Source organism: Erythrolamprus reginae, chromosome 3 (assembly GCF_031021105.1).
Source record: "Erythrolamprus reginae isolate rEryReg1 chromosome 3, rEryReg1.hap1, whole genome shotgun sequence".
NCBI lineage: Eukaryota > Metazoa > Chordata > Lepidosauria > Squamata > Dipsadidae > Erythrolamprus > Erythrolamprus reginae.
The window spans coordinates 107,015,698-107,087,786 of NC_091952.1; the positions used below are offsets into that span (position 1 = coordinate 107,015,698).

Here is a 72,089-nt window from a genome sequence, read left to right on the forward strand (position 1 = left end):
GTGTTTTTTCTTCAATGCATGTGCAAGTTTTAGGTGCCCCAAGCCAGCAGCTGGGTGGAAAAGAAGCCTCTAAGCTTCCAAGTTCAGCAGCAGGCTCAGTCCCTTCACAGGGTCACTTTTCTTCACGCCAGAGAACATGTCTGGTGTGTTGTGTTCCAAATGATCTGTCTGTACTCAAAAGTTCCATAAGATTTTCTGTCAGTGTGCCAAATAACATCCAAGAAATAAATCAGAGTCCAAACCTTGGCCTCCTTCCAAGTTCCAATTAATTGACAGAGCCATGTTGGTTACAAACTGTAGTCATCCCAATTACTAACTTTTCTTACAGTTCTCCACCCAGGTTAAGATTCATCCCTTGTCCTCACATCCACAGGTTCATCACATGGACCACTCAGTTCTCTCAATGTCCACGATCTTCCCCTTTACTTCCGGCTGGTGCTGAACAAAGGATCATCTTGAATCTTCTGGAAAGAATTTGTGGCTAGTATCTTTACCTCTAATGCAATCACCCTTCCCCAATTCCCACAGTACTATTCTACTAGTCGCAGGCCAAAGTCTCTAACTCAAAATGATGGCTTCAGCCTGACATCTTCATTATTTCATTTTCAGTAACTTTTTCCACTTTCTGGTCCCATGGCTTTTTGTATAGAGATATTTATTATTATTATTATTATTATTATTATTATTATTATTATTATTATTATTATTATTATTATTACAACAGAATTGGAAGGGATGTTGGAGGTCTTCTAGTCCAACCCTCTGCTTAGGCAGGAATCCCTACACTACTTCAGACAAATGGTTATCCAACATCTTCTTTAAAAACTTCCAGTGTTGGAGCATTCACAACTTCTGGAGGCAAGCTGTTTCACTGATTAATTGTTCTAACTGTCAGGAAATTTCTCCTTAGTTCTAAGTTACATCTCTCCTTGTTAAGTTTCCACCCATTGCTTCTTGTTCTAGCCTCAGGTGCTTTGGAGAATAGGTTGACTCCTTCTGCAAACCCTGAGATATTGGAACACTGCTATCATGTCACTCCTGATCCTTCTTTTCATTAAACTAGCCATGGCCAGTTCCTGCAACTGTTCTTCATATGTTTAGTCTCCAGTCCCCTAATAATCTTTTTTGCTATTCTGTGTACTCATCAAATTTGCAGATGACATCAAACTGGCGGGAATAAACAACACTCCAGAAGTCTCAACATCCTTTTTGCATCATGGTGACCAAAACTGAATGCAGTATGCCATGTATGACCTTAACAAAGCCTTATAAAGTGGTATTAACACTTCGCGTGATCTTGATTCTATCCCTCTATTAATGCAGACTAGAACTGTGTTGTGTTTTTAAGCAGCTGCTGCACATTGCTGGCTTATATTTAAATGGATGTCCACTAGGGCTCTAAGATCTCTCTCATAGTTACTACTGTTGAGCAATGTAACACATATACTGTACCTGTGCATTTTGTTTTTCTTGCTTAAATGTAGAATCTTATTTTTTTTCATTATTTAATTTCATTTTGTTAGATACCACCCATTGTTCAAGTTTGTCAAGATCCTTCTGTATTTTGTGCCTATCTTCTGGAGTGTTGGTTATTCCTGCCAGTTTGATGTCATCTGCAAATTTGATGAGTTCCCCATCTATCCCCTCGTCCATGTCATTGATGAAGATGTTGAATTATACTGGACCTAAAACAGAACCTAGGGGTACTCCACTGCATACATCCTTCCATGTAGATGTAGTTCCATTGAGCACTACACTATTTTTCCCAAAATAAGATATCCTTTGATAATAAGACCAATTGGGCTTTTGAGTGCATGGCAATAAGACCAAGCATTTATTTCATGGTTCAAAACTTTTTTAATAGACCGGATCTTATTTTCGGGAAAACATGGCTAAAAGTATTATATCAATACACAAGAATAAAAACAGCATAAGTAATGAATGTTTTCATTTAACTCAATTATCTATAATTTATAAATTTCTTAAACTAATATTGTCATTTATTGATGAATCTATCATATTTTAGTTGATTGATGAATTACTGCAACTAATTTATACATGTTGCTCCCAATACAATTCCATTTTCTGGGTCCAAAACAAAGTTGCATCTGTTGGTAAATTAAATCAATAGATCTTATTTTATAACTTCTAAAAACATTTTGTCAAATCTAAATTCACATTTTGCCTTGCTAAGACATTTTGTGTACTTTATAATCCAATTCCCTTATGTACTTGCTGGCAAAATGTCACAGTGCCATCACATGTTTAGGGACCTTGACACTATCAGCCAATTAGAGTTTCTCTGCTGGCAGGTGCAGGTTACTTATTTCATTTAGCTATTTGATCATATTATCTACTTTGCTTGGCTGACAACTGAAACCCAAGAGAATTGTGCTAACATTGCATGCAAAACAAGAAAAAAAAATGTCCAGTCAAAATTAGTATACTAAATCTGTTTGATTAAAGGGATTTTATCTTCACTGAAAATACTTGGACCAGCTGTAGGGAAAATGCCCAATTTTTTGGATTAATATTAATTTAGCTTGCTGCAAAATTTCATATGCATCTGTGAAAAAGTAGAGGAAGTATTGCATATCTTTTTTTTAAAAGACTTGATCTGATTCTCATATTACTACATTACAATACTGCATGTCCTCTGTCAGATCTGAAAAGAGACAGAATTTAAGTTCTTTGTTTGAAGTTTCTTTTTATATAATGTTCTGTCCTTTGTGATATATAATGTGTTGATTAAAGGGCTCTTCTCTATAGCTGAGTTAAAGTGCTAGCGTTAGTCCCCAAAAATTAGCACAGAGGCCAAACATCAGCTCTATCAGCCAACTCTTATCTGCACTCTTAGCTCTTTAACATGTTCAACACAAACCTGATTATTGTGTAGGCCTCAACATAGATATTCAGATTCTAAAAATTAAGATTTGGTGATATCTCAGCCAACTACTGTTATCTGGACTAAAAACTTATGATGAAGGGGTTTTCTCTACCACTACTGTGGCATCATAAGTTTAATAGGAAATACTGAACTTGAAAAACTACTAAACAGGGTCTTTTTTAACAAAACCAAGTGAAGCCACCAGGTATTCAAGGGCAATAGAGCAAGCTAGGGCATTTTTTTAAAATTCTGGAAAAAAGGCAGCGGTGAACACATTATATCACATATATCTACAGCCATAATCCACATGATATCATTGTTATTTCTATCAGACATCTAAGCATGGGTTGCAAATTGTGGCAGTGTGAAAAAATGGAAAAGATTGACAAGATACCTCCCTAGTTTCATCATCTTGTCTCCTCCATATATAATGGGATTACAACTTCCCGAATTCTCCAGAATGACTTGGCCATACAGCCAAAAGATTTGAGGGATCTAATCACTACATATTTGAAAAGAACTAAGTTGGGAAAAATGACCTAAAGTATATAACTTAAACCAAAAACTAGAATTTTTTTAATCCAAACTCTCCAGTTAACAAATTTACATGAAATAAAATTTGTCTCTTTTAGATACACTGTACAAGTATTTATTTTTACACAGATATTTGTTCTGTGAGACTGAAATGGATTTGCTCCAAGGCTAAATAAAGAAGCCATATGTTGGCAGTTCATTGGTTATCATATCAAGGAAAATGATTGGTCCAATTACAATTCCTTCCAAGAGTGAGCAAACTCATCATAAATATTCATCCAATTTTGATAAATGTAGAAATGCTTCCTGTGAGCAACCAAATTTATTCTCACATGCAAATGCATTCAGTTTTAATTTTCAACTCTTCATCTTCCACTGTAATATGAAGGGGGAAATGTCTTGGAAGTTGTCTTTCTAATATCTTTAAACGAATCTGCTTGATGAGTTGATGAAAGATCTTTACACTCACCTAGACAACTTAACATTTAATGAAATGGTTGTGGAATATGATTCATTGTTGGACTCTCCATTGCTGCGTCACATTTGGTTAGCTGTGCATTATAGATATCTTCCAATCTAGCTATGGGGAAAGAGCGACTCTGCCCTACAGATTTTCTAATCTGGATATGATTAGAAAATATAATGCAATGATAAAAAAAGTAACAGAAGGGAAAAGTTCTAGTGTTGTAAGCTTGCAAGCAACTCGATTCCAGTTGTTTTAAAATAGATTTTGGATTATCTAGATTTACTAGATTCTTCTATATGCTCATAGGTTTATTGGTTAACCAATAAAAACTGACCTTGTGGTAAAGAAGGAAATTGTAGTGCAATAAATCAGCTATGTGAGCCACTATATATCAACATAAGCCTGTAAATTACAACAAATTTTTAAACAGTTATTAATAGAGAGGCTTTCTTTCTACCCCTATCTCTGCCCACCCAACCCCATCAATACTAGGAAGAGTAAAGCACATAAAATCTATGGCGATCAATATTTCTAAGCATTTCTGTCTTGGTAGCTGCAATTTTATTTTTTAAAGATCCTTATAGATAAAAAGGAGACAAAATGTTGGGAAAACAGAAGGCTAGAGAGAAGGCCAAATTTGCATTATTTTTTGTCTACTGTGATTCTTCTGAGGTTACATAAAGCTTGCAGTAAATTGGTTGAATGTAGTGCTTTGTTGAGAAGTGCCTGCTGCCCCAATCCATAAGAAAGAGAAAGATAAAATTGGGAAATCAGGATAATCTTGGGAGTCTAGAGTGATTGACTGAACTTTTAAAGTGACAGTATATCCAGCTTTCTCATTTGGTGATATATACAATAAATTGTAAGTAAGTAAGTAAGTAAGTAAGTAAGTAAGTAAGTAAGTAAGTAAGTAAGTAAGTAAGTAAGTAAGTAACAAAGAAAGAAAGAGAGAGAGAGAGAGAAAGGAAGAAAGAAAGAAAGAAAGAAAGAAAGAAAGAAATGATTCACTTTGTAGGAGAAATTCAATCTTTGCACTTGAAGTTATCAGATCCTCTAAACATTAGGGGAGGAAAAAACCAGTTAAAGAGCTGAGATTAGATACAGTGGTACCTCTACTTACGAACTTAATTCATTCCATTACCAGGTTCTTTTTTTTTAAAATAGTTTTTTATTAAATTTAAATTACCAGGTTCTTAAGTAGAAAAGTTTGTAAGAAGAAGCATTTTTTTCTCATAGGAATCAAATAAAAGCAAATGATGTGTGCGATTGGGGAAACCACAGGGAGGGTGGAGACCCTTTTTCCTCCCAGGAGATTACGAGAGAGGCCCCACAGAGGCTTCTCCCCACATTTTCCAGCCCTGTTTCCTCCCAGGAGATTCCTAGAGAGGCCCCACGGAGGCTTCTCCCTGCCTTTTCCGGTTACAGCTTCAGAAGCTCAGATTTGTAAGTGGAAAATGGTTCTTGAGAAGAGGCAAAGAAATCTTGAACACCCAGTTCTTATCTAGAAAAGTTCATAAGTAGAGGCATTCTTAGGTAGAGGTGCCACTGCACAGTTATTTTTAATAGAAATATAAAAAAGAAAATATGGTTTATCAATAATTCAAATATGGAGTTTGCTTGTCATAGGACTTTCATGTATTTTGATTCTGCCTGATGTATATAAAAAAAGATACATTCTCAAAAGTTCCCTACAATAACAAATTGAGGAAATGAAGAATGCATATAAATTATAAATAATCTAGCAAATATGTGTCTGACTTTATTCCTCTTTAAATTAATGTGACTTAAACTATGATTCTTTTGTCCTTGGAATGACAAGCTATATAATAATTGCCTCTACCAAAACAAAGGAAGATATTCACCATGAGACATGGATATTTGACTTCAGAGGCCTCTAAAAAGTAAAATCTTCTGCAGTTTTCCTCTCTATAATATTGAAGTACAGATGTCCCTAATGGCAAAAAAGATATGATCTTTAACACATAATTCCATTCATTAGAAATTAATGAAACAAACCTTTAAACTAAAACTGAGACAATCATTCTGCTGGTCAATAATAATAATAATAATAATAATAATAATAATAATAATAATAATAATTATTATTATTATTATTATTATTATTATTATTATTATTAATTGGATTTTTATGCCGCCCCTCTCCGCAGACTCAGGGCGGCTAACAACAATGATAAAAAACAACATGTAACAATCCAATTTAATAAAACAACTAAACTAAATTCTGATGTGTATATCCCCAATATACTCCATCTTGAAAAGAAGACATGAAATTAAACCAACTTAAAATTAAATTGGGCTTCAGTGGCTCTCTGAAGCTGCATTTACTACAGTTGGTAAAGAAACTTGGATACTTAAAGGAATCCCAACTCTGTAACAGTTCTGTGCAATACTAGGAAATTACCATGTAGTGGGGAGGGATTCTCATTTGCTGTCAGTGGATTGGAGAAAAGTTCATATTCCAGCCTCCCAGAGAATCAGGTTTGAGGGTGAAGCTTCATTATCTAAGCTTGTGTTTTGGTTTCTGAATGTTTCACTACCAGGCTAGGTAACATCTTCAGTAGAGTTTAAGGGATGCCAGTGTTATTCTATTTATAAGGGCTTGGTGTGGTCAGTAGGTCTTATGATGGTGAAGTAATATCAGGTAGGCTTACATCAAATCAGGGTCTTGCGAGGGGCCTCGTGGTGGATCAGCTGTAGGTGTATCAAGTGAGGGCCTTGTGGGTCTTGTGATGGGTCGCATGTGAGTAACCAGTGAGAGTCTTGTGATGGGTGTTGTGATGGGGAGATTACATCAGGTGAAGGTCATTGGGAGGTGAAGTGCTGGTTGGGAGGCTTGTGTGAGTTGGTTGAGTTTCACCACTGTCTCTAATTGGTGTGCAGTTGATTTTATTCTGAGACATTCGTAAGCTGGTTGTAGGTCAATGTATCTGTTGATGGAATTGCTTGTGGGTTGTCAGGTTTTGGGGAACTCACAAGTATGGAATACTTGCTATCTTGGTTGATGATTTTTCTGTTACTCTAATTGAGCTGATGCTGTTTGGTGTTGGTGGATTTCGGATTGTAGCAATTTGTATGGATCCTAGTTTTTAATTGACTGATGTTTGTTCCATGTAGAATTGGTTGCAATCGTTTCAGTTGATTTTGTAAATTACATTGTTTCTTTCATCCTTCTGTATCTTGTCTTTGGTTCTAGATAATTTCTGGTGAAGCATGGCTATGGGTTTGTAGGCTATTGCTATTTTTATGAGTTGAGGAATTCTAGTTGTCATTTATGACATCCCTTTCATGTATGGTTAGTTTTTGCATGGTAGTTTACTGTTGTTGTATTGTAGTTTGGCTGCTGAGTGTCAGAATACAAAGTTTTGGGAATAACTGTTATGGGGAAAAATGTCAAGCAGCCATTTATTTCCTGCTTTTTTAGTGTGTCCTGACTTTTCTGGAGAGGGTTTGGACAAAGGTTCTTTTGTTTGCAGTAGGGTGGTTGTTTGGGAAGCTGAGGATCTGGTCCATGTGGGTAGGTTTGTGATAGATGCAGGTTTCCAGTCCCCCATTGTCTAGTCTCCTTATGTCAATGTCAAGGAATAAGAGTCTATTGTCTGTTTCCTCTTCGTGTGTGAATTTGATCCCAGACAATATGTTATTGACTAGATGGTGTGTTTCTTCAATTTGGTAACATTTGATAATGACAACAGTGTTATCAATGTAGCACGTCCAGAATTTTGGTTGGACGCTGGGTACTGCTATGGATTCAAGTCACTGCGTGACTGCTTCCACTATTATACCTGGGCGATCTCATTGGGTACCTTGTTCTTGCTTATAGATTTTCCAATTGAACTTGAAGTATGCTTTGAGGCAAAGATCCAGAAGTTTTATGAGGGTTTCTGTGGACATGGAGTGTTCTGTAGTGGCATCACATCATTTATTGAGTAGGTTGAGTCATTGACCAGAAATCTGAGTTTCTCCTGCAGAGTTTTTGCTAGTTTGTACATCAATGTGCCTGGTAGAGATACAATTGGGTATAAGAGGAGCCCATCACTGACTATTTTGAGGACTCTATAGAACCTGGGTGTGGAGGAATCTTGTGGTTGCATGTGCTTTATCTGTAGTGCTATTAACTGTTTTTCTTTTTTCTTAAGATGCCTTTTATTTTGTTCTCTAGCTGTTTTGTTGGATCATTGTAGACTATTTGGTAGATGTTTGTATAATTTAGATGGTTTTCAGCTTTGTCCATTACTACTATCAGTCTGCCTTTGTCTGCCAGTAGGATGACGATTCTTTCACTTGTTTCAGTGACTTTAGTGCTCTCTTCTCCTTTTGGCTAAGTGTTTTGTTTTGTCTATTATGTTGCACATTTGGGGATGATTTTTTGTCTAATGTCGTCTTCTGTTTCTTGGTCCAGGTGGTACATTTTTAGAATGGATAGAATCAGGTTTGTTTGTATGTTTGTTTATCTTTATCTCAAACCAGATGCAGCACCTCTGCTATTATATTGTTCCTCATCTCTATTTTCCAGTTGGAGGAATAGATATAGGTAGATGAGAGAATAGAAAGAAGAGGTATGATAAGGTAGATGAGTATACACGTGAAATTTGCAGATGACAGTAAACTGACATGAATAGCCAACATTCCAGAATATGGATTTAAGATACAAAAGGATCTTGAATATTGAGTTCTATCTAACAAAAGAAAATTTAATGATTCTACATTTAGGCAAGAAAAACAAAATGCACAGGTATAGTATATGTGGTATATGGCTCAATAGTAATAATTGTGAGAGGGATCTTGAAGTCCTAGTAGACAATCCTAAGACAACTAAGGGGCGTATATAAGCACACTAGTGTGCCTTCCGTCCCCTGTCCTATAGTCTCTCCTATATCTCATAGTTCTTCTCTACTATATCCTCTATAACCTTCATTGTGTATTATTGTGTATTGGACAAAATAAATAAAAATAAATAAATAAACAAATAAATAAATAAACTAGACACAAGAGCAGTTTTTTCCCCATCACTCTATTAGAATGCCATCACTCTACTAAACAAATAATTCCCTCAACACTGTCAAACGTTTTACTAAGTTTGCACTTCTATTTCTACTAGTTTTTTCTCATCCTTCCTATCGCCCTTTTCCTCTCACTTAGGACTGTATGACTGTAACTTGTTGCTTGTATCCTAAGATTTTTATTAATATTGATTGTTTCTTCATTGCTTATTTGACCCCTATGACAATCATTAAGAGTTGTAATAATAATAATAATAATAATAATAATAATAATAATAATAATAATTATTATTATTATTATTATTATTATTATTATTATTATTATTATTATTATTATTTATTGGATTTGTATGCCACCCCTCTCCGCAGACTCGGGGCGGCTAACAACAATAATAAACACAACATGTACAATCCAATAATACCACATGATTCTTGACAAATCTATATTTTCTTTTATGTACACTGAGAGCATATGCACCAAGACAAATTCCTTGTGTGTCCAATCACACTTGGCCAATAAAAAAATTCTATTCTATTCTATTCTATTCTATTCTATGATTATGTGAATTGTTAATACCAAATTATAATGCATTAAGATCACACCTGGATGATTGCATCCAGTTGTGGTTTCCATGATGTAAAAAAGATGTTGAGACTCTAGAAAAGACTAACAAAGATGATTAGGAGAGTGGAGGCTAAAACATATAAAGAACTGTTGCTAGAATTGAGTATGTCTAGTTTAATGAGAAGGACTAGAGTTGACATGAGAGCAGCATTCCAATATCTATGAGATTGCCACAAAGGAGAAGGAGTCAATCTGTTTTCCAAAGCACCTGAAGGCACGACAAGAAGCAATGCATGGAAACTAATCAAGGGGAGAAGCAAGGTAGAACTAAGGAGACATTTTCTGACAATTAGAACAATTAATTAGTGGGATGTCTTGCCTCCAGAAGTTGTGGATGCTTCAACACTGGAACTTTTTAGGAAGAAGTTGGAAAACCATTGTCTGATGTAGCATAATCCCTACCCACCTACTCATCATGTCAAGAGACAGGGCCATAAGTGAGCGACCCATCACTCAATCCCTAACACTGCCTATTTTTCTAGCCATATTTTGGACTACTTTTCTCTGGTTTGCACAGTAGGCTGCTAGACAAAAGATAGGTTGCTTCTGCCAGAGGCTATAAGGTTAAAAGCATAATAAGAAGGTTTTTAAATTAGGCCTGCTTGTGCACATACTCTGTCAAAAAGCTTTCGCGGAGATTTACATACAATGACACACTGCAAACGTATATACAGTTTAGAATCCACTTGCCAAAGGCAAAGAGGAATTGTTATCAAGAAGCAATTGCTTTCCTAGTTTCTATTGCTTTTCTCTCTCATATACAACAACAACTGGAACCCTGCAAAGAACATATAGTGAGGAAAAACATAAACGACTTTGTTCTATTCAGCATTTCCCCCCAATAACACTCATTGTTGTAAATAGATGTGATGATGTGGCAACTAAACAGAATTTATTCATAGCCTTTAAATCATCTTTATGCAGCAATGGAGAAACTCCTTCAGATAGCGTGGTCTGATCATCTTCACAAAGGAGTGACATTTTTCTAGGCAAATGCTGAGCAAAAAAATATTGCAGGACAGTTTTACTTGTGCCCAACACAAACTACATGGCTACTTGTGTTACGATAGCAAGAATAAAGAAGAAATAGCTGGGAAGGCATTTCTGGTATTTTCTTAAATTAAATAGATCATGAAACTCCTAGGAAAAAATAAAAAAAATATGTTAAGAAGAAAAAAGTTGCTCTGGAGTTAAGCAAGTTGGACATAGAAGCAAATGTTTTCAGGCTTCAGAAGTACTTTAAAAATAATTAGTTCAACAACTTTGTTAGTTGTATTGTTATCAATGAGAGTTCCTTGGTGCTCTCTGAGCTTGCTTGTTTTCTTCACTACCCAAACTAGGTAATATCATCAGTATTGATATGTCAATGTTACATTATATATGACTCTTATTAATGCATATTTGTGGGTGGGTGGGTGTTTTTCCTTTTCTTGCACCTTTGATCTCTTTATAACCTTACTTTCTGTTAACATGTTCAGTTTTATCTTCTGTTTTAAATATTTTAATAAAATTTATACATTAAAAAAGGTACAAACAGACAGAAGCAGGCAATGGCATCAGAAGCAAAGAGATGTGCCTTCTCCATTGTCAATTCCTTGCCTAGGAGCCCACATAACCTGGAACCATCAATTAAAACATAGGAAGTTGGTTTCAACTAAGTCAAATCATACATCCTACTAGGACTGTGATGGCAAACCTATGGCACTTGTGCCAGAGGTGACACACAGCTTGCCGTCGCCCCAGCTCAGCCAACTGGTTGTTAGGTTTTTCAACATGTCCACATGCACTGGTCAGCTGGTTGCTGGGTTTCTAGTGCCCTGGCATGCATGCATATGCACGCCTTCCAGTTTGGATACTCTGTGCCTAAAAGATTTGCCATCACTGTTGTCACATATTGACACTGTGATTCTCTAACTTAATCTTCCTTATCCTAACATTCTCCTGGAATTCAATTCTCTCCATACTTTTCATATTGCCTGGGAATTCTGGGAGCTGAAATAGCTCTATTAGGAAAAGCTCAGGAAAGCTTTTCTGGCTATTTTCAGAAGCTCTAATATAGATTATGTAAATCCAAATCATATGAGCCCCATCACTACACTTAAACTCTTACATGCCAACTCACTGTTTTCAGGAGGACTCTTCCAGGGCTTATATGAGTTCTACCATATCTGATATTTAACAAAAATGACAACAAAGTTGTTGTGATATCTTAGAACATAAAACAGAACAACAGGATTGAAAGAAACCTTGGAGATCTTCTACTGCAAACCCCTGCTTAAGCAGCCCCTACTGTTGGAATACATGTTAGAATGTATTTTGTGTTGCAACAACTACTGAATTATTCGACCAGTACGGTGGCAGTGTGTAGTTTGCATCTATGGTTAAAAACTATGATTTCCTTTGTTCTGAGGAGACTTTTTCCTGTCACTGATGAAACCGTTAAGCAGCAAGGTCCATGGTTCCAGTGCATTCTACATTTATTTGATCTATATGGCTGAGTAACCATCCTCTGCTACTAATCTGTATGGCTATAGAAGAAGAATAGAAGAATAGAATTTTTATTGGCCAAGTGTGATTGGACACACAAGGAATTTGTCTTGATGCATAAGCTCTCAGCGTACATAAAATAAAATATACATTTGTCAAGAATCATGTGGTACAACACTTAATGATTGTCATAGGGGTCAAATAAGCAATGAAGAAGCAATATTAATAAAAATCTTAGGATATAAGCAACAAGTTACAGTCATACAGTCAACATGGGAGGAAATGGGTGAAAGGAATGATGAGAAAAACTAGAAGAATAGAAGTGCAGATTTAGTAGAACGTCTGACAGTGTTGAGGGAATTATTATAGAATAATCCTCTGATACAATTTCTAACAGGATATGGATCCAGCTTCAGCCCAGCTTCAATCCAGTACCCAGTATCAACCCAGAGATTAACCCAGCTTCAATTCAGAGATGAACCCAGTATAAACTCAGATTAGAGGAGAAATATAAAAATCTGAAATATATATAAACAAAATGCTGAAATAAATATAAAGGAAGCAGTATGTTCCCTCCCATATTTGTGACTTGACAGAAAAACATTTAATCTTACCCCTGGCTCAGCTGATAAGGGAGAAGAACTTGTGGTTTAGAGGATAAAGGCACTGTCTAAAAAGGCAAGCAGCCCAAGTCCTAATCCTAGAAGGGTATGGCTAGCTGATGAAAGCTAAATAGCTTGAAATAGATCTACACTAGCTTCCCTTTATTTCTTTATCAGTTCTTTGTAAATTTGAAAGTGTGTGTGTGTGTGTGTGTAACTGCTAAAAGGTTGCAAAAGGTGCATGAAAAAGCTAACCTCAGCAATAAACTGTATTTGATTAGAAAGCTATGCCAAATCGAGCTGATGTAAGATCAGGATATGCAGAATCACATAAGGAACACCTTGGAAATGGTTGAATGCCTGAGAGATATAGGAGAATAAATAAAATATTTTCACATCGCAGCACTGTCATTTAGTGGTTTGCCAGAAGTTATGAAATGCTAGTCACAGTGCCTGATGCCCATCCAGATGATGAGCTAATATTGGAATATGTTAAGGGCAAGTTTATAGAGGAATATAAATATAAAGCAGAAAGCATTAATAGTAACAGTGCTTTTATTTATGCTTCTATCATAGAGTCTGCTTTAAAGATTAAAAATAGGAATAAAAACAGTTACATAAAGCAAGAACCATGAATGCTTTGTGTGCAAGAAAAAGGGTGATTTAAAAGCAGACTGCAGAAGGCAAGCTAGAATGCAAAAATTACAAAAAGCCAAAAGTGTGAAGAAAGAAATTGATTTTTCTTCAGACAATGAACATGTTTTCAATCCAAACGTTGTACCTCATCTTTGAAAGTAAGGTGTGTGGATTCAGGAGCTATGAGTCACATGACAAATGACAGAAATTTCTTTATTCACCTTGACAGAATAAAACATTAAAAAATCACCACAGCTAGTGGGCAAATAATTATAATCAGATGGAATAGGAGATTATTCTATTTACCAGAGTATCACCAGAAAGATTCTTGTAAAAAATGTACTACTACAAAAATTAATCTTTTATCAGTGAAGAAACTTACAAAACAGGGCAATATAGTCACCTCCAAAGGGACAGCTGTTTTATCACAAAACAAAATCTTACTTGCAAAGGCTAAAATTATAGATAAAGTATATCAAATGAACTGCAATCAAGTAGTTAATACTGTAAGGAGGAAACACATTCAGATTGCATCCACACATGGCACAGATGATAAAGGGGACAGATGTCCTGATATAATAAAGGAATTTAATAAGAAAGAGTATCAAAGTGCAATAAAAGAAGAAACTAAGCCATGGGAGATTTCATTCAGGAGATCCACCAGAGGTAATAAAGCTGTCCCAGCGAAACGGCTGCCCTATGTTGCTTGCAAAGCATTAAAACCCAGAGATGGTAAGGAAAATTCAAAAGCGAGTGCAGTCACCACCCTGGCCCACCAGTCCAGCTGAAGCCAAAGCCACAGTCTTAGCAGCTCCAATGCCAGCCATTCAGAAAGCCAAGACTGAAGCTGCAGCAGCAACACCAGCTCTGTGGACAGCCAGGAAAGCAAAAAGAAGAAGGGCAAGAAGAATCATAAGAAACAGGAAACAGAACTGAGAGCAAAAATGGAACTGTTATAAAGAATAGTTATTCAACGGGGTTGTTGGAATATATGTTAGAATGCATTTTGTACTGCAACAACTACAGAATTATTCAGCCAGTAGATGGCAGTGTACAGTTTGCATCTATGGTTATAACCAATGTGGAATAAGTCTTTTTACAAAGCTCAAAGTCTACTGAACAGTAGTGCTAACTACCCTGTTGTATGCCAGTGAGACTTGGACTGTATGCAGGAGACGTGCTAGGCAATTGAACCACTTCCACATGACCTGCTGCCGTAGAATTCTGAGGATCCAGTGGCAGGATAAGTGCCTGACACTGAGATGCTCTCCAGAGCAGGCCTGCCATCAATTCCCACCCTGCTGATGAAAGCCCATATACACTGGGCAGGCCATGTTGCTAGGATGCCACACCATTGCATCCTTAAACAGCTCCTCTATGTGTTAATTAAAAGCGATCACATGGGGGACAAAAGAAGTTTAAGTTTAAGTTTAAGTTTAATCAGATTTGTATGCCGCCCCTCTCCGCAGACTTGGGGCGGCTCACAGCAATAGCAATACAATGTAAGACAAATCCAATATTTAAATTAATTTAAAAAACACCACAAATTAAAACCAATCATACACACTAGCGTACCATGCATAAATTTTATAAGCCTAGGGGGAGGGAACATGTCAATTCCCCCATGCCTGACGACAGAAGCAATACAAAGACACATTGAAAGCCTCTTTCAAGTCCCTCAATATCAACACCACCTCCTGGGAAATCCTAGCACAAGATCGACCAACATGGCACATGCTGATCCACCAAGGCTGCCAGACATTGGAGGCGAGAAGAACATTCATAGCAGAAGAGAAGCAAGCACTCTGCAAAGCCAGAGTTGCAAATGCTGTGACAATGGTGCCCACACATGTATGCCCAACATGTGGCAGAACATTTCATACCTATATAGGCCTTACCAGCCACTTGTGGATACACCGCATACAACTCATTAGACGTCAAGGTCCTCTTCGAACACGATGGAAAAACATCATCATCATCATGGCTCCTTTATGTTCTGAGTAGAGTTTTCCTGTGACAAAGCAGGAAATATAAGCAACAAAGCTGTACATGGCATATCTGATTTGATCTGTATGGCTATGTAATCATTTTCTGCTACCAATCTGTATGGCTGTAGAATAATCCTCTGCTACCATTTTTATAGAATTAAACAGAGTTTCTAACACCTAGATTCTGTGTAAAGACTTTCCTGGATACAGCAAAAATCTTTGCTCTCCGAAGATTCCTTTCTGCCAGGGGAAGGAAACGACAAACCATTTGCACACATATGGGCCAGAGTTTGCACATCTGTGTCTGGATTCATGGAAGCATCAACACAGAGGAACTGTGAGCAGCTGGTCTTCCTGGTGCTGCCCCCTTGGACTGCCTCTGATAGGTACATGACAAACTACATCTAAAAGTAAAACCTTATGGCATTTTGGACACCTGCACAAATGGATAACTGAGTTTCTGTCAAACAGGCCACAAGTGATCAAAATAGGAACCACTTTACTCTGCAGTGTTTCCCAAGGCAGGATTTTAGGCCCAACTCTCTCTTTTTTCTTTACATAAATGATAATATAAAAAGCAACTGTGTCCTCTTTGCAGATGATATAAAACTATTGAACACCACTGTTCAATACTACTACCCTTCAAAAAGAGCTTGTCAAAGTATTAGAATGGCAAAGCAAATGGCAACTTCAAATCTCAATCAACAAATGCTCAGTCTTACATATTAGCAAAAATAATAAGAACAGAAAATGCAAACCAGATGATCACGACCATGTTGATGATTCTCACTCAGTAAAGTACCTTGGAGTACTCATCTCTAATGATCTAAGTGCCAGAGCCCACTGCAACAGCATTAAGAGTGGTTAACCTAATCTTGCTTAGCTTCTTCTCTGGTAATATTGTATTTTTAACCCAAGCATATAAAAATTTCCTAATCACTGGCCATATGAAAATCCTCACTATCGGGAAGAGTACAGTCTGCTACTCACTTTTTTACTTCCCAAAACTGGTGTGGTTGTTGGGGGCTCAGATCTGCCATGTCAAAATGACACGACAAACTGCATTCATGCTGGGTTTAGGAAGGATTTCCTTGTTCCAGCAGGCAGTAATTTTAACAAACTTGGGCAAAAGGAGTGAAGCTCTGGAAAGTAACTTAGCAGCAACTGAAAGAGAAGAGCCACAGTCACTTAAAATAATATTGCCAAAAAGCTAAAGGCTAAAAAACTTAAAAGTGAGAGTGAAAGTGAAAATAAAGAAAAACTACAAAAGAGCTAAGAGAAAAACAAAAACTATTTTGCAGCAAGAGAAAATAGACTGAGAAAGGATAATTTAAATATGAAGAAGGACAGGGGACTGGGAAGAACATGAAAATGAAAGACAAAGTGGAAATATTAGGGGAACGGAAAGTTTATGGAACATGTCACAAAAGGAAGTGTTGGATTAAGGAGATTCATGCTAGAAAAAAGGACAGCATTTGGGCAACTCGGAGACTAAGACTTAATTGAAATTGGAGAGGAGCTAGAAAGCTGAACCTGAATGATTAAGCAGATAAATGGATAGAGGCAGAGGGGACTCTGAAGATGATAGTATAAAGATTATTGGAAGTTTTTGAGAGCAAAAACTCAAACAGCAGAATTGCCAAACTTTCAGTATCAACTTGACTGTCCCATTGTAAATGAAGATTATTGGAACTTTTTTTCTTTGAACTCTGTGGTTTGAGCTTAATAAGAGCTTATTATAAGATAATATCTTAAAATGATTATATGTTTTTTTCTGTCAAATCACCTTGGTATACCCAAATATGGGAGGGAGCATATTGCTTCCTTTTTGCCTGTCTTTTTGCTTTCTTTTTATTATCAGCAAAACTATGTTACACACACACACACACACACACACACATACACGTGTGTTTATGTGTGTGTGTGTTTTCTGTCAAATTACCCTGGTATACCCAAATATGGGAGGGAGTATACTGCTTCCTTTTTGCCTCTCCATCCCTTCAGGGGCCATTCAAGCAGTTAATTTTATAGCCAACAAATTATATTCTATATATGTAACATATTTTTGCTGATAATGAAAATGAAAGGAGACTATTTAGTTGATGAGAACTAAATAGCTTGAAATAGATCTATACCAGTCTCCCTTCATTTTCATTATCAGCAAAAATATGTTATACACAGACACACACACATTCTTTTTTATTAGTATCTCTTAATTGTATCTCTATCTTTACCTATTAGCCTTATGATAATAATTTATTAAGGCACAATTATTCAGAATATTAAGATTAAATAAGGAATTCATTTACTAGAATTAAGTTAGCTTAATTAATTTGATGAAATCAAAGAACTGGATGTAGAAAGGAGACATAATTAAGGGTTTTTAGTAATATTATAATATGCTGTATATTGTATATTCTTAGACTGGTTTATAAATATGTAATTTTGGAATGATATACTGTACTGTGCAGAAATAAGGTTGAAAGCTAAAAAGAAATTAGTAGTGGTGTGAAAAGTTGTAAATTGTAATTTGGGAAAGAGTTTATAAAATTTTAGAAGAACAAGACAGAATTCTAAAGGAAATGACAAGTACCACTACCACAACATTGAGAATAGGGGCAAAAGTGATACCTATCCAGATGGGGGCAGTAGCTTTACTGGGATCTCAGAAAACAATAGAAGAAATACTACCCATGGAAAAAACGAATATGAATATAAAGTTGGCCTTCTCCGGGTCCCGTCGACTAAGCAATGTCGTTTGGCAGGACCCAGGAGAAGAGCCTTCTCTGTGGTGGCCCCGACCCTCTGGAACCAGCTCCTCCCAGATATCAGAGTTGCCCCCACCCTCTTGCCTTTCGCAAGCTCCTTAAAACCCACCTTTGTCGTTAGGCATGGGGGAATTGAAATTTCCCTTCCCCCTAGGCTTATAGAATTTATACATGGTATGTTTGTATATATGAGTGGTTTTTTAAATTGGGGTTTTTTTTAGATTGTTTTATAATATTCGATTTGTTTACATTGTCTTTTTATATTGTTGTTAGCCACCCCAAGTCTTCGGAGAGGGGCGGCAAATAAATAAATAAATAAATAAACAAACAAACAAACAAACAAACAAACAAACCTTCCAAACGATGCAATTAATTCTTCAAATAATACAGGAAAGTTTAATGACACTCCAGGGGAGTATGACAAAAGGTTTTGGGGACTTGAGAACTGGCATACAGGACTTAGATAATAAAGTAGGCTTGATTCAAGAGGCAATACAATGAAATGAACAGAAAATACATTGGTGGAATTAAAAGCCAAACAAACTGATAAGAAATTACATCAAATAGATTTTTAAAAAATTGAAGGAATTAAATAAGGATTTAGAAAATTCATTAATCCACCTTGAATTGGATTGAGCCTCCTTTTACTTGAGGTTTCAAAAATGTACTAGAAGTGAAAGACAGAAATCTAGAGCATATGGAACCATATTAAAGGCCATGTGTTGCCCTATGTCAGCTCCAGTGAGCATGTGCATGCTAGACAGCTGATTTTCATCAATTAGATAAAATACTGACTGGCCTAGATGAAAAATTAATAACAAAAAACTATACTTAATTATTAGAATTTGATAAAGCAGAGGATATAGTAAAGGGAGTTATCATAGCCTGGGTAAAAAATATTGGACATATTATACAGTTAGAAGATTGGGGGAAAGTCTGGAATAGAACCTATAAAAAGACTAAATTGGCAAAACATAAAGAGAATCAGTATAAAATATTTTAGTGATGGTATATGGCAAAGATATATCCAAACTTAGAACCAAACTGTTGGAAATGTGGTGAAGAAGAATATACTCCAGAATTATTCCTGTTAGGGATTACTAAAGGGGAATATAAAAAAACCCCAAAACGTACATATACAGTGGTACCTCAAGATACGAACCCCTCGTCTTACGAACAACTCGTGATACGAACCCGAGGTTCAGAAAAATTTTGCCTCTTCTTACAAACTTTTTTCGAGTTCTGCGACTGCTGGGAAGCCGCACGGCTGTTTTAAAAGGTGACAGCCGGGCGGCGGGGCTTCCCAGCAGCCTCCCGAACGCCGGTTCGTAACTCGAAAAAAGTTCGTAAGAAGAGGCAAAATTTTTCTGAACCCCGGGTTCGGTTCGGGAGATTGCTGGGAAGCCCCCCAGCCCGGCTGTCACCTTTTAAAACAGTTGCGTGGCTTCCCAGCTGTCTCCGAACGCTGAACGCGGAAGTTCGGGTTTGGTGTTCGACTTCGGGAGACAGCTGGGAAGCCGCGCGGCTGTTTTAAAAGGTCACAGCCAGGCTGGGGGGCTTCCCAGCAACCTCCTGAACCGAACCCGGGGTTCAGAAAAAATTTGCCTCTTCTTACGAACTTTTTTCGAGTTACGAACCGGCGTTCTGCGACTGCTGGGAAGCTGCGCGGCTGTTTTAAAAGGTGACAGCTGGCCTGGGGGGCTTCTCAGCAACCTCCCGAACCCCGAACTTTTGCTGAACTTCCGGGTTCGGGGTTCGGGAGGTTGCTGGGAAGCCCCCAGGCCGGCTGTCACCTTTTAAAACAGCCACGCGGCTTCCCAGCAGTCGCAGAACGCCGAACGCGGAAGTTTGGGTTTGGTGTTCGGCTTCGGGAGACAGCTGGGAAGCCGTGCGGCTGTTTTAAAAGGTCACAGCCGGGCTGGGGGGCTTCCCAGCAACCTCCCGAACCACAAACTTTTGCCGAACTTCCGGGTTCGGGGTTTGGGAGGTTGCTGGGAAGCCCCCCAGCCTGACTGTCACCTTTTAAAATAGCCACGCGGCTTCCCAGCAGTCGCCGAATGCCGGTTTTTTTGCGGGGGTTTTTTTGGTTGCACGGATTAATTGACTTTACATTGTTTCCTATGGGAAACAATGTTTCATCTTACGAACCTTTCATCTTACGAACCTCCCCCTGGAACCAATTAGATTCGTAAGACAAGGTATGACTGTATTATATTACATATTATAACATCAGCAATGTTAGGAACAAAAAAAATTTACCTTTGAATGCTTGGTAATTAAAAAAATTGATTGTGCCAAAATGGACAGACTAACAATTGAACTGAAAGGACAAATCAATTTGGAATATTATGCAATATGTAAGATATGGTATGATTGGATTGAAAATAGAAAACAAGTTAAGAAGAAATAATTTGTAAAGAGAAGTAATATAATTGGATTTGAATATAGGGATATGTAAATAATATCTATGGAATATATTTAGTTTTGAATGTAATAATATGTAAATAATAGGTAAATGAGCCCAATTATGCATAAATTATGGAAAGGTTGTTGAAAGAGAAAAATACAATGAAATTGCAGCGATGAATAAGGTGACTTTAGAATTTCAGGAGAGGGATGACACAGAATTTTATAAGACATGGAGCAGGTGGTACAATTGATTGAACCAATATATACGTATATATATATAAAACTATAAGATCTCACACGATTCAAAAGAAAAATGAAAAGATATATGCAAGTAATCTTATATACCCTTTAACCTAGAACAAAAAGTAAACAGACATTAACCTACAGTTATAAAAAAATAATACGATTTAGAAATAGAAACATCAAAAACAAATTATTAAAAAGTTCAAAATAGCTTTAGACTGACACAAGCAAGCTGTAATAAACAATTGTCAACAGGATGGTTAATGTTCATGTTAACTGTGAAGTGCTTAAGATTTGACATCGAAGTGTAAATATGAACGTTATTTCTTGCAATTCTTTCTTTTTTCTCTATATGTGTACATTTTCTAAGTTAAGTTTTGTCCTTTTGTAGCTTTTTAATGTAAATATTTAATAAAGATATTTTTAAAAAAAATATTATTATTTTTTAAATTGCTAGACCAATTCTCGAATACAACTCATATATTTGGAACCCACAGTACATATCGGACATTTATACAATTAAGAATGTCGAGAAAAGACATACTATACTCTTCTGTTTGCAACAGAATACCTTATGCCACCATAATTTTTTGAGCCTAGAAAATTTAGAATTACGCTGCCTTTGATCTGACCCACACTAAATTATCTGTCTACTATGTTCTACCTGTCAATGACTACTTCAGCTTCAACTGCAACAATACATGAGCACACAATAGATACAAATTTAATGTAAACCACTCCAGATTCGACTTCAACAGCAGAGTGGTCTATGCCTGGAAAACATTACCAGACTCTGTAGTTTCTTCCCCAAACCGCCAAAACTTTGACCTTAGACTGTCTACTATTGAACCCATTTCTAAGTGGCCTGTAAGGGGCATGCATAAGCGCACCAGTGTGCCTACCATCCTGTTCTAATGTCCTCATGTATTTGTAAAATATCATATACTCATAATCATGCTTGTACATCTTACCGTATTTTTCGCTCTATAAGACGCACCTGCTGATAAGACGCACCTAGATTTTAGAGGAGGAAAATAGAAAAAAAATATTTTGAGCCAAAAAGGGGAGAGGAAGAGAGGAAGGAGTGAAAGAAGGGAGTGAGGGGGGAAAGAAGGGAGGAAGAAAAAGGAAAGCAAGAAATGGAGGGAGGAAAGGAAGGAAGGAAAGAAAGAAAGAAAGGGGGAAGGGACAGGAGCAGAGGAAGGAAGCAAGGAAACTTATGAAAGGGGAGAGTAAGAGAGGAAGGACTGAAGGGAGGGAGGGAGGGAAGAAGGTAGGAAGGAGAAAGAAAAGAAGAAATAGAGGAAGGGAAGGTAAAAGAGAGAAAGAAAAAGAGCAAGAAAGCAAGAAAGAGAGAAAGAAAGAAAATGAAAGAGAAATAAAAATAGAGAGGGGGAATGAAAGAAATGGAAGGAGGGAAGGAAGGAGAGAAAGCAAGAGAAAGAAAGAACGCAAGAGAAAGAAAAAAGAATGAAAGAGCAAGAGAGCAAGAGAGAAAAAGAAAGAGAGAAAGAAAGAAAGAAAGAAAGGCAACTTCAAAGAAAGGCTCACTGAGCATCTCTCACTCTCTCTCTCTTTCTATCCCTCTTTCTTTCTTTCTCTTCCTTTCTCTCTCTCCTCTTCCTTTATCTCCTCTCTCGCCCTCCCTCTCTCTTTCTCTCCCCCCTCTCTCCCCCTTTCCCTCTCTCTTTCTCTCTCTCCCTCTCTTGCTATCTCTCCCCCCCTCTCCCTCTCTCTTTCTCTCCCCCCTCTCCCCCTTTCCCTCTCTCTTTCTCCCTCTCCCTCTCTCTCTCTCTCCCCCTCTCTCTTTCTCTCTCTCTCCCCCTCTTTCTCTCTCTTCTTCTCACTTTCTCTCTCGTTTTCTTTCTGTCTCTTTTGCTTTCTCTCTCTCTCACTCTTTCTCTCTTTTTTTCTTTCTCACGCTCTTTCTTTCTCTTGTTCTCTCTCTCTTGCTATCTCTTTCTCTCCCCCCCTTTCTCTCACTCTCTCTTTCTCACTTTCTCTCTATCTTGCTGTCTGTTGCTCTCACTCACTCTCGTTCTCTCTCCGTTCTTCTCAGCGTTGACGCGTGCACGCCCTGCCTGCCTCACCTTTGCCGAGAGCCCTTTCGTCCCGGGCTCCCAGCAAGGGGGTTGCAGGAGAGGCGGGGCCGGCGAAGGTGATATTCAATGTCGGGGGCGCTCGGGCGGTTGCGCGCGCTCCCTATCTCCCTGCTAGCCCACTCGGAAATAAGAAAAGCCGGCAAAGGCTTTTCTTATTTTGAATATTCCGAGTGGGCTAGCAGGGAGATAGGGAGCGCGCGCAACCGCCCGTGCGCCCCCGACATTGAAGACCTCCGCTGAGAAAAACCTTTGCCCATCAAGGAGGCGCAGCGGCGGGCAGAGAGAGGGAAGGGGAGGCAGCGGCGTCCCTCCTGGCCTTGGCGGGCCGCCCGACCCTCCCCACCTCCTGCAAATGCGGCGGGTGGCGGGGGGAGAGCGAGGAGCCGGTTCTGGCGGGCGCGGGGCTTGGCTGGCTGGCTGGCGGGGGGAGCGCCGCTGGTGGTGCAGAGGGAGACCCTCCTCCGGGAGGGAGGGGGCCAGGCAGCAGCTAGCCAGCCAGCTGGCGGGATGGCGCTTCCGAGTTCGCAGCCTCCCCCCCCTCCCTGCCTGCATCTTCGCTCCATAAGATGGGGCTGATTTTTCTTCCTACTTTGGGAGGAAAAAAACTGCGTCTTATGGAGCGAAAAATACGGTATATATTCACCTTCATGTTTATACTTTGTAATCATATGCCCACTTGAATGAATGAATGGGGAGGGAGGGAGGGAGGGAGAGACTCAGTAGCACAAGATCACATTATTCCCATCTTTGACCAAACCTGTTTCTGATATGATTTTAGTACAGGTATCACTACGGTATATTAATGTGTATGCGAAAATTCTCGTGACAATGAATTTCATTGTATTTCAGTTATTAGAATAATGAAAATATATGCATAGAGTGTAAATGCTAGCATGTACCACCTGGAGTTGTGCCTTTTATTAAATAAATAAACAAACCAAATCTGTCTAATCCACATTTTCCAGCAAACAGACAAGAAGCGAGATAATGAAGCAGGCTGTCTGAATTTATTTAATGCTTTGCATATAAGGAAATTATTTCACTCAGACATCCTAAGGTCCTCTTTTAAAGCTTCTTAGTCTCCAAATGCTCTAAAAGGATATAGATGAAGGCATTTGAAACCAGACTATATGGATCTTACCTTTTAAAAATCCAATTAATCAATATTGCTTTCTTAAAGAAAATGAATGAGAAGGAAATAGAACATTTGCAAATATATAAAACAGTGATGTAAACAAGATCAGTCTGTACAAGTCCATATTTTTGCATGCAAAAATTAGGCCAATGTAAGAGATTATGTTATCAAAAACAAGGAATAAGATGATGCCTTCCTGTGCTTTATGCACAGATGAGGCAAGGGTTCCCCACTTCCGGCACTGCTGGTGCACTCCCAGTGACTGGTGCAGGCGGGGTGTGTCCAGCAGGCAGGCGCATGCACGTTAGCGCAAGGTTTGGCTTCTGTGCATGCGCAGGAAGCCAAATCTTGTGCGCGGACACTCGTGCATGTGAGATTTCAGTGATTTTTGAGCAATTTCTTTGCTTCTACGCATGCACGGAAGAAACAAAATGCTGAAAATTGGCAAAATCCTATGCGTGAGATCATCCTCATATGAGATTTGGCTCCCTACATATGCACAGAAGCCAAATCTTGGACACAAAAGTGCATACATCAGGTACACTGAGCTGCGTATGCAGCTCTATTTTCCCTACTGGGACACTGCCCCCCCCATTCCTCCAGGAACCCAATACTGGCACAGATTTCCATTGCACTAGCGTTTTAATCTTGCTACTTGAGTGCAGGATTAATTATGAGGCTTTCTGCTCATAGTTAGAGCATATTTTCTCTTTTCCAAAGCACCAGAAGGCAAAACTAGGAACAATAGATGGAAACTAATCAAGGAGAAACACAGTCTAGCAATAAGGAGACATTTCCTAACAGTGAGAACAATTAACCAGTGGAATGACTTGCCTCCAGAAGTTGTGGATGTTCCATCACTTGGAGGCTTTTAAGAAAAGCCTGGACAGCTATTTGTCTGGAATATTATAGGATCTCCAGCTTGTGCAGGGGGTTGGAATAGACCACCTCCAAGGTCCATTCCAACTCTGTTATTCTGTTATTCAGAGACTCGGATGGAATGGCTTGTGGTCTCCAGCATCTGATGGTTAAGACAATAGTTTCTCTCTTCGGTAGGACAGGCCCTGAACTTGCCTGCAATAGAAAGTAAAGCAATGTATGCACCTTCTTCAGTAATTTTAATACTAAGTGGACTAATTGAAATTTGTTAGTTACCCTTTCCCCCTTACTCTTCCCCCCCACACACACACACTTTTGCTTCATCTTGAGAAGTTTTCTTTGCTATTTTATTTCTTCCTTCCTGAGACGTTTTTCTGTCTTCCTGGAGTTAAACATTTTTTAATCATTACTTCTGATATTGGCTTGTTTTTTCTTTGTCTCATTCAATCTCATTAGTCTCTCCTCTTATCCTTCACTTCAATTGTATATTTAGCTTATAATGAAAGGGAATTCATAGGTTTTGTAGCACATTTGCATTGCATACTAACAATATTAATTTAACTAAAGTAGTCATAGTTGCCATCATATTACAGACCTACTCCAACTTTCGCAATTCACCCAACAATCTAAAGGTTGCTTGATCTATTTAAATCTTAAACACCCATACCTTGGAAACGACAGATATTTAAGATAATTGTTAGCAGTGGCTATTATTTTTTTTACAAATATTTTTATTATATGTCACAAACAAGCATTAAAATGCGCTGCCGGTGACTTACTCCCTGGCCCGGATTTGCTGCAGGGCCAGGGAGACACGGCCCTCGGCGCAGCCGCCATCTTGAAGGCCAGGATCTCACAAGATTTCAAGAGATCCCGGCCATTTTGGGTTTCATCGGCCATTGCCGATGATGTCGTCGGGGGCGGGGCGGAGCCTGCCAGCCCTATAAAAGGGCTGCGCAGGCTCTGGGCCTCCTTTTCACCCCGACGACTATGAGCAGCGAACACCCGCCCGCCCTCCCTATCTTCCAGTGTGCAACTGTGGGTCACCCTTAGGGGGGCAGAATAGGAATTTTTGGCAGTCTTGGCATTTTCTGCGACCGTTTTTTCGCCTATTCCACACTGTGGTGATGGATAGGCGGTTAAGGGATGCTTTGCCCCCCGTCTAGGCTAATTGGCTTACCTTTGGTCATTTGGGTAGGCAGGTTAGGGGCGGAAAACTGGGTGGTGTTTAGAAACTGGGTGTTCTCGGTTGGGCATCTTTGGGGATGATTGACAGGTTCTCTCCAAAGGTCATGGTGCCTTTAGCTCGATCTGACCATTTGGGGGGAACCCGCCTTTGGGTCCCGCCCATTTCTATCCCCTTGTAGGGGTTAGACAGCGAGACCTCCCACATGCAGGTGCATGGCAGAGATCCAGGTGAGGGCAGGGCCCTTCACCTGGATCAGCATGGAGCTATGCCCATAAGTTGCTCCAGAAGTTTTTCTGACATCATTTTCCACCCCGGAAGTAATTGTTTGACCCTGCGGGTCCTTGTTAGGGTTTATTTAAATTTATGCAAATTTAATTAATAAAAATGACCCATTTTAAATCCAGCTCTCTGTGTCCGTGTCGTTACTCCGCCTCTGCTGCAATACAAACTATCATAAATGGATTAATAAAATAGATACTCTTCAAATTGTTTAGATATAAAAAGCAGATGCTGAAAGGCCATTAAAAGCTCTATTTCATAGGTACTGAATGCACAATATTTACTGTGAAAATATTGTATTAATTAAGAAAAGAACCATATGAGAAAAGCTAGAATACAAAATGTTAAAACAGAAATGAGATACCCATGTCCGTAAGATGTGTTCATTTTTTACTTAAAAAAACCATTTTTACTGAATGTTTCTGTGGCTAGCTAGAAATCACAGGATGTGAAACAGGATTCTGAGGTTCAACACAACATGCAATTTCTTACATACGAACATTTCAAAGCTGGGTCTTATACTGCTGTTTCCAACTCATGTAGTTTTAAAGTAACTGTAGAAATTCACAATTAATTTTGTGACTCAAATTCTGGTGACATTTTATAGAGCTCTTATTCTGACAGGTAAACTGTGGTTCATATTAAGTGCGTACAATATGTGCTTGAAGAAAATATACATACAAGCCAGACTTTGATTTGAAAATTGTGGGTGAAAAGCTGTCAATCAAAAATTCATCCAAGGATCAATTGTGTTTTGCCACTCAATCTAACCTCCTTTACAAAGTTCTCATATGATGATGACAACAAGATAACGCCCTGGTCAGACCACATCTGGAATACTGTATTCAGTTCTGGTCACCACACTTCAAAAGAGACATAGAAAAGGTGCAGAAAACAGCAACCAAAATGATTAGGGGACTAGAAACCAAGACTTATGAAGAAAGATTGTTGGAACTGGGCATGGATAGCCTAGAGAAAAGAAGGGCCAGGGGAGATATGATAGCAGTCTACAGGTACTTGAGGGGTTGCCAGAGAGAGGAAGGGGTCACACTGTTTTCCAGGGCACCAGAGGGCCAGACGAGGAACAATGGTTGGAAGCTGACCAAGGAGAGATTCAACCTAGAAATAAGGAAGACGTTCCTGACAGTCAGAGTGATCAACCAGTGGAACGGCCTGCCAGCGGAGGTTGTGAACTCCCCAACTTTGGACATTTTCAAGAGGATATTGGACTGTCATTTGGCTGGAGTGGGGATTGGACTTGATGACCTGCAAGGTCCTTTTGAACTCTAATAAATAAATAAATAAACATTAGCCCAATTTTGTAAATTGCTTAAGACCCACCTATATCGTCAGGCATGGGGAAATTGAGACATCTCCCCCAGGCTTATATAGTTTTATGTAGGGTATGCTTGCGTTGTATGTTTTTTCTTTAAAAATGAGGGGATTTTAGATGCTTTTTAAAAAAATATTAGATTTGTTACATTATCACGTTGTTATTATTATTGTTGTGAGCCGCCCTGAGTCTGCGGAGAGGAGCAGCATACCAATCTAATAAATTATTATTATTATTATTATTATTATTATTATTATTATTATTATTATTATTCACATCTTGACCTCTTAGGAGTAGGTCTGGATGTCCATGCAATAAATAAAATAATTTTTAAAAGCACTCAAAACAGCACAGCTGAAGTTAACATGTGTCTTCATCAATGCCTGACTGAATAACTACTTGCAGCCCTTTAAGCTATTTTAAGTTCTGTTTAAAAAACTGTAATAAGAGGAAATCATATCAATTTTCCTTCTTGCTGCTCTGTGTGGCTGATTTTGTTTAGTTCTCAGTATAGAGTGCTAAAGGCCATCTTGTTTGACCAAATATCGCATTCATATCTACTAACCACAAGCTACAACCACAAGTTGAGGGAAGGCCTATGTTTATCTTTCCGACTTGCAAAACATAAGCCTATTTCTAATCTCTTTTTTGAAGAAATGACTTCTGGGTGGGGGGAAAAAAAAGAACTTCTCTAAAAGGCCACGTGTGCTTATCACAGTAGCTAGGACTGTAGTGGGGGAACATCCCACAAACTGAATAGCCTATGCCAAATAATCAAGATTCAAAGTAAGGGCAACATAACAAAGAGCAATCCAGTTCTTGAGGATTTATTAACGTGCAACTGAAAGAAGATCAGAGGGAGATCTAATCTGACAGCTTACACATAAAATGGAGAACCCGCTGGTTTTATCCTCTCAACTCAGCTCGGAATCAAGAGTGAAAACTCTCTGTAAAATCATGAAATCCTTGAATAGAGAAGGGGCAAAACCAGACACAGGAAACAGGTAAGAGACTGAGGATTTGGTTTTGAATGTTCATTATTGTTTGACTTTCTTGCTCAGTGTGAAAAACAACAAAATACCTGGGTCCAGATTGCATTCCGCCACTCAGGGCAGAAATAGCATGCAGGATAGAGCTTTGAAAAGAAGAGAGAAGGCCAGAAGTCTAAGCGGCGAACAGGGACCTACAATTCAAAGAATGGAGAAGAAACGGTGAGGGAGGGAGTAAATTCCATTGAGCCTTTTGAAACTACAGGGAAGATAAAAGCATGTTCTTGTTTCAACGCAAGCTTTAGTCAATCCTTACCCCTTCCCCATCAAAAATAAAAATAAAAATCAAGGTATGAGTAGTCTGCAGTGAGTATTCTGCAGTCATGCAAAAATTACTGTTTTTTAATTGCAGGTAACAAATATTGACAAATGCAGAAACTGGTGCACATTTGGTGAAATACAAAGCACGAAGTGAAAGCTGTTGCAAATATATACATATTTTAGGGGTGATTTTTTTTCTGGGGGAGGGTGTTTTCCAATCCAAAGAGAAAGCATATACTACTGAAAGGGTCTGTTAAAATATGAATGTTATTTATTTATTTAGAATGTTTGAATAGTCTCCCAACTCCAGCAATGTGACTGTGGCTGAGTAAAAAATGTTTAAATAAAAATATGAAAGAAAAAAGAACCATATTTTTTTCCCCTAAAGCAAATTCAGCTAGTTGTCTCAGAAGTTTTCTATAAAGAGGCCAATATATCTCTCTGAGGAAAAGCAAAATAAAACAATGCAGTAACAGTTTAAACAGTTCCCAATCACTGAGATCAGCATTTAGTATATGGAGATATGTGTTTCTCATTTTGAAGTAAAAATGAAAGATGTTTGGCTAATTCATAATCAGAACTAAAGATCTATTTACAAAGCTATGGTAAGATGCTGGTATCAGGGATAAGTGCAGCACCTGCCCACATACATATGGTCAAAAGAGGACAGATTTTAAAAGTATCCTCTCTCCCAAAATAAAAAAAAATGGATGTTAACATCACTAAGGGTCAAAATCAATGTGTCCTTTAAGCAAAAAACAACATTCCCTGCCTTGATGAAGTTCATCTTCAGTCATGTGTAGTTGCTAAAGAATCCTGTCTCAGTACACCAGTCTCTTTCTGACTGCCAACAATACTGAATAAATGTGTAAAGGGGAAAACACATTACTTCTGCCTATTGAAGGGCCAGTTCTTTGAAACACAATTAAGAAATAATTTAATTTAGTTAATTTAATTTAATGATTCTCCAATACCGTTTGATTTTCTTTAAATGCTGCTCTGAAATCCTGCATGGCAATTGAACACTTTTCCCCAAGAACCTAAACCCAATGCGTGGTTATGTTTCCTTGCATGCCAGTCTGTTTTATTGTATTGTGATGCCTTGGACCTCTCTTGCAAACTGAACAGGATCCAGTGGTTCCAAAACCTTGCTCCCTTTCTCACTGGTAGCACAACATTTCTAAAATTTGCAACCACGAACTACACCTCTTGGTTGGATTTTATTTTATTTATTTATTTATTTATTTATTTATTGGATTTGTATGCCACCCCTCTCCGTAGACTCGGGGCGGCTAACAACAGTAACAAAAAACAGCATGTAAATCCAATACTAAAACAACTAAAAAACCCTTATTGTAAAACCAAACATACATACAAACAAACATACCATGCATAAATTGTAAAGGCCTAGGGGGAAAGAATATCTCAGTTCCCCCATGCCTGATGGCAGAGGTGGGTTTTAAGGAGCTTACGAAAGGCAAGGAGGGTGGGCGCAATTCTAATCTCCTGGGGGAGTTGGTTTCAGAGGGCCGGGGCCGCCACAGAGAATGCTTTTCCCCTGGGCCCCGCCAAATGACATTGTTTTGTTGACGGGACCCGGAGGAGGCCCACTCTGTGGGACCTAACTGGTCGCTGGGATTCATGCGGCAGAAGGCGGTCTCGTAGATACCCTAGTCCGGTGCCATGATCCAGTCAAAGAGGGAAAAAATGGTCATTTATAGCAGTGCCTTGGAGTTTTATGAATATTTGCTTGTGTGTGGCTACTCACATTAAAAGGGTATGCCAACATGGGATCATCCTGATAAAGAATTTCAGCATAGAGTGGCAAATGAAACCTGCAATACAATTGCAATGCAAATATTCGGTATTCAATATCCCAGTAATTTTTATTATTCCATGCCTGGAGCACATATTCAGGCCTCATGATATCATCATACTGATTCTCTTTTTGTCATTTTTTTCCCTTCTAAGTATTTGCACTGTTGCAAATTTTGGATTTCCTGAAAGCCTTCTAACACTTCCGTAATGGGCACAGCTGATAGCTGGTGCATTTTGGTTATGTAAACAGCAACACTCATATCTTTAGTACGGGATAGGGAGGAAGTGGTTTCTTGTTTATATGATGATTTGGATAAATTCAAAGAACCCATACATGCAAAATAGTAGACAAACGTCAGCCTTGTGATGTTTAGCAATAATACTTGAAAACACACACACACACACAAAAAAAACCAACCCTTAGTTACATTGCTATCTGAACTTGCCGAACCTGAATACCATTGGGTTCACCCATCACTAATTATTATTATTATTATTGTTGTTGTTGTTGTTGTTGTTATTATGTCAATACAACACAGCAAACGAGATCACTATGCTGGATTTCATATTTCATCACCAGTTGGGTGCTTCCCAAGCACCTAGGACTGTGTGATGTAGCGGCGAATTATGTTTGCCAATCCCAGTAAAGCGGCCTTTTGCAATTGACAGATGGATATTTTGTCAATTCCGATGGTTTTCAAATGTCCACTGAGATCCTTTGGCACTTCGCCCAGCATGCCAAGTACCACTGGGACCACTTTCACTGGCTTATGCCAGAGTCGTTGCCAGAGTCATTATTATTAATTAGATTTATATGCTGCCCCTCTCCGAAGACTTATATAAGCTGTATACTCAATTTTTACATTGTAGTCGAGTGTCATTTAAGAACATAAGAACAGCCATGCTAAATCAGGCCAAAGCCCATTGAGTCCACCATTCTGTGTCACACAGTGGCCAACCAATTGTCCATGGGGATCTTGAGCAGAAAGAGAAGGCAAGACCCTCCCTTTCCCCTGGCCCCAAACAAATGGTACTCAAGGGAATCCTGCCTGCCTCAAGCAACATAGAGGCGGCACATGGACATCGGTTTCAATAACCACCAATACACTTGGCATCCATGAATCTGTCTAATCCTGCCTTGAAGCTATCAAGGTTGACAGTTGTCACGACCTCTTCTGGAAGTGAATTCCATAAACCAACAACCCTGTGGGTGAATAAATATTTCCCTTGATTTGTCCTCACTTTCTTACTTATGAGCTTTAGGGAGTGCCCCCTTGTCCTAGTATTGTGTGATAGAGAAAATAATTTTTTCTCTATCCACCTTTTCTATCCCATGCATGATTTTATACACTTCGATCAAGTCACCCCTTAAACGCCATCTTTCAAGGCTGAAGAGACCAAGGCTTTGCAACCTGGTTTCATAAGGGAGATGCTCCATTCCCTTGATCAGTTTGTTTGCCCTTTTTTGCACCTTTTCCAGTTCCATTATATCCTTCTTGAGGTGCAGTGACCAGATTTCTTCGGTGTTTGTCTGTTGTCACATGAAAAGATATACTTAAATATTTACAAAATGTGAGGGGGTGTACTCACTTATGTGACATACTGTAATGTGTAAATAATAAATATTGAATTTCCAAATTCTTATATTATTTTTAAATTTTTAGTTTGTAAAGTGTCATGTGTCATAAAGCTAATTGTTTTCCTAAACATTTACAAGTTTGCCTATCTTTAGTGGTCCATCCAGATTGTGAGGTTGGCATGTTCTGAGTCTCCTGGGTCTTACAAAGTATGCCTTCTCTGCCATGGTGCCTTTGAGGTTGTCCACATCAGGAAACATACTCCATAAAATAGCAATAACAATAGCACTTAGACTTACCGTATATACCATACCATAGGGCTTTATAGCACTCTATGAGTGCTTTACAGTGTTAGCATATTACCCCCAACAATCCGAGTCCTCATTTTACTGACCTTGGAAGAATGGAAGACTGAGTCAACCTTGGACTGGTCACAATCGAACTCTAAACTTTGGGAGGAGGTGGCCTGCTATACTGTATTCTAGCTGTGCCACCACAGGTCCTAGACTAGAACTTAGCTTCATTGAGATATACACTATGGACAGATTGTGATTTTCCTCTCTCTTATACCTTATTGATTCAGGGAAGAACCAGCTTGAGTCTCATCCTAAAACTTAATGAATACCTGTCTCTTTTTTATTTTTGTAACAGCTTCTGAATATTTACATCATGGCCATCTTTATGTTTCATATTATAGAACACTGTCCCCACCTTTCTCAGAGATAGTCATGACCTGTCAAGCCTTCAAGGAAGCCATGAAAACTTGATTTCACTCCCCCCATGCCCTGCACAGGTATTGGGGCTAGATCAGTGGTGGGGTGCTCCCAGTTCAGACCAGTTCATAGAACTGGTGGGACCAGTAGTGAGAGGCCCACCTGCCCAGGAAGCTTCTGTGTATGCACAGAAGCACTGCACATGCAAGCAAGTATGCGCACAAATAGGTAGTGAAGTGTTTTAGAATCCACCACTTGATTAGTGGCACCTGGCATTGTGCATGTGCTGTGTGGGCAAGAAATTTGTTTACAAAGAACTTGATAACTTGGATTTGAAGGATGTCTATCCTTAGATAGATGTCCATGTAAATTTGTTAAATAAATAAGCAAAATTTGATTCCATCTAGAAGCTTTGCATACAATGTCTTGAATTCTCAAGCTGCATGGTTATAGTGTATTTTGAGAGAAGCAGGCTGTACCAATTGAATACACAACCTGTGTTCAACTCTCAAAACTTTGGCTATAGTCTAAACTTTGCTATTTATAATAAAAAAAGAAGACTGAAATTCTGAAATGCTTGAAAGTTAGATTAAATGTCATCAGATTGAATGTAACAGAGTTTTAGTTTTTTGTACTTTTCTTTTGTAGGTCAAGAATGCCACTCCAATGCCAAATGTTGTATTCATAAAAAAGGATGTGTACACTTATGCATATATTAATCCGCTTTTTCTATATTCATTATAGTAACTAAAATACAGTACAAGTAATATGGTACAAGAGAGTTACAGTTAAACATCAGGATAAAAACTGTTGTGGTTAGCTCTGGCCCTGCTCCTGCCCCAAGGACTGTGGATGTGTGGGAGACATCCACATGCTGCAGGCCTGTTTTGCCACCAGTGGAATCTGCTGATGAAGGCTCCTCTGACCAAGAAGACATGAGTGACAGGGAGGAGGAGAGTGTGGCAGACAGCTCAGAAGGAGATCAATTATCTAGCTCCTCCTTGGATTCAGAACAAGAGTTAATGATACAGCCACGCATGAGGAGAGCGATGCATAGACAACAACAACTGAGAGATTATTAACAAAGAAAATGAGGCCACCTGTGGTTGGGTGGGGCTGTGGTAATTAGAGAGGCTGCTATAAATAGCAGCCTGTGGGTATGGTCATTATGGAGGATTATCTGATCGTTGTGTTTCATGACTGCTTTACTGACTTTGACTTTTTGTGTGCTGATTTTTCCCCGCTTTGAAACTAAACCAGAGCAAAGTGTGTTTCACTTTGTGAAAGAAGAAGGACTGTGAATTGCCTCACAGCTGCAAGCTAAGTATCACAGAACTGATAAGGGACTTGTACAAATTACCAGTTTGTTTGGAGACGAGTGCTCTTTGCTATACCAAAAGAGGGCTTGGTTTAAGTGAATTTTCATTATAAAGAACATTGTTTTGAATTTTCAAATGTGTATGTGTCTGAAATTTGTACCTGTGAATTTTTGGGAGGATTCTACCAGAGAGCCCGACAGAACAAAAACTGGGATGCTATGAGTTCTAGTCCCTCCTTAGGTATGAAGCCAGCTGGATGACTGTGGGCTAATCACCTGCTCTACAAAGCAGGCAATCACAAACCACTTTTGAAAAATCTTGTCAAGAAAACTTCAGGGGCTTGTTCAGACAGTCAATAGGAGTTAATGCTGACAAGAAAGCATTAAAAAAAAAACTCTAGTGGTGCAAGAAAAAAAGTCCTAATGCTAGTTTTAATGGATGGGTAGTTTGGTTGAAAGCTCCACCTCCATTTTGTTATTGTCTCTTGAGGTGATAGAATCTAATTGAACAAATCCTATGATATAGCAACCAAGGAATCAGAACAGAGGAAAGGAAAGCCATTATTATATCACATCATCACCCCCTTTGCATTATTCACTGTTATCAAAGAAAGCAGAACTTTTTGTGGCAGCGATATACTAGCTAATATATTCAAATTTTGTTGAATGCATCATGAAATGTGTTTCATTATTAATAATTTCAGCTATGGAATTTCTTCTTTTGTTATCTGATTTTTAAATAGCAAAGTATCAGAAGCTTGTGATCTCAGCCTGGCTTTACTAAGATTAAGCCTATTCCTCCCCCCTCTCGAGTCCCTTCTGATCTTGTCACCAAAGTAAATGTGAAAGACTATCAACATGAAAAGATGTTCATTTACCCTTTGCAGATGATTCTGTATGTAAAAATATTCAGAGGTGTAAGTGAGAAATCTATTATTCTGTCCCGCAAATGGGAAAATAACATCAACGTTTATGGAATCATATGTGAAAGGGAAGCAATGAGCTTTACAGAGCACTCTGAGACGGTAAAAGAGAAATGTTCAAAACTCTTACCACTGTAACTTTCACTTTTTGTAGATCACTTGAAAAAAGGAACCGGCTAAGTCTCTTGCATAAATCTGAATTGCACCCAAATATGAATTTTGACAAATTTGAAAAACTAGCAAAAGCATCAAGGTGAGACTTGTTTTGGAAACATATATAATAAATTAAACACACACACAATTTATATGTATGTGTGTGTGTGTGTATGTATGTATGTACAATATGTCTGTCTGTATGTATATTTTAATTATACTGTATATATAATTAAATTGAATTATACTTATATATAATTAAAAAGAGTGCTATAAAGAAGGGTTTATATTTAATTCTGAACATCTATTGCATGCCTAACTTTATAGGTACTTTTGATTTTTGTATTGTCAATCAGTGGATTTCGACTGAGAGGGTTGGGTTCCTCCCGGTTTGGATCAGATCACCCAAACCATTAGTGACCCACTGGTGATGTGACAATGGCGTCACATTTCTGTTGGTGCTGTCCGTGGGTGCCGCCATCTTTTTTTTAGAATTTTTAGAGAATTTTTTCATCTTTGGATGGCTTTTCCTCTTCTTCTACTTGAAAAAAAAGCCCTCTTTCCTGCCTGCCCATGGGTTAAAACTGAGCTTTATTTATTCACCCAAAGCACAGCTGTGTTTTGGGATTTCTTGGGCTAGTGAGCGTGTGCGGAAGCAAAAATGCTTGACACGGTGTGCATGCGCGAGCAGAGCAAAGCAAACCGCTGGCAAAGGTAAGTGGAATCCATCCCTGTTCCAACTCCCACAATTTGAAAGCCATCATGCTACTCTAAATCATAGGAAGTAATATTCTGCCTCTCTCCTTCAGTTTAACAAGAAATAGTGTTTTGTTGTGTTTTGTTTTTCTGTTGAGAAGGTTTCATGAGTAAGATATAGATTTTGCTTCTACTTATTGTAATACGACGGTCATCAAGGGAAGGATTTTTAGTGAAATCTCCAAGTTTAAAATCACAAAGGACTTTCTGTCATGGGGATGACATAGCTCCACCAGAATAGGTTGGCATAGGTGGGATATTATAGTAAAGTGATATTAAAAGTTGTTGAATTTTTAGTATTATTTTATTACAATGAAAGATTACCCTGGAAGCGGAATAACAATGCGGAGACAGGAGCTGGAATTTAACATGGGATCACTTTATTAAATTAACATAAATTTAAATAATGTAAATGTTATAACAAGTGCAACCAAAGTGCAGAGGCCAATAAACTAATGGGGCGGAAATTACCTGTCAAAACATTCATAGGCAACTATTGGACTTAACTCCTTGCTGAACCAGGTGAAGGTAGCCAACTTCACCTGGATCCAAGCCATGCCCATAAGCGTGTGGGAGGAGTTCACCCTCCAATCCCCACGGGAAATTGGATAAGGTGAGTCCCATGGGCATCCTCCCTCCAATTCCCGAAGTTGCACAAACCTATAGTTCATGGGGAGAAGCAGCCCATCATCTTTGAAAAGATGCCCCAAAGGAGAACGCACAGTTGCTCCTACTGCCCATTTCCACCCCTAACCTGCCAAACCCCAGTGACCAACGGGAAAGCCAAATTGATCAAATATGTATCTACATTGTTCTGCACCCCCTAACCAGCCCATCCCTAATGTCTGTGTGGAATAGGTGAAAAACGGCCACACCCGTAGGAGAGACTGCAAAAAATTCCTATTCGGCCCCGAGACAACCCCGTTCAGGCACACTGTATGATAGAGGAGGGCGGGTGGGAGTTCACTTCAGGATAGCCAAGGCGAAATGAGGAGGTCGCTTAGTGCAGCCCTTAAATAGGGCAACTCAGGACCTCCCCCCAGGCCCAGGAGGCAGTGCACTAACGGAGTGCGCCAATGGAACCAAGGCGAAAGGAGGAGGTCGCTTAGTGCCGCCCTTAAATAGGGCAACTGAGGACCTCCCCCCAGGCCCAGGAGGCAGTGCGCCAACGGAAGCCAGAAAGCACGCAAGCCGTGCATTTTTCCAAAAACCCCACCCTAAATGCTAAAGGAACCTGCAAGCAAAAAAGGCAAAAATAGAAAAACTTAAGAACTGAAACATTTGAGGGGAAGTGGTAACATAGTATTAATATGATGCTTCATCACCAGGTTTTGATAGAGGTTAGGAACATCTTTCAGTTCCTTTGTGCAACTTAATGCACAAAGATGGCCTTTCAAACACAGATGAATTCATGTATGATGTTTATGAGATCTCACAATTTTTTTGAAATTCTTAATAGAATCCTTAGAAGGCTTTTTCTTTAAAGATTATTTTCTGCAGTAACTGCATCTCCCCAAAATCCTTTTTGCTCTGTTATTCAGTTTGATTTTGTGACATCTTGTGTCCTGTTTCTTTTTTATGTGTACTTTGTAAATTATTTAAATTATAAATTATATAATTATTATGTAAATTATTTGTGCCTTAGTACGTCAACTCCTAGCATTTTCCACCCAAGTATACTGGCTAGGAAGTTCTGGTAGTTGAAAAAAACATTGCCTTAAACATATTTTTTCAATTGTTACATATTCTTTTTTCTCAGTGTATATATCATTATAAAGTCTGCTTTTTGTATGTGTAGGTTTTCAGTTATAGGTTCACTGACATTCTGAAGACTAGTCTCCTAGTCTCCTAAGTCTCCCCATCTATAAAATTGATAAATATTTCTGAATTGACTTCTGATTTTTGTTTAAAAAGACATAGTCCTCTACTTACAACCACAATTGGAATCAGAATTTTCATTGCTAAGTAAAGCAGTAGTTAAGGGAATCTTACCTGATTTTATGAGGGTTTGTTTTTTTTTGCTATGGTTGTTAAGGGAATCACTGTAATTGTTAAACAAGTCATGCAGTAGTGAAGTGAATCTAGCTCCTAGCTGACTTTGCTTGTCAGAAGTTAGCTGAGAAGGTTGCAAATGGTAATCTGCTTTGTCTCAGCTAGGTTATCAACCTTGCCTGCTATTTTCTTTATCTCCTCATTATTTGTTTCCCTCTGTGAATTAATTTCCCTGTAAATTAATTTATTTTGCCCACTTCTTCAGGGCTGAGCCACATGTTATGAATCTATCTAAAATCAAACTTCCTCAAGTGCTTGTGAAAACAGCTCAACACATACTTGAAAAGGTCACTTCCCAAACTTTTTAGCAGAAGAATGGGTGAGACTTTTGAGTGTACTTTTTGGTGAACTACAATGTCAAAGACCAGTGACCATTATGGACAATTTGAGATAGTTGGCTTTTAAAAAAAAGAAAAGGAAAGGAAAGCAACCTTCTTTCTCATCTCCTAAATTAAATATAAGTCCATCCAAAGTAGCATGGCATTTGGTGAGAGTCATCATATTGCTGTAAACAAATGGTGTGCTTATGTCCTGGTACCACTGCTATTGCATCCTCCTTTCTGAATACCATAAAGCTTCCTGTGTAATGTTAAAAATAGCTTATGGTCAGAGTGCCTTCCTCAGTGTTCGAAACCACATCTCAGTGTGAACAATTCTCTTTTCTTCCCAAGCTTTTATGTACAAAACCATTTCAAATATCATAGACCCACCACAAACAAAACAGTCTATTTTGGTTATTTATTTATTTTAAAAGATTAAAGGTGTCAAACCTGCATTTATTACTTATTTTAAAAGATTAAGGGTGTTTCATAAAATGACTCAGAAAACAGCACTTCCTTTCAATACATTGATTCTTTTCATAATTTAATAGGAAAAAAACATCAATGAAATCAGAAGGTTTTTTTCTCTCTAAGAAATCATTATTAAATACCATTAGACAAATGAAAGACTGAAATCAACAGAGATAAAATATGTTAGGAAAATCTGCAAGTATGCACACAACAGGTAACGCCTCTGTTTTTGTCTTGTGCAGTGAATCCCCTGAAACTGTAAAAAAATGGGCTGAATCTTTTGTCCAGCTGATTTCTCACAAAGGTTGGTATTGATGTTTTCAACTAGCATTATGCTTCATTACAGTTCAACGTCTTACAGCAAGCCTCAATTGTTTCATGCAAAATATCTTTTCATTATTCTTCTGCAATGAAGGATTAACCATGTGTAAAGTGAAGAAGTCTATTAAGTTTGACTGCCAGATTGCTGTGAAAAATGGCCCTGAATTTTGATCATTACCATAAAAGCTTAGAAATATTGAAGCTTCAGTAGTGGAGAAAATTATTCAAGGTAGAAGGGGATATTTTATTAATCCTTAAGGACTAATATTAAATATGTTATGTAATGCACAATGAACAATTATGTAATGGAACTTGTCACTGTTAACTTGGATATAAACATCTAGGTATTCCATCTGTGTCAATTATGATTTAGGATGTCAATATTACAAACAAAATTAATTTATTTTTTAAAATCAAAAGTTGAGTATACCATTAAAAAGGAAACAAAAAGTCATACAATTTTCAAGTTTGGATAAGAAAAAGATTCACTCAATGAAAATGGTGGTTGATGGTGATATCATCAGTCAAGAGACCAATCATCTTCCTTTCCCATTTTCACTTGAAAATTCCAAGTCTTCCAAGCAAAGACATGTACATCTTTCAATTGCAGCAGAGGCGGAGTAACGACGCGGACACAGAGATGGATTTAAAACTGGGTCATTTTTATTAATTAAATTATCATAAATTTAATTCAACCTAACAAGGACCTGCAGGGTCAACCGAATTACTTCCGGGGCGGAAATGACATCAGAAAACTTCTGGGGCAACATATGGGCAAAGCTCCATGCTGATCCAGGTGAAGGGGCCACGCCCTCACTTGGATCCCAGCCATGTGAATACATGTGGGAGGTCTCGCCGTCTAACCCCTGAAAGGGGATAGAAATGGGCGAGACCCAAAGGCAGGTTCTCCCCAATTGCTCAGATCGATTTAAAGGCACCATGAGCCCTTGGAGAGAATCTGCCAATCCCCAAAGATGCCCAACGGAGAACACGCAGTTGCTAAACACCACCCAATTTCCGCTCCTAACCTGCCAATCCAATGACCAAAGGTAAGCCAATTTAAAAACTAATCGGGGAGCGAAGCACCCCCTAACCATTCATCCTTCGCCACAGTGTGGAATAGGTGAAAAAATGGTCACAGAAAATACTGAGACCGCCAAAAATTCCTATTCGGTCCCCTAAGGGCGACCCCAGTAGCACACTGAAAGATAGGGAGGGTGGGGGGGTGTTCGCCTGCTCGTCATCGGGGCGAAAAGGACACCCCAAGCCTGCACAGCCCCTTTTATAGGGCTGGCAGGCTCCGCCCCCGACGACATCATCGGCCAGGCCGATGACCAGCAGGGCTGGGATCTCGCGAAATCTCACGAGTTCCCAGCCTTCAAAGTGGCGGCTACGCCTGGAGCCGCGTCTCCCTGGCCGGGCATTATTCTCAGTAACTGTACATTAAACTATAGTTTCTAAATATACATGCAGTGCTTATTTAATATATTTATAATATTATACATTACCATGTCTAGTCATCTTTTGCTGGCTCATAGTTCAATATGAGACCTGTCTTTAAAAGTAGCACTGAAAATGAAGTAATCAGTATACAAGAAACTTTTGAGTTAACATTTGATTCATACCTATTGCAATCTGCATATGTTTGGACTGGTAGGATCTATACATAATTCATATACTGGATTAGAGGAGAAGAAAATACTATTTCTTTTTTACAGAACAAGCCAATAGAAACCTCCAGAAAGGTGGCCAAGTTTTTGCTATTAGTATCTTTGAACAAAGACTGGTTGTTTAGGTTTCCATTTGTTTTCTTTCCATGGCACTGAAAATGTGATCCCTTAACATGTGTTTGTGCACTTTTTATACAGGTTTTGTAGGCACTATATTCTGTATTCTAAATAATTTATTCTAAGATATTGCTTCATGTCTGTAATTTATATTAAGATTTTCTATAAAATATAGGATAGCATTACTGTAGATATATAAAAATAGCTGTGTATTGGATTAAAACTGATAAAATGTACTTAAGCATACTATGCAATACTAAAGTAAACTTTATCATAAAAAATTGTAATAAAAATGAAAATGCTTGATAACTGCTGATAAGAAGCAATAAAATAAATGTAAGGATAAGACATGACTGAAATCAGAACATATTTTATTTATGGTTTCAGACTTTAGCCTGATCAAACACAGCAGCATTTTACAGTTCTTTTGTTTTATTGCCAATATCTATATATTTTTCAGATTTACTAAGTTTCTTCTTGAGATAGATCAGCTGGGGGTCTATGAAGTACTGCAAATAGTATTTCTATTTTGTTTTTTTCCATTCAATTGTGTATGTTTCTCAGAGACTGCCTGGGAAAGTCACTGCACTTATCTTGGCAAGGTTACTCAGAAGTGGTTTACCATTGCCTCATTCCCAGGGCTGAGAGAATGACTGGCCCAAGGTCACCCAGCTGGCTTTGTGCCCAAGGTGGGACTAGAACTCATAGTCTCCCAGTTTCTAGACTGATGCCTTAATCACTTCACCAAATGGTTCCCATCCACTAATATAAGTGGAACCAAATTATCTAGAGCCAGCATCTAAAGATACAATCAAATCTATAGTCAATGTGAAGATTGAAATATATTTGTGGATTTTAGTGCAATTCTAAACTCAATAATATTAATGGTGCATATCAAATGCCTGTATTAATGGTGCATATGAAATGTCTGCAATATATGTATGTATATATGTATGTATGTATGTATGTATGTATGTATGTATGTATGTACGTATATATGTACGTACATCCAGAACCACCTTCTACCGCACGAATCCCAGTGGCCGATAAGGTCCCACAGAGTTGGCCTTCTCCGGGTCCCGTCGACCAAACAATGTCGTTTGGCGGGCCCCAGGGGAAGAGCCTTTTCTGTGGTGGCCCCAGCCCTCTGGAACCAACTCCCCCCAGAGATTAGAACGCCCCCCACCCTCCTTGTCTTTTGCAAATTACTTAAGACCCACCTTGGTCGCCAGGCATGGGGGAGTTAAGTTATCCTTTCCCCCTAGGCTATTACAAGCTATGCATGGTATGTTTGTGTGCATGTTTGGTTTTTTATAATAAGGGCTTTTTAGTTGTTTTTATTAATTGGATTGTCCATGTTGTTTTACCACTGTTGTTAGCTGCCCCGAGTCTGCGGAGAGGGGCGGCATACAAATCCAAATAATAATAATAATAATAATAATAATAATAATAATAATAATAATAATAATAATAATAATAATATGATGTATATTATCTGGATGTCAAGTTGGATGTTTTTGAAATTAAAAATGAATATGCATTTATAATTAATATATACAGTAAATGAATCCAGTTGACATTAACATTGATCTAAATAGTCTAATCTGCCCATTCTTAGACCAAACAAGGGGCACATTGGAAAGAATATGGCATACCTATTACAGGGAATCCTCAATTTAAGAAGGAGTTCTGTTCCCTACCTCTATTTTTAACCCAAACTTATATTTAAATAGTAACCCATACTTACAAATGAACTACTTACCACTAACACTGGTGCACAATGTTGTAGTTCCTCAAGCTGATAAAGTGCTGAAACTGCACAGCGTTGTCAGGGATCCCTGAAAATTAGTGAAAACAGGCTGTATATGAAAATTGCATAGCTTCAGCACTTCATCAGCCTTAAGAAGGAAAATGCCATCTGCCATATTTATTAACAGGCAGTCCATTCATATCTAGAGTTTGTCCTTAAATAAGATGTTTTTAATCTGGATGCTGCCTGTACATTTCTCAAATTAAGCTCTGATTCTTCCAAAAGCTTTTCATATTTACTGTATTCAAAATGAACCTCCACACAGTGAAAGTCTGGGACATTATTTTTGTTTATCCTATACCATGCAAATCACAGGTATTGTTCCAGGACTGATCTTAAAAACAAAAATGTGTAATTTAGGGAGATATTTAATTTAAAAACCTCTGAAAATGGTAGTGAGAAAATTTCATCCTGTTTTATTTGATGTTCCTTTGATTACATGTTGTTTATTTTGTAGCTGGCTTAGAAGCATTCATCAAGTTTTTGAGAAGTGAGTTTAGTGAAGAAAACATTGAGTTTTGGATGGCATGTGAAGAGTATAAGAAAAGCAAAGATGTCTCCCAACTTCCACTCAAAGCAAAGACAATTTATGAGACATTCATTGAAAGAGAATCACCAAAAGAGGTACAGTGAAAATAGTTCTCTTAACACAATTGGTCTTTTAAATCCTTAAATAATCTGTCTGCAGGGAGAGGATGCCAAGATAATGTCCATGGGTAGGTTCCTGTTGGTTTGGACTGGTTCTATAGAACCGTTACAGGAATTTTTTCCCACTCTCCAAACCGGCAGCAATGGCTAGCTGGTCACAGTCCTGAACAGCTTTCTCGGCAGCGCCATAGATTTTTGTTTCTGTGCATGGCAGAAGCTGGACTTTTAGCACTGCACATGTGCACATCCACACATGGCATATCAGGAAGCAAAACAGTAGTGACGTAAGCCAGAACCCACCTCTGCACATTTTATTTTTATTTATTTTATTTTTATTTATTTATTTATTCTTTGTCCAATATACAATACATATGAGAGAGAATATACATTAGGAATATATATATAAAGATAGGAAGTAAAAAGGAGGGAAGTGGATAGGAAGAGAATATATATAGAGGAGAGAATATATAAGATAAAAGAGGTAAGAAAAGAGAATTGGACAGGGGACGATAGGCACAACAATGCACTTATATACGCCCCTTACTGGCCTCTGAGGAATCGGGAGAGGTCAATCGTGGAGAGTTTAATGGAGAAGTGTAGGGGATTGGGGGTTGACACTATTGAGTCCGGTAATGAGTTCCACGCTTCGACAACTCGATTGTTAAAGTCGTATCATTCTTCTGCCCTCCACCCTATCTCAAATATCAACCATTGCTCCTAACAAAAATCACTGTACACAGGGAAAATTACTAATGTCATTTGGAATGAATCCATTTTTGAAAAAAGTTATGATTATTTAGCACATGCTACCACAAGAGTATCCCAAAAGTGAAACAGGAATAAAGATTGAAAATATTCACTTGCTGAGAACTTTATCAGCCTATTTTTATAGCTACTTGTATTGTATAAGAATTATTGTTCCTCAGTCTTCTGAAGCAATAATTACCGGGGTAATTATTAGTACATATAAGTTATTGCTAACACATTGGCAAGGTTTCAGATAAAATAAATGTGTAAAATGAATCACCAGTTTAAACACAGCTTTCAGAATAATAACTGTAATGCTTTAAGAAGATTTTAAAAATTGATTACAGATTTGTTCAAAAGACAAGTTAAAAATTGCATATTAATTACAAGTAATGGTAAATAAATATACAGATATAACTCATGTTTTGGCTTAGATGTTATTTATACTTAACTATCAAATGTCTATTATGTGTCATGTATTCAAGAAAAGAAAACAGCTGCATAGCATGTCAAAATATATCTAGGAGATTATAATGATTTGTGCAATTGATTAGAACAGTCCAGTCAGGGACCGCCTTCTGCTGCATGAATCCCAGTGACTGGTCAGGTCCCACAGAGTTGGCCTTCTCCAGGTCCTATCAACTAGACAATGTCGTTTGGAAGGGCCTTCTGTGTGTGGGGGGGGCACAGCCCTCTGGAATCAGCTGCCTATGGATACTGCCCCCTCCTCGCTTTCCACAAGAGTCTTAAGACTCATTTATGCTGGCAGGCTTCAAGCCATTCGATTCTTGCCCCCTGGCCAATGAATGTGTGAAGAGAAAGCTAATTGAATGAAATGATTGTTTTTATGGTTCTTTGAGTTTTTAGTTAATTAATTGGATTAATTTAATTAATTGGATTAAGATGTTTTATATTGTTTTATTATGTGTTGTAGGCTGCCCCGAGTCCTCGAAGAGGGGCGACATAGAAGTCCAATAAATAAATAAATAATAAATAAATATAAATTGAACAAACCAAGTTATGTAAATAAACCTTTTTTCCTCCCTCCCTGTGAAGATTGACAAAGATTAAAACTAACCCTATCCTCCTTTTGAAATAATATAACATTAGTACAACTAATGTTATCCATTCTAAATCCCACTAAATAAGTGATGAACATTGTTAATACTTTATTGTCCTCCGTTCAATTTTTAGGGGGTGGGAAATTAAAGAAACTGGAGCACACATTTTTCACTGAAAATCTACTGTGCCCCACTTCAATTTTATTGAACATGCTTCCCATATGGATATTCAAATTTGATTTCCAGAAAGTGCCTCAGAGCAGGGGTGAAATGCTTCTGGTTCACTCATGCCCTGTGAGTCATCATAGAGCCATTCGCGAAGGGAGCACAAGGTTCCACCCAACAGTCCGAATAGCACCATTTGAATTTTTTAGCCATCTGCACAAGCACAGAATGCTTTGCATATTGCACAGAGGGTAAAAGATCCTAATGGCAGCATTCAGATGCGTGGGAAGAGCCTCACACTCCCTTTCGACCTGCTCAAGTGAACCCACAGGCACAAGTGAACCAGGAGCATTTTACCCCTGCCTCAGAGTGTATCGAATGCAGATGTTGCACTTGTCTATAGTATGTTAGAGCTGCCATGTGATCCCAGGCAAAGACCCAGTTTGTCAAGGTGTTGAAGGCAGGTGTTTACAGTTTATCAAATAGCTAGTCAACTGACATAAGCCTATGAGACATATGACTCCCTGAGGACTCATTACCAAAACCTCAGCGTGGATGAGACTAAAAATATCCCCATCACATTTTTTGACCATGCTTCTTATAAAATTTGAATATAGCAGATTTCATTATTGTTAATGTATGCACAGAGTACTCCTTGTTTTACCAAGGTTGTGCACACAGAAACATTTTACTGAGATTAGTTGTAAATAATTACTCAGCCACACATAGTTACACCAGCTTGAGTTAAAGTTTACTCTGAGAAATAGCATGTTCCAATAAACAGTCCAAAGTCATACATGTAATAGTCAGAATAACAATCCAAATATTATCAAGTACAGTAATACCTCGTCTTACGAACTTAATTGGTTCCGGAAGTAGGTTCATAAGGCGAAAAGTTCGTAAGAGGAAACATTGTTTCCCATAGGAAACAATGTAAAAGCGATTAATGCATGCAAAGGGAAAAGAAATCACAAAATGGTGCTCCGCTGGATGCCGCCGTCCAGCTGTCACCTTTTAAAACAGTTCTCCCAAACGCCGAACCCGGAAGTTCAGGTTCGGGTTCCGGAGGCCGCTGAGAAGCGCCCGGCTGTTTCGGCCTCCAGGAAGGACATCTTCGTGACGTCAAAGCTCCACCCATGGAATTCCCTATTGGGATTCCCCACCTCCTTTCCAGCCTCCAGATCAGCAGAAAACGCTGCCGATTGCAAAAACTGCGCTCCGCCGGGTGCCACCGCCCAGCTGTAACCTTCTGAAACAGCTAGGTGCTTCTCGGCGGCCTCCGGAACCCGAACCTGGAATTCCGGGTTCGGCATTCGGGAGAACGCCGAGAAGCCCCCAGGCTGTTTTAAAAGGTGACAGCCGGGTGGCGGCGGCCAGCAGAGTGCCATTTTGTGATCTGCGGTGGGTTCATAAGCCAAAAAAAGTTCGTAAGAAGAGGCAAAAATTTTTCGAACTCTGGGTTCGTATCACGAGGGGTTCGTATCACGAGGTACCACTGTACAAAGTATTTCTTACCAGTTGTTATAAACAGTAAACAAAGATATCAAGCTATAAACTCAGTTTAGCTATAGTACATAACTCCAACACATAAAATGCAGATAGATAGCATAGCAAACTAACAGTGAGTAGCAGAGACATAGAGAACTGAGAGAAATAAGCTATGATCTGTAGCTCCCTCTTATGGCAGTCTGTAATACCTTCAGCCAATCAGACATAACTCAGTTAAAGCTATATTACATTAACACACATTGTTGGTTTATATATTGCCAACCCAACTGTTTTGGACATAGTCCTAACAATTATAATTCTTGAGTAATAATGTATTGGATAGGAAGTCAACACCTTATATGGAAAAAATTGGGAATAACCAACAACCATCCATTTTATCAAATGTTTTCTTCTTTTTCTCTAGGTCAACCTTGACTTTAATACCAAAGTCTCTGTAAATCAAAATATGGAACATCCAACGCACAACACATTTGATGCTGCACAGAACAAAATTTATGCCCTAATGGAACAAGACAGTTATCCACGCTTCTTAAAGTCGAACCTTTACTTAGACTTACTCCATGGCAGACCTTTAGGTTGTTCAGCTCTTCGAAGGAGATCACGTTCTTTTACCATCAATGACTTCAAAGATGCCCAGCCAGATTTTGCTGTCTGGCTGTAAAAGTTAATTTCTCTTTGACCCCATCTGTATGCCAATGAAGGGGCATCTTTGCCTCAAATAGTTGAGATGTGGGGAGTTAACATAGAGGTCACAAAATTATTTCCATTTCATTTTTGTTTTGTATATTTGATGATGAAATGCAAAAGTTTCAGTTTCATTTATTGCATGGATGGCCAAGATTTTTTTATTCTCAGATACTCTCTATAAAATTAGGCTTTTCTGAGCTGCAAAAATTTGGATGACTATTAAAGAGGAACAGAGTTAGTTTTATATCTCTTCACTGTCATCTAGTGATCATCTATATTTCTGCAATTCTTGCATTGTAGACCTAATAATGTGAAGGCAGTGAAAGGCTACCAAAAATTTTACTACCACATTCCTGCATTTTCTTTCAACATCTTTCAGTGCAAACTGAGTGCTCTGGGGAGGAGCTCCATTTTTGCTACCCCACTGTGCCCCCCTCCCCCATCTGGGCAGTAGCCCACCCCTCTGTAAAGGTCAAGTTCCTAATAAACAGTAGCACATTTAACAATAGTGGCTATGGAGATGCCCAGTCATAAATAAAAATATGTTTATTATGTACAAAACCCAAATACAATATGTGACATTTAAAGCAGGGAAACCCTACCTCCTACAGTGTGGGAATGATTTTTGTAAGAACAGCAGATAGCATTATTCATCAAACATTAGAGCTATCAGTTTGCTTTCTTTATATTCATTCAAAATATTCATACTCAACATTATACTACCTAATGTGAAAGAATGAACAGATACATTCAACAATTTAGAAAGAATAAACACATCATCAGAAGTTTGGTTTTAAATGTGACCTAGAAAAACATTGAATAAATTAAAGAAAAAAGAAATACATATGCCTAGGACAAACTCTTTAGAAATTCAGTTTGGTGTAATAGTAAAGGCATCAGGCCAGAACCTGAAAGACCACAAGTTCTAATTGTGCTGAAGCATGAAACCTGTTGGGTAACCTGGGACCAGTCACTGCCTCTCAGTTCTAGGAAGCAGGCAAGAGTAGACCATGTCTAAAAACCTTCCCAAGAAACCTGGCAGTAGGGGAATTTGGTGCCTGATTAAATCTTGTTAAAGTGGTGTCATTAAAAAACAAAGAGTTGTGATATTTTCCCTTTCCTGTGAAACTACAATCAGATTTTTTTTAAAAAAACAGGTATAAAATTGTAAGAGAGGAGAGGACCGATAATTCAGGGGGAAAAAATACTTAAAAACTGTTCAAACATACTGTCGAGGGCTAACTGGTTACAAACTAGTAGTTCATAAAGAACAGTAATTGGTTGCCATGGGAACTGGGTGTTTAGATCAGTGTTTCCCAACCTTGGCAACTTGAAGTTATTTGGACTTCAACTCCCAGAATTCCCCAGCCAGCGATGCTGGCTGGGAAATTCTGGGAGTTGAAGTCCAAATATTTTCAAGTTGCCAAGGTTGGGAAACACTGGTTTAGATGACTCTTTGTTAGAATTAGGCCATTTTGAGAAACCTCTGATCAGGACAGTGGTGGCTTTTATGTCACCGCATGCTGACCTGCGTGCTGGAAATGGCAGGCAAAACCATCTGGACTGGATTGCATGGCCTCCTTGGCCTTCATGCGCACAGCAGTGCTGAAACCCAGAAGACCAGCATTCCGGCATGCATGTACACACTGACACCTGAACTTCCAGTTTCCAGTGTCAACTCTGGCTAGAGGAACAGCTGGCCATCATGCATGTGCTCGATGGAAAGCTGGAAGTTGGGTGCCAGCACAAGCATGCACACCGGAACGCTGCTCTTCTGGGTTTTGGCACTCCTACACATGCAAAGACCAGCTGACCAGCACGTTTCCTATGAGAAGAGGAGCCAGCAAAGCCACACATCCCACCGCTTTTGTCATGCATTCGATAGGTTTGCCACCACGGGATTAGGGGTTAAAGGATAAACTAGCATAGGATATGCAATGTTCCTCTCCCAAGGAGATCCCTAAAGATAATTCATATATAAAGATAATCCATGATATCATGGTCTTTCGAGACTGAAGGATGCCAGTGCAAATCCAGATAACTCTTTGTGTGATGAGAGAATGTTACACAAAGGCAGAGAAAGAGATGTGGAATGTTGAGTTTGGGAATTCTGTAAGAATCTGCCTTAAAATCTTATGCAGGGTACTGTAGTTTAGTTTTCTGTCAAAAACTGTACCATTTGTATGTTCAATCTGTACATTTGTAAATAAAGCATTGTGTGACATTCTAAGAGGACTTTTGATATCTCTTTCCCAAAAAAGAGAGAAACGTGGATACCCATCATATGTGGCTATATTGTGGCTTCAACCAGTGGGAAAAGTGTACAGGGCAGGCCCAGTTTTAAAATATTCCTGTTTATTTAACCACATAGCTTAAAGCTTCCACAAATCTATAATTCTTTTCCTCCCAGAAAAGTAAATGTGGACAATTTGCTTGCACCATCAAAAGAAAGTTAGCAAGTTTATTCTTGTGGAGGTTAGAATGACCTAAATTTTATTTCTTTTCCTTGTGCTACAGTTTTAAAGATCTGGTTCAGGGAACTTTAACCTCTTTGCTTTGTATTATGGTATTGCAGTGAATGATTTTCTATTCATTCTGTGTGAATGAATGAAGAGAGGGTTGTTCTCCTTTTGATCCTAAGTTTGAGGATGTAATTATGTAAATACATTTGAAAATAAAATGATAATTCAAAGACTGGGAGGAAAAGAAGGGTGATTGATTTAGGCATGGAGAGTAAAGGAAAGCTGCTATTCTAATTTTAAATTAACTGTTTGTTGAAAATGCTGTCTAGAAATATTGATACGGTAGTAAGGAAGGAGTGTTCTTTCTTTTAAAACATTAACTATTCCAGTAATGCTTGTAGTATATGATTCAGCATGTGCAAATTACTATACTCAGTTCTTTCTTCTTTTTGCTCCAAGGTATCTGGTAGGGATATCTTGCTGTGCACAGCGACTTCTAAAATATTAAACATGAATTTCATTCATTAAATTAAAAATAACAGGATTAAATAATAAGTACCGCTGACATATTCAGCGATCCTGTATTAAAAAATGACATCTCTCCCTCCACAAGCAACTGTTGAGCACGGCAATTTCATATGCATTAGCTGTGCAGTTCTAAAAAAAGTGAAAAATCATCAGAGAACAGGGTATAATGAGAAAGAAATGCCACATAGGCAGAAAAAGAAAAGCAAGGCGTAAGCCAGATCATGGTAAGTGCTGCCAATCCAGGTGGAAACAGACAGCAGGGACTTGTTTGTAGTTAACATGTCCAAAATTCTGTAACTGTAACAAAGATGGGACTGACCTTGGAGGTCATCTAGTCCAACCTCTTGCTCTCATAGAAGACTATACTATTTCTCATAGTGGTGGCGCAGTGGTTAGAATGCGGTATTGCAGACTAATTCTGCTGACTGCCAACTGCCAGCAGTTCAGCAATTCAAGTCTTACCGCTCAAGGTTGACTCAGCCTTCCATCCTTCTGAGGTCAGTAAAGTGAGGACCCGGATTGCTGAGGACAATATGCTGACTCTGTAAACCACTTAGAGAGGGCTGTAAAGCACTGTGAAGCAGTATAAATGTCCAAGTACTATTTCTATAGCTATTCCAGTCTCTTTTTAAAAACTTCCAATGTTGGGAGCATCCGCAATTTCCGAAGGCAATTTGTTCCACTGGTTAATTGTTTTCACTTTAGGAATTTTCTCCATAAGTCTAGGTTGCTTCTCTCAGTGACATTGTCTTTTCTATTACCAGGGGAATGCTGTTTGTGGCATAGAAAACCTAATCAAAGTTTCCCCTATCTTATTAAGGAGCCCTGATGGCAAAGTGGTTAAAGTTCAGCATTGCAGGCAAATTCTGCCCACAGTCAAGAGTTTGATCCTAGTGGGGCTTGAAGTTGACTCACCTTCCATCCTTCTGAGGATGGTAACATGAAGACCCAGATTGTTGGGGGTAATATGCAAATAATGGTTACATTGTGAGCTGCCCAGACAATGCTGTCAAGCACTAAGGAGTGCTATATAAATTGCTATGAAAAGACAACTTGGAAGTCTCAATTTACCAAATTTAAGATAGACTATGGCATACAGTATGTCACAGAAGTGAGTACACCCCCTCACATTTTGTAACTATTTAAGTATATCTTTTCATGTGACAATACTGGTAAAATAACACTTGGCTACAATGTAAAGTAGTGAGTATACAGCTTATATAACAGTCAGGGCTGCCGATAGACCAGTATTACTGGGAGTGGCATCATGGGCCCAGCCAAATTGGAAAATGGGGGGGCCCGGCGCCCGCCAAAACCTCTCCAACCCCGATTGAGACAAACTCTGCCTCTGCGGAGCTTCTCCGACTGTGGCCCACACCTTCTTCCCACCCCCGCGAGGAAAGAAGGCAGGGAGGCCGGCAGACAGGCAGGGAGCCCCGATGGCAGCCGTGGAAGGAGGAATGACCGTGGGGTTGGCTCGGCCCTCCAGAAGCCAAGCCGCGCTGCTGGGGAAGCGGAATTGGGGAAGCCAGGAGAGGGCTGAGCCCAGCCGGCTTCTCCGCTGGCCTTGTGTCCCCCCGAGGATTGCAAGGGCAAGAGAGCCGTGCCTTTCGGCCTCTGGAAGTGCTGGGCCTGGGGTTCGGGGGGCCATGAATGCCGCCCGGAGCCAATGGCTTCCTTTGGGCTTACTCGAATTCCTGCTGCTGGCACTGGGAGCAGGTAAGCGCGCGGGGGTGGCCGGGTGGGAAGGGCGAGGCGCAAGGGGGAGGCAAGTGGAGAAGCGGAGAGAGAGAGAAGTGGACCAAAAGAAAGAAAAGGGAAAGAGAGGGAGGGAAAGAGAAATGGAGAGGAAGGAAGGAGGGAGGGGAGGGAGGGAGAGAAGGAAGGAAGAGAAAGGAGGGTAGAAAGAGAGGGAGAGAGAGAGAGGAGAGAAAGGAAGAGGAGAGATAGAAAGGAAGAGAGAGAAAGAAAGAGGGATAGAAAGAGAGAGAGAGTGAGAGATGCTCAGTGAGCCTTTCTTTGAAGTTGCCTTTCTTTCTTTCTTTCTTTCTTTCTTTCTTTCTTTCTTTCTCTCTTTCTTTCTCTTTCTCTCTTGCTCTTTCATTCTTTTTTCTTTCTCTTGCTTTCTTTCTTTCTCTTTCTTTCTCTCCTTCCTTCCCTCCTTCCATATCTTTCTATTTTTATTTCTCTTTCATTCTCTTTCTTTCTCTCTTTCTTGCTTTCTTTCTTGCTCTTTTTCTTTCTCTCTTTTACCTTCCCTTCCTCTATTTCTTCTTTTCTTTCTCCTTCCTACCTTCTTCCCTCCCTCCCTTCCTTCAGTCCTTCCTCTCTTACTCTCCTCTTTCATAAGTTTCCTTGCTTCCTTCCTCTGTTCCTGTCCCTTCCCCCTTTCTTTCTTTCTTTCTTTCTTTCTTTCTTTCCTTCCCTCCCTCCATTTCTTGCTTTCCTTCTCCTTCCTCCCTTCTTTCCTCCCTCATTCCCTTCTTTCACTCCTTCCTCTCTTACTCTCCCTTTTCACACCTTTCCTTGCTTCCTTTGCACTCTTCCTCTGTTCCTGTCCCTTCCCTCTTTCCTTCCTTCCTTCCCACCCTCCGTCCATTCATTCACCCATTCCTCTCTTGATTGCCCCTTTTACCATTCCTTCCTTCCTTCCTTCCTCCCACCCCTCCCTCCCTCCTTCCTTCATAGCTCGCCCTCGCCTTTCTTCCCTTCCTTCCAGATGGGAGTGCCCCCTCAAGACACCCGCCTGACTGCTGGTACCCTGCTTTTTCTCTCCCCTCGTCCTTTCCAGCTCCTCGCTGGTGGCTGCCGGATGTGGGATCCCCCTCCCCTCTCCCCTCGCTAGAAAGCACATGGTTTTGTCAACAAGAAGGGAGAAATGCCAAGGAGCCGTAAATAAGCCTCGCTCCACCTGACCGATGCCAGGAGGATCTTTCTTTCCCTTGTCGCTCCCGCTTCTTTCTTTCCCCTGGACGAGTCCACACAATCGGCTTAATCCAGTTCCTGAAATAGCCTATGGCAGTGCTTCCCAACTTTGACAACTTGAAGATATCTGGACTTCAACTCTCAGAATTCCCCAGCCAGTGTTTGCTGGCTGGGGAATTCTGGGAGTTGAAGTCCAGATATCTTCAAGTTGCCAAGGTTGGGAAACACTGGCCTATGGGACCGCCTCGCTTGGCGTGAAGCCGGAAATGATCCCTGGGGGATGGAGTGGCTTGGCGACTTAAAATAGTTTTAAAATGGGGGGGGCAGACACTTAGGCTGTATGGGGCCTCAAAATTCCTGATGGTGGCACTGATAACAGTATAAATGTGCTGTCCCCTCAAAATAACACAACACCACAGCCATTAATGTTTAAACTGTTGGCAACAAAAGTGAGTATACCCTTAAGTGTCCAAATGGGGCCCATATAACCATTTTCCCTCCCTGGTGTCATGTGACTCATTAGTGATAAAAGGTCTCAAATGTGAAGGGGGAGCAGATATACTGGTCACTGGAAGTTCAACATGGCATCTCATGGCAATGAACTCTCTGATGATCTGAAGAAAAACAAAATCAAATTGTTGCTCTACATAAAGATGGTCTAGGCTATAAGAAGATTGCCAAGACCCTGAAAATGAACTGCAGCCTGATGGTCAAAACCATGCAATGGTTTAACAGGACAGCTTTCACTCAGAACAGGCCTCACCATAGTCGACCAAAGAAGTTGAGTTCTCTTGCCCAGCATCATAGCCAGAGGTTGGCTTTGGGAAATAGATAAAAGAGTGCTCCCAGCATTGCTGCAAAGGTTGAAGGGATGGGGGTCAGCCTGTCAGTGCTCAGACCATACACTGGACACTGCATCAAATATTTCTGTAGGGCTGTCATCCCAGAAGGAAGCCTCTTCTAATGATGGTGCACAAAAAAGCCCACAAATGGTTTGCTGCAGACAAGCAGATTAAAGAGATGGATTTCTGGAACCATGACCTGGGGTCTGATGAGACCAAGATAAACTTTTTTGGCTCAGATGGTGTCAAGCATGTGGAGTGGCAACCAAGTGAAGAGTACAAAGACAAGGGTATCTTGTCTACAGTCAAGCATAGTGGTGGGAATGTAATAGTCTGGGGCTGCATGAGTGCTACCAGCACTGGGGAGCTGCAGTTCATTGAGAGAAACATGAATGCCAACATGTACGGTGTTGTGTTTGGGCCTGGGCCAGCCGTTGCTCCCACAGATGGGAGAGACGCGGCACAAAGTGAATGTGAAAGCCTGGCTGACAGCCAGGAAGATGTGGCAGACAGCCAGGAAGATGTGGCAGACAGCCAGGAAGATGTGGCAGAGAGCCAGGAGGACTCAGCAGACAGCCCAGGGGATTTGGCCTGCAGTCCCTCGGACAGTTTGTCCTTGCTCAGTTCATCTGCAGGGCAATATATTGATTTACGTAACCGAAGAGCTTTGCAAAGAAGGGATCACTTTAAGAAGTATTATAAGTCATGATAGGAGCACCTGGGCTGGGTGTGGTTCCCTTAATGAGGGCTAAAGGGATAAAAAGGGAACAGGGGCCAAGGCAAACTGTGGCTGTTTATCTGTGTTGTTTTGTGGTTCCTGCTTCGAAGTTTCTGTGCCATTGGAGTTTTCAACCCAGCTTTGTCAGACAAGTGGGAGGTGAAAACTCTGGGACTTGCTGGTCGCTTCCAAAGATTCAAAAGGACTCCTGAAACATCTTTGTTCATTCCAAGGTTGTCTTTGTTTGTTTTTCCCTGTGGTTTTTTTGTATGCAGCTGAAGTAAGACTTGCATTGTTTTTCGGACATTAAGAACTGTTTTTGAGTCAGCTATTTTTGTTTATCTAATACAAGTTTGCTGCTTAGCAAAGCACGTGTGTGTTTGATTTCTTTTCATTGGACTATTACACATTGCTGAGCCAGTCAGGCAGAACATACGGTGACATACTGAAGCAGAACATGACCCCTTCCCTTCAGAGACTGGACCACAGGGCAGTATTCTAACATGACAACAACCCCAAACACACCACCAGAATGACACTGCCTTGCTAAAGAAGCTGAGGGTAAAGGCGATGGACTGGACAAACTTGTCTCCAGACCTAAACCCTACTGAGCACCTGTGGAGAACCTGAAATAGAAGATGAAGGTGCACAAGGTCTCTTAACATCCACCAGCTTTGTGATGTCATCATGGAAGAGGCAATCTTTGAAGCTCTGGTGAACTCTATGCCCGAGAGGGTTAAGACAGTACTGGAAAATAATGGTGGCTACACAAAATATTGACATTTTGGGCCCTATTTGGACATTATCATTTAGGGATGCACTCACTTTTATTGCCAGCAGTTTAGACATTAATGGTTGTGTATTGTGTTATTTTGAGGGGGCAGAACATTTACACTGTTATACAAGCTGTATACTTACTATTTTACATTGTAGCCAAGTGTGATTTCTTCAGTGTTGTCACAGGAAAAGATATACTTAAATGTTTACAAAATGTGAGCAAGTGTACTCACTTCTGTGACATACTGTAGCTTTAAACTAGACACCACACATCTGAGAGCATGAATTGATGTTATCTAGGTTGTGGTGAGTGCAGATGAAAGCAAGAATTTTGTGGGAAGTTGGACAATGTTGCATGTCAGGTTGTAATGAATGGTGTTAATGAAAGTACTGGAGACGAGCTTAGGAGGAAATTTATAGAATATTCTGAATGCATACAATCCAAAATAATTATTCTGCTGGGTGCCAAAAAATCTATTCAAAATATGTGATTTAAGGGTATGTCTCTCCTTAACTTCATGCCGAAAGGGAATAAAAGTATGACAGATTTGACTGCTTATGCTGAATGGCTGAGAAATCACACAATCACACAAAGACACACATCAGTGATAAGAGGTTCTGAATGTGAGCAGACCATTATGTAAAGCTTTCATGAGATCTTTCTAAAAAGTGGATACGGAAGAAAAGAGTGAAAGCACAATACCTGAGAATCATGGATGGATAGATGAATGGATGGATGGTTACAGTAGATAGACATACAGAGAGAAAAAGAGAGAGTGTAAATAGGTAGATCTACCAAACAGAATAAATAGAAAGTAAACATAAGGAAACAGAATGCAGAAGCTATTTGAAACAAAATGAAAAGGACAACAATACAGTATGCCACAAATATAGTGTAACCACAAAGTTACACTAATAGGAAATATGAAAAAGATGTTTGGTAGAATGATGAAATGCCACAGCTATAGATTGAGAAAAAAAACAAGATCTAATAAAATTATGGAATTATAGAAATAATGAAAGTTAGATATTGCATAACAGGTATAGCAAGAAGAATACTGTTGTTAGGACTGTGAGTCAAAGAGAGAAAGGAATGGATAAGATTAAAGGAAGCAGGGAAATGTAGATCAGTTTGATGGAAATAAGATATTGTTTTGGAAGTAGATGGAAAGGAATAAATGAGAAGCTCCCAAAAGTGTGAATGGAATTTTTATAAAGTGATTAAATGATTTGGGCTGAAAATGATGTGTGATAATTCTAGCATGAATATTGTAGAGATTTGTAAAATGGGAGGATAGCAACATGTGAAGAATCAATTGAAACAAAATCTAAAAATATTAGTTCCCAACAACAACAAATTGTTGAACAGCAATTGTTGTGAGGAATGTTGAAAAGGGGCAACATTGCCAATGTAGATAAGGTAATCATATTAAATTACATCAAGTATTTAGTTTGCTTATGGAGTGCTGTGCACTTTGTTTTATATGTGTGATATGACTGTATCTCTGTGGTGGTTGCAAGAATGCTATTATTGTTCTCTTACATGGAAGCAAAGGTAGCAATAGGAATGCTAAAACTACAGAAGGATTTGTTTTTCAAGGATGCCTGGGAAAGTATTTGGTAAATTTCTGATTGAAAGGCTATGAGATACAACAATGAGCAAAATAAGGAAGTTACAATGTAGCCTTATGCCAGATAATGAATGTGCAGTCCGATTTTTGTTCTTTAGCCGGCCACTGAGAAGTATATGAACATGGGAAAGAATGTGGATTGCACTTTTGTTGATTTGAACCTGTGATGGCCAACATTTTTCTCATTGTGTGATGAAAGTGCAAGCATGTACAATAGCATGCATGTGTGCATGCATGCACCCATAATGCAATGTGTGTGTCACTCCCCCTGCATGCCCCACCCCCTGCATGCCCCACCCCCTGCACATGCTCGCACAACCCCCACTGTGCTCCCTCTCCCAAGCTTCCCAATTTCCCCATGCATATGCATATTGAAAAAGACCTGGACACGATAATTAACTTCAACTCTTTATTTCTACTGGTTTCTAACTAGACGCGGATACACTTTCACTCAGACGCGAGCTAGTGAAGAGAGCGCGTAACACCGGTGGCAGTCTTCCTTATATACTTTCTAGCCCCGGCAACAAGCTACGCTTGACAGCAATACAATCTTGGCGCCAAACCACGGCAGCCAAATAGAACCAGGTAAACATCTTTGACTGCATACATCTTTTCTGCTTAACAACTAAAGTTCTTTTTAACTTTCCCCAGTAATAGAATATTGTAGAATTTTCTGGACATAACACCCCTTCCCCTTCTGGTTTGTTTACAGGTTTATTCTGACAAACATGTAATAAAGTCTTCTAGATGGGCAGGCTTCCTAGGAGTCCGCTCTGACCGTCGAGGTTCTTGTAGGACCTGGATATCCACAGAGGACGACGGTTCTTCTTGGCCTGCAGGTGATGGATCTCCCCGGCTGGAACTGGGCCGAGCTGAGGCAGCGCTGGAGTGGTCATTAATCCCCGGTAAGTCCCAATCTATGTGGTCTTGGCCATGGCTGGGTCGGACAAAACTCCCTGCAGGGAGTGAAGGAGTAGAAATCCCATTACTTGGATTGGCCAGATGTTCTCTGAGACTGGCTGTTTCCAGTCTCCCCCTTACATGGTCTATGTGCCTCTTCCAGAGGCGTCCATCACTTAACTTGACAACATATGTTTTAGGGCCAGTTTTCTCAATTACAATCCCAGTCTCCCACTGTTTGCCTCTGTCAAAATTCTTAACAAACACACTCTGACCCACCGACAGTGACCGTTCAGGGGATGTTACAATTTGACATTGACATAGGATGGGTGCAATCTATCTACGGGAGACCTAAACCTCCTCCCCATAAGTAGTTCAGCTGGGCTTTTATTAGTTGTTAAGCTAGGTGTTATATGCTGGGTCAGCAGGAAGGTGTCCAGGCATTCTTGTATATTCCCTGGGGCCGACCTCTTAATGGCCTCTTTGGCCACACAAACATACCGTTCAGCCATCCCATTAGCCCAGGCTGCATGGGGCGATACCAGCGCATGTCTTATACCTAATTGTGCCAAGAACAGCTCCAGCTGTCTGGAGGTAAATTGGGGCCCATTGTCAGATACCAAGACATCTGGACACCCATGGGTGGCAAACAATCTGCTTAGAGCTTGAATGACTGCAGAAGATGTGGTGGACCCTAGCAATATAATATCCAACCATTTGGAATAGGCATCTACCACAATTAAAAACATATTAGTTCCCATAGGTCCGGCCAGGTCCATATGCAACCTTGACCATGGCCCCTGGGGAGTGTACCACTGTACAGGGGTGGTCTTAGGGGGATTGGGCCTGGTTTCCTGACAAGGACTACATGTAGCTACCCAATCCTCAATTTCCTTGTCTAAACCTGGCCACCATAGATATCCTCTGGCCAGGGCTTTCATCCTGACCACCCCTGGGTGACCCTGGTGCAACATATTCATAACCTGGGGTCTTAGGGCATTAGGTATAACCACTCTATCGCCCCACAATATACAATCTCTCAATACAGACAGTTCTTGTCTCTTAGTTTTAAAATCCAACACTGAGTGGTCTTCCCCATTTGGTGGCCACCCTTTTAATATATATTGGAGGATTTTACTTAAATTAGGGTCTTTCTTCGTCTCCCTAGCCTCTTCTTCAGCGGTAATGAGGGAGGGAGTCATTAAATCAATGAGGAGGACGTCCCCTACAGGTGCAGGGTCCTCCACCCTCTGACCTAGTGGACAACGGCTGAGTCCATCAGCATGGTTGATCATTGATCCCCCTTTATGTATAAGCAAGTAATCATATCCAGACAGGAAAATGGCCCACCGGGTCATGCGAGGGGACACAAAAGGTGGAGTTGGCCGACCAGTAGCCAAAAGTCCTAATAAGGGTTTGTGATCAGTGACCAATTGGAATGGTCTACCCAAGAGATAATGATGAAATTTCTTCACGCCTGTTACCAAGGCTAGGGCTTCCTTATCTATTTGGGCATAATTTCTTTCAGCCAGGGATAATGTTCTTGAGAAGAAGGCCACTGGGGCTTCTTGGCCATTAGGCAAAATGTGGGCCAGGACCCCTCCCACCCCATAAGGGGATGCATTGCATGTGAGTCTAAGTGGCAAGGTTGAGCTGTATTGCACAACCACACTTTTAGAGGTCAGGAGGTCCTTAATATTTTCAAAAGCCTGTTGTTCAGTCTCACCCCATATCCATGGTGCTCCCTTGTGGAGAAGACGATGAAGTGGTTCAGCTGCGGAGGCCTTCTGTTTTAGGAAAACAGAGTAAAAATTCAATAGGCCCAAGAAAGCTTGCAGCTCAGTCCTAGATGTGGGGGCAGGGGCGTCCTTGATGGCCCTGATCTTGTCCTCAGTGGGGTGTATGCCCTCTTTATCTATCCTGAACCCCAAGAAGTCCACTGAGGGAGTGCCCCACACACACTTTTCAGGTTTCAACTTTAAACCTTTGGCTTGTAGCCTGGACAAAACTTGTCGAATCCTCTCATGCAGCTGCCCTGGGGTGTCCACTGAAATTAAAATGTCATCAAAATATGGGAACCCCCCCCCCAGACCAGAAAGCAACCTTTCCATGAGACGTTGGAATACTCCAGGAGCCACACTAATACCGAATTGCAACCTGGTGCACTTGAAATCCTCCCTATGTGTCACAATCGTTTGCACCAGGGCAGTGGCTTCATCCACTGGCAACTGCTGGTATGCCTGTGCAAGGTCCAGCTTAGCAAAGATTGTCCCTGACCCCAGAGTGTGCAGCAGTTATTGCACCACCGGTATGGGATAAGAATTGTGCTGCAGGGCCTTGTTTAGAGTTGATTTATAATCAGCACAAACTCTAAGTGACCCATCCGGCTTCAGGGGAGTGACAATTGGGGTCTCCCAGGGGGCATGTTCTATTGGAACCAGGGTGCCTTGAGCCTGGAGCTTATCTAATTGAGCATCCAGCTTATCTAACAGGGGCAAAGGAACTCTGCGAGGCTTTAACCTGAGGGGAGGAACAGCAGGGTCTAACGAGAAAGAAATGGGTGGCCCCTTATATGTGCCCAAACCTGGCTTGAAAACGTCAGGGAATTCTTGAATAAAATTGGGCTCTGTTAAGCAATTCACTTTGTGCAGACCTGTGACAGCCAGCCCTAAAGGTGCCATCCAATCGAGTCCCAGGAGGGAATGATTTTCCCCCTCAATGACCAGAATAGGCAAAGAGCATTTTACATTTCGAAACATGACAGGTACCATAGTGCTCCCCAAAACCCGGAGAGGATGCCCTTGAAAGTCTTTGATCGCAATGTCCAGCGGCTTAAGGGCATTTAAGGACAGCGAAGGCAAATGCAGTCTGAGCTTATGCCAAGGCATGAGAGTGAATTTAGAGCCAGTGTCCAGCTCCATGTGGCACGGTCGCCTATTCAAAAGGATAGGTACAATTATTTCATTAGGGGAGGAAGGGTAGGTGCCACTGTCAGTAGATGCATGGTTACCTCGGTTTCCGTCCCTCGGTGTGTTGTTCCACTGTCTTCGGTTTCCTCTCCACTGCTGTCGGAAAGGTTGGTAGTCTCGTTGAGTGGGAATTGGTCGCTGCGGTTCTTGATTGAAGGCAGAATCCTCAGGGAGGATGGCCCGACAAGCAGCTGCGATGTGGCCCCTCTTGTAGCATCGGCGGCAGAAGGCGTCTTTGAACGGGCATCTCGAGCGGGCATGTTGGCCGTGGCAGCTGGCACATGCTGGAAATGATGGACGAGTCTGCCGGGGTGGTGGAGTCCGCAGCTGGCAGCAGTGGTCATCGCAGGGGTTGAAGTCGGAAGCATTGTAGTCGTGGTGGTCGTTGGAGGTGGCATGAGGCGCTTCAGCAATCTTGAAAACGGTGGCCAGCTTGTCATTGGATTTGAGGTCAGCGGCAGCAGCCGCGGCCACTTCAGCCGTTTGGGCTGCCTTAATGACATCCTGCAGCGAGGAGACCTCAGTTGCTAAAAGCTTATTCCTAATTGAGACATTCCTCATGCCAAAGATAATGGCATCCGTCAACCTAGCCTCCGGGTTGTCAAATTGACATTTAGTCAAAATTGTGCGGAGGCGCGTTGCGAATTGGTTTATAGATTCTCCCTCAGCCTGAGCCATCTGGGAGAATTGGTGCCTAAACACTATGGCAGGTTTAGTTGGCTTGAAATGAGCAGCCAACTTAGCGATAAGGGTGTCCCATGAAACTGCATTTGACGGTTCTGGGTCAGTAAGAGTCTCTGCCAGGTCAAAAATTTGAGTCCCGCAATAATTAAGAAACAAAGCTCTCTTTCGGCCACTATCGGCATCTTTCATGCCGTCCGCTTCCAAAAAAAATATCAAATTTAGCCATGTAGGCTGTCCAGGTTGACCTTTCCGGATCGAAGAACTCCGGTGGCTGTATAATCGATTGGGTCGCCATACTAATTTTTTTCTTTAAAAAAAATCGCCACTGGACCCTCGTCGCCAGTGAAAAAGACCTGGACACGATAATTAACTTCAACTCTTTATTTCTACTGGTTTCTAACTAGACGCGGATACACTTTCACTCAGACATGAGCTAGTGAAGAGAGCGCGTAACACCGGTGGCAGTCTTCCTTATATACTTTCTAGCCCCGGCAACAAGCTACGCTTGACAGCGATACAATCTTGGCGCCAAACCACGGCAGCCAATTAGAACCAGGTAAACATCTTTGACTGCATACATCTTTTCTGCTTAACAACTAAAGTTCTTTTTAACTTTCCCCAGTAATAGAATATTGTAGAATTTTCTGAACATAACACATATGACCCCTGTGCTCCTCCACTCCCTGTGCATGCATGCATGACCCCCACCCCATTTTGGGCCTAGCATGCCTCCCTTCAATTTTCTGGGATTAAAAATGGGCCACGGGGGGGAGGCACTGCCCCCAAAGACTCCTCCTGCCCCTGCGTGTGCGTGTGTATGTAACACTCAACACTTTGTGCATGCATGTGCATCTCCTGCATGTGCCCTGTTCTCTGCACATGCACAGTAGATACCCCAAAATCAGCTGGCCATTGGGAGGCATGCATTCATTCATGGTGGAGGAGACCTGGGCAATGGCTCGCGTGCCTGCAAAGAAGGCTCTGCATGCCACCTGTGGCACACGTGCCATAGTTTGCCATCATGGATTTAGACAAAGCTTATGATGATATGAATCAGTCTGAGTTATGAAATGTGTGAATATGGTTTGTTGCTGCATGAAATAAGGACAGTATCATTTAGAAGTAAAGCTTACTTTGGATTAAATTTTGGTTGAAGATTAAACAGGGAGTCAGATGTTCCCCTGGCTAATAAATTGAGCCTCAGTGGCTGCAGTGGTTAGAGTGCAATACTGCAGGTGACTTCTGCTAACTGCTGGCTGCCTGCAATTTGGCAGTTCAAATCCCACCAGGCTCAAGATTGACTCAGCCTTCTAGCCTTCCAAGGTTGGTAAAATGAAGAGCCAGATTGTGGGGACAATATGCTGACTCTGTAAAATTGCTTAGAGAAGGCAGTAAAGCCCTGTAAAGCAGTCTAAGTGCTATTGCTACTGATATTGCTAAACGCATACATCTTTCATTGCATCCGGTATATCATACTTGCCATCTTGCCATTTTATTGTAATATTTTTGTTTGATTGTTGTGAGGCACCTCGAACTTTGTCAGAAAGCATACAAGCCAATCATCAATATTTGTTGTATTCCTTTGTTTATCATAAGTTCTTACTTTGCCTCTTTGTGTTACCCCAGCAGATATTATATTAGTTCCCTGTTGGACCAATTATCCAGGTACTTTCCATGCAATGTTCACCCAGCTGAAATGTTTCTCATTTCTTGTTTAATAAAGTAAAGATTTGAAGAGAAACTCTTGCTGGCTATGTTACCCTCTTTTTATAAATTCCCCTACATCAAACAGTGGGTTCTTCTTGAAGCAAACATCCTCCAAGGAGGATTGGCATGCCTCCAGCATCACTTAAAAGCAAGGCAATAGTTCTATCCACTAATAGTTGGACGCATAATTGTTTATTCACATTTTCATTTAATCTGAGAATTTATAAACTTTCGTGTAATGTTAAGAAGCAAACAAACAAATGAAACCACTTGTTAAAGAAGGAACCACTGTTTTGCCTCCAATTAAGTAAATTATTTCCAGTAATTTAGAATAGTTGTGTCCAAACTAGATATCTCCCTATTTTGGATTTTAAGCCCATAGTGATTGAGATAGCATAGTTGTTTTAAACGTTGATGTCTCCACATCTGTCAGGCAGATTAATAACTTATTTATAACATATTGGAGAAATATACACAAACTAAATCCTTTGAATCAAGGGTCCCCGACTTCTGAGCCCTGGGCCACGGACTGGCACTGGTCTGTAGCCTATCAAGAAGCAAGTCATGCAAAGCCCATCCACTCATATGCAGAATCGGGCAGCCTATGAAACCATGCTATTCAGAAAAAATACTTACCTCAGAACTAGGTCCTGGTGCTCAAAAGCTTAATAACAAAATACCACCTACATCGTGACAAACAATGTCAAAGCATTTAGCATATTTGGTAGTTACTTTTGATACTTTAATGGTGATCAAAATGCATTGATTCTGTGAAAATTTTACTGCTATAAATAAAAAGCCCCCTACCAGCTTGAGAATGCAAGAGGACAAAGACGTGAACAGCATGCAATTTCCAATATCACCATATATCAGCACAACAGAACTGCAGGAAAAACAATTATTGCCAACTTGCCTTCCATTGAGGACCTGTATATTGCACGAGTCAAAAAGAGGGACGTAAAATATTTACTGACCCCTTGCATCTTGGCCATATATTATTTCAACTCCTACCTTGAAAATGACACTATAGAATACTTCACACCAAGACAACTACATGCAAGAACAGTTTTTTCCCGAATGCCATCACTCTGCTAAACAAATAATTCCCTCACCACTGTCAAACTATTCCCTAAGGTTGCATTACTATTACTATTAGTCTTCTCATCATTCCTATCACCTATCTACTCCCACTTATGACTGTACAACTGTAACTTATTTCTTGTCTACTTATCATTTATATTAATATTGATTGTTTCCTGATTGCTTATTTGTACCTATGACAATCATTATGTGTTGTATCTCATGATTCTTGACAAATGTATTTTTTTTCTTTTATGTACACTGAGACCATATGCACCAATAACAAATTCTCTGTGTGTCCAATCACACTTGGTCAATAAAGAATTCTATTCTATTCTATTCTATTCTATTCTATATAAATAGTAGCACAACTTCTTTCTCTGCTATCTACAAAAGCTAAATTTCCATTGGAGTAATAGGGGTAACTGCCTTTTCTTATTATTATTCTCTTCTCTACTTTTGTTGCCTTTTTGCTGCATAAATGTAAATTGAAAGCAGTTTGGGATAAGTTTGGGATAAGCAGTTTGGGATAAGTTCTTCTCATTTTGCGCGCATCACTCCAAGAGCTTCAATGAGTGTTATGGATGCCAAGTTGAAATGTGCATTGAAAGCAACAGTCAGGTAAAGACAGATATATAGCTTTTCATTTTGCATGATTAAACCTCTTGGCAAAGCTCTCCCACCTTGCGTCACAAAAACAATATAGATGTACATGAAATATTAATGTGGGTAGGCTTATGCTTTTGAAAAATATATTATTTAAGTAATTCTCCCCAAACCTTATATTATTTATGTGGCACATATGGAAATCAAGTTTAGTCCCTAGTTTGCCTGACATCATTGTGACCTGTTTGCACTAGAAAGGGCAGAGATTTCAAACTGAGAAACTGCCAATATATTTTCGTTTTAGTATTTTTTCTCTCTCTCTTCAGTTTGCAGAGCCTGAATGCAGATCATGCAAGCTGTTTTGACATTAACTTTGAAAAAAAAGAATGTTGATTTACCAATACAACCCCCAGTTCATTACCACTCATAGTTTATTCTGGGAAGCATTCTAAACAACTAACAAACTTTAATAAGAAAAATGTTATACAAGAAATTAATCCTAAATCACAAGCATTTGCAGCGAATAGAAATTACATCAACATGAGGATCCAGACTGGCTGTAATGCAAATCCTATTCTTACCCTTTTTAGCCCAACTTCTGACACATTTATCTTATTATATTGTCTGAGTTTTCTCATCTATACAATAAAATAAACATTTTACAAAATAAAAATTACAAAAACCTGAAAAAGAAGTGTATTTCTACAGCCGATACATAAATAGTGAGAGAGAAAAACCACGCACACTGTCAGAAAGTGTGACAATGCATTCTATATCCAAAAGATACAGATATTTTTTGATATCTATATCCAAATGTATCCAAAACCAAAAGTACACATATAAACTGGGTGAAGTCAAGCTTAATAGTGGGAAGGATCTTAGAGTCTTTAGTGGACAACCAGCTGAATATGAGCTAGCAGTAGGCAGCAGCAGCCAAAAAAGCCAATGCAATCCTAAATTGCATCAACCGAGGGATACAATCCAGATCAAGTGAGGTACTACCGGTAATACCATTTTATAAATAGCACACATAGAGTACTGCATCCAGTTTTCGTCAACAAAAAGATGTTGAGACTCTAGAAAAAGTGCAGAGGAGAACAACTAGGATGATTAGGGGACTGGAGACTAAAATATATGAAGAATGGTTACAGGAACTGGGCATGGCTAGTCTAGTGAAGAGAAGGAGATGATAGCAGTGTTCCAATATTAGAAGGCTGCCACCAGGAGTGGGCTACCATTCCTGGCCCTACTGGAATCGGCTGGGTGTGCGCCCCTGCTTCCCTCCTTTCGCGCATGCTTGTGCTCGTGCAAGATTCAGCTTCTGCGCATGTGCTGAAGCTCAAACTTGCGTGAGCGTGATTTCCGGGTGTTTTCTGCATGCGCAGAAGTGAAAAAACCCTGAAAATAGGCAAACAAGTAATTATCCGCTGCTATTTGCCCCACCACCACCTGCTTGCACCTTTCACCTCTCACTATTGGGGTGAACGGCAGCAGCGTGGGCGGTGGGGGGAGCCAGCATGAGAAGCGAGCGAGGGGCAAACAGTGGGGGAAGGCAGCTCTCACAGCGGGGCAGCATGTAGCCTAACTCCGGTGGTGATGCCAGGCATGCACATGCCACCAGTGCTTCCTCGGACTTACACCTACCCTGCCCCACTGTGAGCACTGCCTTCCCCCGCCGTTCACCCCTCGCTCGCCTCTCGCGCCAGCTCCCCCCACTGCCTGTGCTGCTGTTGTTTGCCCCAAGAGTGAGAGGTGAGCGAGGCAAATGGCGGCAAGTGGGTGGGGGTGGGGGGCAAACAGTGGTGGGCAGTGGCGAGTGAGCATTTACTTCTTTGCCCATTTCCAAGTGGGTGGTGGGTGGAGTCATCGTGAGAGGCGAGCGAGTGGTGAATGGTGGGGAAAGGGAGCACTTGCGGTGGGGCAGGGCAGGCATAGGTCTGGGGAAGCACCAGTGGCACGTGCATGCACATGCATGCCCAGCATCACCAGCAGAGCTAGGCTACGCTCTACATGGCCACTACTGGAACCACGTTCCCCACCACTGGCTGCAACATAGAAGAGAGGGTCAAGCTATTTTCCAAAGCACCTGAAGGCCAGACAAGAATTGAATGGAAACTGATCAAAAAGAGATTCAACCTAGAAATAAGGAGTTACTTCCTGACAATGAAAACAATCAACCAATGGAATAGCTTGCCTTTGAAAGTTATGATAGCTTCATCACTTGAGACTTTCAAGAAGAGATTGGACTTCCATTTGTCAGAAATGGTGAAGGGTCTCTTGCTTGAATTGGGGGTTGACTAGAAGACCTAGAAGGTCCCTTCAACTCTGTTAATCTGTTGTCCCAGGAGATGAGCCTCTATCAATAGAGATATCACAGGGTCTTTCTGCTCGCCTGAAAAATTTCAATGCTGGAAGAGACAAACCTTTAGATAGTCAGCCCTTAAACAACTTATGACTTTATAAGTCAATACTAATAAATTTAATTGTGCAAACAGGAGGAGTACTAGGTATGATCACCACTTTGAATTAAATGTAAAAATAACAAAGGTGGGATAGAAAGATTCTAACATAGCATAAATAAAATAAAATAAGGAACTAGTATGGATTTTTCAATATTGGCATTATGGGTCTCTACAGCATTTAATAGAGTTGCTACCATATTTTACACCAAACTTCCAGTTTCTTTTTAAGGAGAACAAGATGTTCAAGTAATGAAAACAGGATGTAAATACATCATGAATAGAGGTAACTATAGCCACTGTTTAGGAGCTGAGTGGTTGTTAAGAATTAATACAAGTAAATGGTATTTCTTGCAGATATTCCAATGCACCATTGCTGCTACTTTGTCATGCCATTGTTTGTAGTCAATCTGTGCAGTCTTCAAGCAGCAACCTAACTAGGTCCACTGTTTCTTAGCTGCTTTGCAAAGGTGGCATTTGCTGTCTGTTGTTTTACCAATTCTAGCTTTGTATGCATTTGTTAATCTTAAGAACAAATGCAGCCAGAATTAGCCTTTTTGTCTCCTCAATTTTCCTATTCTTTTCCTTCCTTCCTTCCTTCTTCCTTCCTTCCTTCCTTCTTTCCTTTTTACCAGCCATCTAATACTTTGCCTTGCCATGTCTCTTTTCTATTCTTCATATGATCTTTCTATTCTTTATTCACAAACCAATTTAGTCTTTCCAGTTAACATTCATGGCATGCCTTCTTCACTGTTCTTCCAATGCCCTTTTCTTAAACTGTCTGGTTTACTTGCAACATTCAGCATTGACCTGTTTTTATTGGTTAGTAGAGTGTCATACCTCCAAATAGCATCCACAATTAAATCAGAGTCCAAGGCAAAATATTCCCCAAAGTTCCAAATTATTAGCACAGCCATGATGGCACATCTGGGAGAAACCTGGGTCTGAAGTCCCAAGGGTTCAGTTCCACCCAGTTGAAAGTTCAATCCATGTCCCCACATCCCCAAGTCTATCACATTGACCAATCTTCAGCTGCCGATTTGGTAGCAACTCCCATCTCCTTCAATAAGATGCAGAAGTGCAAAGACAAAGGATGACCTTGACAATCTAAAAGGAATTTGTTATGGCTACATGCAGACATCCCCCATGCAAATACTCCTCCCAAATTCCCACAGTTAAGAATACACTTTAAAGTGTGGCAGGCCAACTAAAATGGCTTTGTCCTAACATAGAGTCTGTCCACATTGTTACGTGGATGAAGGCCATAATTCATGGTCATTATTTTTCTAGTCTTTCTATTCAGAGCTTTTAATTTTGTTTGAACCCAGTCCAGTATTACAGCCATTACTGGATTGGCCCAGGTGTTAATTGCCTTGATAGTATTTCTTACACTGAGTTTGGAACTTATTTTTCACTCTCATAATGTGTTTATTTCTAACATTTTACTTGATGTCAGTGTGCCTGATGCTGTCAGTTTGAGGTATGCCCAAGTATTTGTAGTGATCATCATCATCCAGATCCATAGGCCATTGTGATTCTTTCAGTTTTCATTATTTGTTTCCTATTGATAGTGGCAGTCTAAATTCTATAGCATTTTTTACTATTTATATGTACAGTATTGAGAAGCAATTCTATTTGATAATTTGTTTTTTTATGCAATTTCAGATCATTCAAATAAGGGTTAATCTAGTAGATCTGTGTTACTTATGGTCTAACTCAGTGATGGCGAACTCAGTGGTGGCATGCGGAGCCATATCTGTTGTCACGTGAGCTGTTGCCCTAGCTCAGCTCCAACCTGCATGTGTCTGCTGGGCAGCTGATTTTTGGCTTGCACAGAAGCTCTGGAGGGCATTTTTAGCTTCCAAGGAGCCTCCAGGAGGATGGGAGAGACTGTTTTTACCCTCTCCCAGTTCCAAGGAATCCTTTGAGCCTCGGGAGGGCGAAACACAATCCTACTGAGTCCATCAGAAGTTGAGAAACAAGCCATTTCCGGCCTCTGGTGGAGGGGGGCAGGGAAAACTGTTTTCGCCTCCCCAGGCATTGAATTATAGCTGTGGGCACTTGGGCATGTGCGATAAGAGACTCCCACGCTCTTTCAGCACCCGAGGGATAAAAGGTTCACCATCACTTATTCATTGCAGAGTAATAAGTGCAATGAGGATCAGTGAGGATAGTGAATTCCTTGGAAGATTACTCTCTTGATATTAATTCCTGCAAGTGTATCAAGAGTCACTTAGGTGTTTCCTGCCTAGTCAGGGGGTTTGATTAGAAGACTTCAAAGTCCCTTCCAACTAATGCCCGGCCGACAGCTTAAACCGCTGGCTGAAATTACCTCTGTGGCTGGGGAGACGCTGCTGGCAGCTCTTTCGAGCGCCGGACTTCCGGGTTCCTCTGGAACCCAGAAGTTCGGCTTTTGGCAGCGCGCCAAGGTGGTGCGCTGCCTGCTGGTCAGGGGAGGTCCTGGATCGCCCTATTTAAGGGCAATTCAGACAGGACCTCCCCCTTGCCTGGCTTTCCTGAAGCGAACACCCGCCCACCCTCCGCTATCAACAGTGTGTCCTGAGGAGGTCGCCTCGGGGCCGAATAGGAATTTTTTGCCGCCTCACCTTTAGAGGCGGCCATTTTTCGCCTATTTCACACTGACGGTGCGGACTGGATTGGTTAGGGGGTGTGGCACACTTAGATATCAGTATAGGCCTCCCTCTGGTCATTGGAGTTTGGCAGGTTAGGGGTGGAAATGGGCAATTAGAAGCGACTGCGCATGCTCCTTTGGGCATCCTTCAAAGGGTGATGGACCGCCTCTCTCCAGGAACTAGAGGTTGGAACAACGTCAGGGATTGGAGAGAGGATGTCCATGGGAATCACCGGATCCAATTTCCCACGGGGATTGGAGGGTGAACTCCTCCTACACGATGAAGGGGTGTGGCTTGGATCCAGGTGAAGGTGGCTACCTTCACCTGGTTCAGCAAGGAGTTTTTGCCCAATGTTGCCAAGGAATTTTCTGCTAGAAATTTCTGCCCCGTTAGTTTTGGCCTCTGCAGGTCCTTAGTTCGTTCTGAATTTAAATATTTAAATTGACGTATTCAAATTTATTGAAATTTATGTTAATTCAATAAATGACCCGTATTTAATCCACAACATGTCTCAGCGTTGTTACTCCACTTCCGGGGGTAATGTTATAATGTTCTGTTCTGTTCTGTTCTGTTCTGCTCTGCTCTGCTCTATTCTATTCTCACCTATGGCTAGCAGCAGTGTTATCAATTATGCCACTTATTCTTGCACCAATCTTGGACTATTTCTATTAACTCCTATTGATTATCATTATAATTACAGTCTATTAATCTTCACCATTATTATTGCTGCTCAATGATCTATTTAGAAAATGTAACAAGAATTAAAGGAACTTTAAAAAGACTGGATTTTTGCTGCAAAAACCGTTAAACAATAATGAAATCAGTAGAAAGGAGATATAAGAGTGACGTTAGATTAATTTTTTTGCTATGGAAACTATATTGCTGACTCCGTTTCTACCCAAGCACTAAGATCATCATGTAAAATGTATGAACCGAGGGAAGTAGAGGACGATATTGAGAATACAAGATTAAAAAGATAAGCCTGTCTTGCTTCTTTTCTCACGAGATTCCACCATACTATATGAATGAAGACATACATAATGTGAAGCTGGGAAGGAAAAGAGGGGGGAAAAAGAGCCAGTGTATAACTAAATAAAACTACGGTACTATAGATCTATTATTAACAGATGCTTGAAAATAATACCTTGCTCAGAAATGGTCCTTTTTTATGTTACAGAAAACCAGTATTGGGTTCCTTACTGATACGAGCCACACTGCGCACCGATAGTAAAAACGGCAATGTGTGTGCACCTCCAAGTGACTGGCGGGCAGGCGTGTCTCAGCGAGATTTTGCTTCTGCTCCTGCGCAGGAAGCAAAATCTTGTGAGAGGACATGCATTCCAGAGAGATTTTGGTTATTTTTTTGTTTCTGCTTCTACACAGATGCAAAAAAGTCAATGCAATCTATCTCGCACACACATCCTCTTGTAAGATTTTGC

At 40.1% G+C, this 72,089-nt stretch overlaps 1 protein-coding gene across 1 annotated transcript; it reads left to right on the top strand.

Annotated features, from left to right (window-relative positions):
* Positions 1-28,373: 28,373 nt before the first annotated feature.
* RGS18 (regulator of G protein signaling 18) lies at positions 28,374-47,967 on the top strand. Its single transcript, XM_070749011.1, has 5 exons — positions 28,374-28,587; positions 35,397-35,495; positions 39,237-39,298; positions 43,370-43,536; positions 47,446-47,967. The coding sequence occupies exons 1-5, from the start codon at positions 28,472-28,474 to the stop codon at positions 47,701-47,703; spliced, it is 702 nt and encodes a 233-aa protein (XP_070605112.1). The 5' UTR covers positions 28,374-28,471; the 3' UTR covers positions 47,704-47,967.
* Positions 47,968-72,089: the final 24,122 nt, after the last annotated feature.

Bases quoted from the DNA above. Each gene is read 5' to 3' on its own strand.
- RGS18 (XM_070749011.1), top strand. From the start codon at position 28,472: ATGGAGAACCCGCTGGTTTTATCCTCTCAACTCAGCTCGGAATCAAGA. The intron at 35,496-39,236 runs GTGAGACTTGTT...TGTCTTGTGCAG, and splicing joins AAACTAGCAAAAGCATCAAG to TGAATCCCCTGAAACTGTAA. The intron at 43,537-47,445 runs GTACAGTGAAAA...CTTTTTCTCTAG, and splicing joins AAAGAGAATCACCAAAAGAG to GTCAACCTTGACTTTAATAC.